This window comes from Bufo bufo, chromosome 7, assembly GCF_905171765.1.
Source record: "Bufo bufo chromosome 7, aBufBuf1.1, whole genome shotgun sequence".
Classification (NCBI taxonomy): Eukaryota; Metazoa; Chordata; class Amphibia; order Anura; family Bufonidae; genus Bufo; species Bufo bufo.
In genome coordinates this window covers 8,323,584-8,378,036 of record NC_053395.1, presented here as the reverse complement: position 1 = coordinate 8,378,036, position 54,453 = coordinate 8,323,584, and the positions used below count along the sequence as shown (strand labels likewise).

The following is a 54,453-nucleotide window of genomic DNA, read 5'->3' as shown; positions in this document are numbered from 1 at the left end:
CAAGTGACGGACATTAAGGCCACTCGTCTCATCAGGGCTTTCCATAGGTCCCATCCTGAGAAGGTGGGCTCTGAGTGTCCGGAGTCCACTCGTAGAAGGAGGGGTACTGTCACAACCAGACAGCCGAGAAGCTCTGACAGGAGCTTTCCAGATCCTCCTCCTTGAGTTTCTTTGTTTTGGTTAAGTTCCTCATCTCGTTAGTCTATCTCAGCTGTCATGCAGTTGGACTGATTGCTTCCCTTTAAGTTCCTCCCCATGATGCATTAGGTTGCGGCTTATACAACTTCCTGGAGTGTGTGTGCATGCTGTTTCTATTTCTCAGTCCTCTGCAAGATAAGTGCTGTTCCTTTATTTGTGATTTTCTGTCTGCTGGATTTTCAGGTGACCCTGACTCCCTCCGTGTCTAGTGTAGGGAGCCGGTGGTCGTGTCCCCTCACTATTGTAGGGTCTTCAGGTATTAGATAGCCGAGGTACGTGGATATGCGCCTATCCACCTTTGGGGTGTTCGCATAGGCTGAGCAATTAGGGAGAGTGGCAGGTCTCATGCAGGGGTCTCCCTTTTGTTCCTTAGTTGTGGATCCAGTGAGTCATTAATTGTATTGCATTGTCTTGTTTCCTGTACACCATCCGTGACAGGTGATTGGGTTGTCCAACTAAGTTGCTCTTGGAAAAAAATGAGAACTCTACTGGATCAAAGTTGCTATCATTTTTCCACAAATCATGAAATTGAAAAATTTTGAGATCGGACATTCTGAAAAAACATGAATTATCTGACAGGGATGAGGTGAATCTTCCTTGTAGTGACTTGTGATTTTTCTAGCTCAGGAGAATCTGGAAAACACACGGAGGACTGAATCGTATAAGAAGGATGATCACTTACCTTCATGGCAGAAAGCTTGTCTCCAGGTTTTGTATGGGACTGATGTGATGAGATGTTGTGACTATATATAACCCCAGACACCAGGCAATTACAGGAACAGCATTGAGGGAAGGACATATGGGGGAAAACCAGCCATGGCATTGTCCCATCAGAAAGAGTCCATTGTACTAAGAATTGGTGAAGTTCTTACAGTTGTCTCAGGCTGGCTGTACCCTATCTCTTCCGACTCCCCTATACACCTACACTTTTATTTGGCCAAGTGTGTATTAGTTGTCAATGGGGAGAAAACTGCTACCAGATGCTTTTTGCAGCATCTTATCTCCTGGAAGAAAAAAAGGGATGGTTCAAGAATATTTTTGACTGATTCTTCTCTCTCCCAACATGAATAATCCAGTAGGGGTGAGGTGAATCTTCCTTGTAGTGACTTGTGATTTTTCTAGCTCAGGAGAATCTTTAAAACAGATGGAGGACCAAATCTGTTGAGGGAGAGTCGGCAGCTCGTCTATACACATTAGACCAGGCATCCTCAAACTGCGGCCCTCCAGCTGTTGTAGAACTACAACTCCCACAATGCCCTGCTGTAGGCTGATAGCTGTAGGCTGTTCGGGCATGCTGGGAGATGTAATTTTGCAAAAGCTGGAGGGCCGCAGTTTGAGGATGCCTGCATTAGACTGTTGGCCAACCATACACATACTCTACTATCAGACTCCTTTGTCCTCTTTGGACTCCTCTGTATTCCAAGACTTTTTGGTCCCTTCAGACCCACATGCCCCCCATCCAGATAAGTATCTCCCTTCCAGACCCATTTGTTCCCCCTCCAGACTCCTCTGCCCCCCTCTACCTCTCCAGACTTCTTTGTCACCTTCAATCTCCTCTGTCCCCTATAGACCCTACTGTTATTAATCTAATGTGAATGGTCAACCTTAGTAATGTCCTTAGAGGTTGTTCTCCAATGATAATTTGCATTAGGAGACAATACAAGATTCTCACATAGAGAAGAGACCTGTCTAGAGCCTCCCCCAGGTCTATGGCCGTTTCCCCTAGATACCTGATAACATTGCTTTCTTCCACTTTCTGAATTAGTGAAGAAATGTTGAAAAACTGGAGAAATATCGACAAGGAGTTTATTCATCATTAACATCAATTTATTTATTTTATTTCCTTGCTTATATAGCGCTGACATATTCCGCAGCGCTGTACAGACGTGATCATCACTTGCTGTCCCCAGTGGGGCTCACAATCTAAGTTCTGGATGTCTGTGGAGTGTAGGAGAAAACCGGAGAACCCGGAGGAAACCCACACAAACATGGAGAGAACATACACACTCCATGCAGATGCTGTCCTTGGTCAGATTCAAACCTAGAATCCCAGCGCTGCAAATCACCAGTGCTAACCACTGAGCCACCACTACCCTTTAAGCCACCGTGCTAACCACTGAGCTACCACTACCCTTTAAGCCACCGTGCTGCCCACCAGTGCTAACCACTGAATCACCACTACCCTTTGAGGCACCGTGCTGCCCACCAGTGCTAACCACTGAGCTACCACTACCCTTTAAGCCACCGTGCTGCCCACCAGTGCTAACCACTGAGCCATCCATGCAAGGCTTCTTTAAAGAAAAATGTCAGTTTAGAACGAATCCACATTTGTTAGGTTGATCACCGGATACAGAGGGGGAGAGGTACTAAGCTAAAAACACCAGAATACTGGCTTCTGCCGGTCATGCTTTGCTTCACATTTATTTTGCGTGGCTTAGTGGAAAGGGGGAGTTGTTTACCATGAAATGGTGTTAGGATGCTCTGCTGCGCACCAAAAATGTGCCAAACTTTTGCTGCAAAATTCCTGTGGAAAATAAGCCGACCAGTAGGTGGCGCACCAACTCCACCCAGCCTGAGCCCCTGTGATGGATTTGGTGCTTTTTTTAAACTGTCAAACTATCAGACAGAATTAGTAACTCTGCCCCAGTGTATTTTACTTATTGTTTTCCCCAAGGTTCCTCTTTTGTGGTTGTAAGTATCAGACAAAGTCTTTGTTTTACGAAGAAAATCCTGGAATTTCCAGTAAGGAGACTCTCCCCCCCCCCCCTTCCTCCCGCCCCATCATCTCAAGACTCTTTTGACTATATAATCACAATACTCTGTTTAAAATGAATACAATAATACATCATTCACAGATGTGATTGTCCAAGAGCTGGAAATTGCATCTGATTGAAGCCTTGTTGATGCTCATGATGGCACTAGAGGTGGATGTTGAGGGTCCTTGGCCTCAAGGTGATTGTCCTTCTCCACAGAAACCCAATGAGACATCAATAACTTAGACATTTACGGCGATCTTCATCTCAGATGTTTTCAGGGAGTAGTATTGTCCTTTCCATCCTGACCAAGTCATGCCCTTTGCATACTGGCTGGTTTTTCCCTTTAGATATAGTCCATTTAGGTTGGCGCTGTGACAGTCCTTGTACCAAGAGGCTCCTTGAAAATTGATGGCACAGTTACCTGAATATGTGTCTCTGTCATTGTCACTGGTGGAAAAATTCATCTCATTCTGACTTCTCAGTGAATCTCCTGTTGAGTTTATAATAGACAAGAGAGTTAAGAAGATTTTATCACCCAGAGTCTCAATGATCAACTCTAAAATCTTGGGCTTAATAGTTTCTGTCTCTTATGTACTATCTTCCAGCATTGGAGAAGACTTTGTCCCTTTCCACAACCACTTCCTGAAAGGAATCCTGGACACAGGAGAGACCACCAAGTAATGCCACACTTACAGAGAGCAGAGCAACCTGGTGGCATAGTGTAAGCACTGGAAACCATGGTGGGCTAACTGGGTGGAAGCTCACAGGACCAAATGGGTTAGTAAAGTAGGGGCAGCAAGAACCTGTAATTCTGGGGTAAAGGAATAGACAGCAGAAAGAGTATGCTACTTAGGAAGTATAGGAGAAGCCTCCATTTTCATTGGGGTCCAAAGCAGAGGAACAATTAATCCCAAGGGCCCTGAAACTTCCTGAAAATGGGGTCACTTACCAATTGGTTTGTTGGGGTCACCGTTTTTAAATGTTCCAATGTGCAGCTTGTACCCGTCCTCCTCTGGATCAATGGCGAACTGTGACAGAGAGAAGGTATCATAGGTCCCGTATCTAGTATCATTCTCAAAATCTCCTAGGTCAACACGAAGACAATACGACCTCTTCTGGGTGAGTAGGTAAATGTTCTGCAAACCTGGAAACAATAAGCAGGAGAGATTGGGCTGAATTCCACTCTTAATGTACATAGTACAAGATTATATGGGATGATGAAGCATATTGTTACCCAGCCAGTATTCTCCGTTTGCCTTCCCAAACCCGTTCTTGTATTCTTTCCAGCCACGGTAGAAGTCCACACTACCATCAAACCTCTTCTGAAACACCTGGAGAAGAAGATATGACAATAAGGGCACGTTCGGGAGTCTCAGAAAGTTAGGAGTAGACGTAAAGGGACAACAGAAGACCAAGGACTACTTATTGAGATTGTTTTTCTATTTTAGGGGAATTATCTGTTAGTACCCACCGTCCAGGGTCCTCCAGCGCTGCTCATGTCACAATAAACAGGTACCGGAGGAGCGTTCGCACCACCAGGATATATCAGGTACACACCGTCCGAGGTCAGACCCTGGGCAGCCATATCCGAGCAGTCGTGAGGGTGACAGGTATCTATGCAGCAGACGACTAGGAGGAGAGGACACAGGAGGAGGTCAGAGGGCTCCTTAGAATAGCTGCATCTGGAGATACTCTCATCTTGGTTATTCATCTATAAAAATGTCCCTTAATACATAACTCCAGTTATCTGGATGAAAGCTTCTGGAGGTCTAACATGATCACTCATGGATTATACCAAAGGAGACAACCCCGGTGTATGAACATGAGGTTCTCACAGTCCCACCTCTAGTAATAATAATAATCTTTATTTATATAGCGCCAACATATTTTGCAGCGCTTTACCTGTTAATTCCAGTATATAAATTGAGTGAAAAAAATCTATAATTTCTGCAAACAAAATGTTGAACTCACCATTAGCCTGGTTGAGGGGCGCAGAGGACACGGGACCGATCAGCAGCAGGAAGAGGGTGAAATTCAGCGACAGCTTCTAATTAGAGGAGAATTATGTGCATTTTAATACAGGTAACATATGGCCGAAAACTGATCTGTGAAGAATTATGTCGGATATTATTTTTCGAGCCTCATTCAGTGGTATCTCAGCTCATGTTTATCTCATATCCCAGCAATGAAGGTTCCACCAGGGTAACATTATAAGACCCCCTCCTCTCCTCTGCACTGCTCCGCACTTACCTTCATGTTCGCAGATACCTGCAGACTGGAGAAAGTGTTCAGGTCTCTGCTCTATAAAGGACTAGGTCAGACATCATCACACATGGACCTGGTCCAATATTAACTCCACTTCCTGGTAAATAAGAGTCAAGGCCAAGGACAAATGCATCTTACAAACCTGCCAGGAACAGACAGAACAATAGACAGAGGGCAGAAATGTGTCCTTACAGGAAAAATGCCCCATCTTATCTGTTAGGGCACTTTCACACTAGTGTTATTCTTTTCCGGTATTGAGTTCCGTCCTAGGGGCTCAATACCGGGAAAAAACGCATCAGTTTGGTCCTAATGCATTCGGAATGGAAAGCAATCCGTTCAGTATGCATCAGGATGTCTTCCCTTCCGTCCCTTTTACGGTATTTGGCCAGAGGAAGCAGCATGCTGTAGTATTTTCTCAGGCCAGAATTCCGGAACACTTGCCGGATTTGGCATTAATTTCCATTGAAATGTATTAATGCCAAATCTGGTACCAAGTGTTCCGGAAATTGCCGCATTGACAGATCCGGTTTTGCGGTCTGCTCATGCGCAGACCTTTAAAAATGTGAAAAAAATAAATACCGGATCGTTTTTTCCGGCTGACACCGGATAGACGGATCTGGTATTTCAATGCATTTGTCAGACGGATCCGGAAACAAATGTTATCCATTTGCATATGGTTTCTGGATCCGGCAGGCAGTTCCAGCAACGGATCTGCCTGCCGGAATCCAACAACGCTAGTGTGCAAGTACCCTTAGTTTTCCAACTAATAAATATCACTGAAGTGACTTCCATAGCTTCACTATCCTCCAGAAATCCCAGCATGCACGAGAATGAGGGATGAGGCACAGACTTCCAGGATATAGCTCTGCGATGGAGGAGCTTCACAGAGAATGTCCACTGAGCTCTGAACCTGCAGCTACACAAGCAACGTATGAAAGAAAGCAGATCCTGACTATAACAACATAATGACTCTAGAACAGGCATCCTCAAACTGCGGCCATCCAGCTGTTGCAAAACTATAACTCCCAGCATGCCCGAACAGCCTACAGGTATCAGCCTACAGCAGGGCATTGTGGGAGTTGTAGTTTTACAACAGCTGGAGGGCCGCAGTTTGAGGATGCCTGCTCTAGAACCTCTCACAGATCCAGAAACGATTTCCCTCATAATAATATGGCCACCTTTAGAGTGAAGCTGTCTCAAGATCAGCAGATGGATGCAGGTCTGGCTCCTTTAATCCCTGGACTCAGCTGCTAAAGTTGGAGAAGCTCTTTCTGGTCGTTCATGTTCCATTTCCTCGTGCCCATTAAAAGCAATAATACAATATTTGGTCGTATCAAGACCACTAGTGGGGGAACTGCTCTGTGCATCTATGCAGTGGCTTCATTTTGGCTCATAGAGGGGCTTATGATCAGGGATTCCTGTCTGTGACACCCATATACCCTAACAGGACATATCGACTGCTAATTTACCACCATCGATGTGGTCTCCTGAAGACGAGGACCTTCACCATTGGCCTCATCATAAAGGATCTATCGTAGACAGATGTGAGATGTTATAAGTGGACGAGTATTGGGTAAAAGGTCTTGTGTTTGTGTATTAATTACTTGGAGATAATTGATTAATCGTCAGTGTATATCTTATTCTGAACATGAGCCACGATGCACAAGCATGCCCATGACATAGACCAGAGACACACGACTATAGTGGAGGCGTCCATAGGTGTTCATCTGGTCTCGCAGTGTCTTACATTGTCCAAACTCTACAGATCTGTGTTTTGTTCTCTATATTTGTTTGGTCAGATCTGAGAACCCGGAACGATAAATCACCATCTAGAATGGAGGGATTACATGAGACAGGGTCTAATAATGCTTTATTAAGTAATCACAGCTCCCTCATGATGCTACATTGTTACAAACCTAATACCATCAGGACTAATAACACAGTAATCTGGTCCGCTCATATGTTATGCAGGGGGATTGTCGTCACAGTTGCTGTTTGCTGCTTTCTCTAGATGTTGGGGAAATCTTCATCTCAGTCCTCTTCAGGGAATAGTAAGCCCCTTTCCATGTGGCCCATACAACACCGGTGGCATACTCCGTGGTGACACCATTTTGATATTTCCCATTAAGATTGGCCCCATGACATTTGTTCTACCAGAAAGCTCCATGATACATCACTGCACAGTTACCGACATACATGTCTCTATCGTGGTCATGGGTCGAAAATTTTAACTGGTTATGGCCTAGTATAGAATTTCCTGTGAATGACAATGCAAAACCAATCACGTACAATAAACCAACCTGCCAACCCAGACATACAACCATATTCTTCAGTTATGGAACATGAACCTGAAACGGGTCACATCCACTTCCCGAATGTGTCCCCTGAATAGATCTACCAGTCTTCTGTAGAATTCAGTCTCTTTAATTGCCCCCCCCCCCAATAAAAAAAAAAAGAAACTAAACAAAAAAAAACTCAGAAATAGAATCATCAGAATAGATCCCCTCTTCTATCCTTAGTCGATTTCAGAATTTGGCTAAACCTTTACATTTCTTGATTCTTGCTCGTTTTACAAACCTTTGCCTCATCTCATTGATTCCTTCTAGTTGTTAAAAAGGAAGCCAGAAACTTTTGAAAGTTGTACAGGGTGGCCTAAAAGTATGGAGACAGCTGAATAAATGGAAAACGGTGGTTGGGAATGCCATCCTGTGTGTGGCATGTGTCTATGGGGAAGGGGGCTGAGCTGTGAGGGGCGCTGCCCAATGCAATGGCCATTTTGAAAGCTATCATTTTGGAACCAAGTTGATATTTTCAAATCAGAAGGGATCCTGTGACATATGTGATGAACCTTTGTCCCTGCCAAATTTATTTCCACTTTTCACAGACACAGATCTTTCTGAGAAATTTAGACGTGAGGAGAGGACAGAAATTGTGCTGACCTCCAGGGAGCGCAGTACCCGAGTCATTGCAGTGGATTTCAAAACTCGACACCCTAACAGACCACTCATGGCACAGTTGGCAAACTGCTTGTCAAGTTTCTGCATCATCTCAATGAGGAGATCAGTTTTGAATTTAGGAAATGGACGTCAAAGCAATTGCAATGGGACCCACATTTCAAAGAGATGGTACGAATCAGGGATGAGGCAAATTTCTAAGTGAACGGGGAGGTGAACAATCAAAATCTTTGATACTAATCCAAGACAAATCCTCACTGGACAGATCCCTTCAAGATGGTTGACACACGGAACGTCATGGTGTGGTGTGTGGAGGACGAATATAGTAGGCCCATTTTTCATCAACAACAACTTTACTGCCGCCAAGTATCTGCAATTGTTACGTGATAAGGTGTTTCCATCACCATGCAACCAAGATGGCAAGAAGACTCCAGCAGGATTGCACCCTCCCCCCTCCACACCATGGACGTGATGTCTCAGAGTTTTTCCAGGAAGGGATCGGATGTTGTGTCCTTGTGGAGTGGCCCCTGCACTCACCAGATCTCACCCCCTTGGGCTTCTGCCTGTGGGATGATGTCAAGATCAGGGTTTATGGGAGTCAAAATCCAGAGTTTGGTGCACATGGAACAGCAGATCCTGGTCGGCTGTGCAAGTGTTTCTACTGAAGTGTTGCTCTCAGTGCATTATTGTTGTGTTCCATGTCACTGGAAAATTGTTAATAACTTTAGCAGAATAAAGAAGAACATTTAAGCACAGATTTGGGTTCCTCATCAGATACATATGTCATATGCACCCCTTTGCATTTGAAAATATCGACTTGGTCCCAAGATAACAGTTTTAAAAATGGCCTCCATGTTGGACATCACCAGTTGGTCCCCATTCCCCTAGCAACATGCCACACACAGGATGATGTTCTCAACGACTGTTTTCCATTTACAACTGACCTAAAATATAAACACAACACTTTCGGTTTTGCTCCCATTTTGCTTGAGCTGATCTCAAAGATCTGAAACATTTTCAACATACACAAAAGACCCATTACTCTCAAATATTGTTTGCAAATCTGTCTAAATCTGTGTAGTGAGAACTTCTCCTTTGCTGAGATAATCCATCCCACCTCACAGGTGTGGCATATCAAGGTGCTGATTAGACAGCATGAATATTGCACAAGTGGGCCTTAGACTGCCCACAATAAAAGGCCACTCTGAAATGTGCAGTTTGATCACACAGCTCAATGCCACAGATGTTGCAACGTTTGAGGGAGCGTGCAGTCGGCATGCTGACTGCAGGAATGTCTACCAGAGCTGTTGTCCGTGCAATGAATGTTCATTTCTCTACCATAAGCCGCCTCCAAAGGCGTTTCAGAGAATATGGCAGTACATCCAACCGGCCTCACAACCGCAGACCACATGTAATCACACCAGCCCAGGACCTCCACATCCAGCATGTTCACCTCCATGGTGGTCTGAGACCAGCCACCCGGACAGCTGCAGCAACAATCGGTTTGCATAACCAAAGAATTTCTGCACAAACTGTCAGAAACCGTCTCGGGGAAGCTCATCTGCACGCTCGTCGTCCTCATCGGGGTCTGGTCCTGACTGCAGTTCGTTGTCGTGGACCTGACTGCAGTTCGTTTGCCGACTTTAGTGGGCAAATGCGCACATTTGAAGGCGTCTGGCACGTTGGAGAGGCGTTCTTGTCCACGGATGAGTCTCGGTTTTCACTGTTCAGGGCAGATGGCAGACAGCGTGTGTGGAGTCGTGTGGGTGAGCGCTTTGCTGACGTCAACGTTGTGGATAGAGTGGCCCATGGTGGCGGTGGGGTTATGTTATGGGCAGGCGTATGTTATAGACAATGAACACAGGTGCATTTTATTGATGCCATTTTGAATGCACAGAGACACCGTGAGGAGATCCTGGGGCCCATTGTTGTGCCGTTCATCCACGACCATCACCTCATGTTGCAGCATGATAATGCACAGCCCCATATTGCAAGGATCTGTACACAATTCCTGGAAGCTGAAAACATCCCAGTTCTTGCATGGCCAGCATACTCACCGGACATGTCACCCACTGAGCATGTTTGGGACGCTCTGGATCGGCGTATACGACAGCGCGTTCCAGTTCCTGCCAATATTCTGCAACTTCGCAGCTATTGAAGAGGAGTGGACCAACATTCCACAGGCCACAATCAACAACCTGATCAACTCTATGCGATGGAGATGTGTTGCACTGCGTGAGGAAAATGGTGGCCACACCAGATACTGACTGGTTTTCTGCCCCCCCCACTTCCCCCCCAATAAGGCAAAACTGTGCACATTTCAGAGTGGCCTTTTATTGTGGGCAGTCTAAGGCACACCTGTGCAATATCCATGCTGTCTAATCAGCACCTTGATATGCCACACCTGTGAGGTGGGATGGATTATCTCAGCAAAGGAGAAGTCCTCACTAACACGGATTTAGACAGATTTGTGGACAATATTTGAGAGTAATGGGTCTTCTGTGTCTGTAGAAAATGTTTCAGATCTTTGAGTTCAGCTCATGCAAAATGGGAGCAAAACCGAAAGTGTTGTGTTTATATTTTTGCTCAGTGTATTTAGGTGTCTCCATACTTTTGGGCCACTCTGTATATATATTTATATACTTATCATACACTGCTCAAAAAAATAAAGGGAACACAAAAATAACACATCCTAGATCTGAGTTAATTAAATATTCTTCTGAAATACTTTGTTCTTTACATAGTTGAATGTGCTGACAACAAAATCACACAAAAATAAAAAAATGGAAATCAAATTTTTCAACCCATGGAGGTCTGGATTTGGAGTCACACTAAAAATTTAAGTGGAAAAACACACTACAGGCTGATCCAACTTTGATGTAATGTTCTTAAAACAAGTCAAAATGAGGCTCAGTAGTGTGTGTGGCCTCCACGTGCCTGTATAACCTCCCTACAACGCCTGTGCATGCTCCTAATGAGGTGGCGGACGGTCTGCTGAGGGATCTCCTCCCAGACCTGGACAAAAGCATCTGCCAACTCCTGGACAGTCTGTGGTGCAACGTGACGTTGGTGGATAGAGCGAGACATGATGTCCCAGATGTGCTCAATTGGATTCAGGTCTGGGGAACGGGCGGGCCAGTCCATAGCATCAATGCCTTCGTCTTGCAGGAACTGCTGACACACTCCAGCCACATGAGGTCTAGCATTGTCTTGCATTAGGAGGAACCCAGGGCCAACCGCACCAGCATATGGTCCCACAAGGGGTCTGAGGATCTCATCTCGGTACCTAATGGCAGTCAGGCTACCTCTGGCGAGCACATGGAGGGCTGTGCGGCCCTCCAAAGAAATGCCACCCCACACCATTACTGACCCAATGCCAAACCGGTCCTGCTGGAGGATATTGCAGGCAGCAGAACATTCTCCACGGGGTCTCAAGACTCTGTCCCGTCTGTCACATGTGCTCAGTGTGAACCTGCTTTCATCTGTGAAGAGCACAGGGCGCCAGTGGCGAATTTGCCAATCTTGGTGTTCTCTGGCAAATGCCAAACGTCCTGCACGGTGTTGGGTTGTAAGCACAACCCCCACCTGTGGACGTCGGGCCCTCATATCACCCTCATGGAGTCTGTTTCTGACCGTTTGAGCAGACACATGCACATTTGTGGCCTGCTGGAGGTCATTTTGCAGGGCTCTGGCAGTGCTCCTCCTGTTCCTCCTTGCACAAAGGCGGAGGTAGCGGTCCTGCTGCTAGGTTGTTGCCCTCCTACGGCCTCCTCCACGTCTCCTGATGTACTGGCCTGTCTCCTGGTAGTGCCTCCATGCTCTGGACACTACGCTGACAGACACAGCAAACCTTCTTGCCACAGCTCGCATTGATGTGCCATCCTGGATAAGCTGCACTACCTGAGCCACTTGTGTGGGTTGTAGACTCCGTCTCATGCTACCACTAGAGTGAAAGCACCGCCAGCATTCAAAAGTGACCAAAACATCAACCAGGAAGCATAGGAACTGAGAAGTGGTCTGTAGTCACCACCTGCAGAACCACTCCTTTATTGGGGGTGTCTTGATAATTGCCTATAATTTCCACCTGTTGTCTATCCCATTTGCACAACAGCATGTGAAATTGATTGTCACTCAGTGTTGCTTCCTAAGTGGACAGTTTGATTTCACAGAAGTGTGATTACATTGTGTTGTTTAAGTGTTCCCTTTATTTTTTTGAGCAGTGTATATTTCCGCCAAATTTGCACAAAGCAGAGTAATTTCTGGAACCCAAGATCTTGTTTTAGACAAAGACTTGATTAATGAGACAGAAGAGTGGAAGGAGGACATTTCAGATCATGATGCCTATTGATTTAATCTTTTCTCCATATTTATTTGAAGGGAGTAGGATCTATTCTTCTTGTACAGTTTGGGTATAAGTGTCCCAAAGTAGTAGCTACAACAACTGGTTATGGAGACCAGATATCCATAAACAATATCATTCATAAAATAGAAAAATATGTAAAAAAATATGTTAAAAAATTAAAGATATATCAGATAGTCTCATGAAATCCCCCTCTTCTTCACTTAACAGCCCGTCTTGTTGGATCTCCTTCCTTAAATCCATCGATATGCAGTTTGTACCCGTCCTCATCAGGGTTGACTGCTAGAGGTGAGAGGGAGAAGGAGTCATAAGTCACGTGGCGAGTGTCGTTCTCAAAGTCCTCCAGGTCGATGCGCAGACGATACGACTTCTTCTGGGTCAGGAGGAAAATGTTCTGCAAACCTGAATACATGAATGTACAGAAGTGTATGTTTTAATGATAACCCAACAACTGCTGGTAAATAAGTTCTTCGAATATAGAGTAAATCCAATGTATAAGTTGCCATTAATGAGTAGTGACACAATTACCCAGCCAGTATTCTCCAGACGCTAGTCCAAAGCCAGACTTATAGTCTTCCCAACCCCGATAGAAGTCCACGCCACCATCAAACCTCTTCTGAAAAACCTGGAAGGAGAGGAACAGTCTGGAGGTGTTCATTCACAGTTATATGTAGTAGACCCTGGGATGAAGGAGACTGATTGGATCCCTTTATGAATGGTTAGATGGAAGATGCCTACATAAGGTCCACATGTGTTTTCCGTGGAGAATATATGAGATGTTGATCACATTTTGGCAGCAGGAAAACACTGAATGGGGCTGACCAACAATGAGTAGACCATTGACTAATGAGGTCTTAAAGGGGATGTCTCAGGGCAGGGGGCTAATACGTTGTTACAGGCATGAGATATGTGTACAAAGATTCAGCCCCTTTATAGGATCATCTAGATTTATAGTATATCATAAAAATGCCAGATTCTAAGGATTACAAAAAATTATTCGTCTTTATCGTGAGATCGTTTAGATCATTACTGATCTATGATCGGTTTAGGAAGTATATGTGCAGGAATTATCTGTTAGTACCCACCGTCCAGGGTCCTCCAGTGCTGCTCATGTCACAGTACACAGGTACCGGAGGAGCGTTCACACCACCAGGATATATCAGGTACACACCGTCCGAGGTCAGACCCTGGGCAGCCATATCCGAGCAGTCGTGAGGGTGACAGGTATCTATGCAGCTGACGACTAGGAGGAGAGGACACAGGAGGAGGTCAGAGGGCTCCTTAGAATAGCTGCATCTGGAGATACTCTTTATCTTGGTTATTCATCTATAAAAATGTCCCTTAATACATAACTCCAGTTATCTGGATGAAAGCTTCTGGAGGTCTAACATGATCACTCATGGATTATACCAAAGGAGACAACCCCGGTGTATGAACATGAGGTTCTCACAGCCCCACCTCTAGTAATAATAATAATCTTTATTTATATAGCGCCAACATATTCTGCAGCGCTTTACCTGTTAATTCTAGTAATACATTGACAGTATATAAATTGAGTGAAAAAAATCTATAATTTCTGCAAACAAAATGTTTCTCAGGACATCTCTAACTTCGTAAATCTTATATTGGATGAAAGTAATGACATCAGGGTGTCTTCAGTTAGAGCAGCCATGTTGAACTCACCATTAGCCTGGTTGAGGGGCTCAGAGGACACATGACCAATCAGCAGCAGGAAGAGGGTGAAATTCAGCGACAGCTTCTAATTTGAGGAGAATTATGTGCATTTTATTACAGGTAACATATGGCCGATAACTGAACAGATCTGTGAAGAATTATGTCGGATATTATTTTTCGAGCCTCATTCAGTGGTATCTCAGCTCATGTTTAACTCATATCCCAGCAATGAAGGTTCCACCAAGGTAAGACCTGCTCCTCTCCTCCACAGTGCTCCGCTCTTACCTTCATGTTCGCAGATACCTGCAGACTGGAGAAAGTGTTCAGGTGTCTGTTCTATAAAGAACTAGGTCAGACGTCACCACACATTGACTCAATCCCCCACATTTTTTCTTTGTAGTATATATTGGAGGCGTGGCGATCTCCTTGGAGTCATGCACACCTGACCAGTTAATCTGTCCTGGAGGCTGGTTTTAAAGTCAGTATAAAACTGAGTCTGCTTATATAGAACCTACCAGTAGCCATTTGGCTCCAGGAGAAGTATATGGTGGGCTCAGCGTGCATGTTGGTACTTGCATCCCTGGATCCGATGAAAGCTGTAATGGCACCGGACGGGATTAAAAGCAGAGTGTGCTTGGCGTGCATGCTGTACCTGCGCTCCCTGGACTTTGTGTGCTGTCATGGCCCATAAACAGGTAGGAACTAGTGTTAGGGACATAGAGGCGACCTTGACGTGGTGAGTGGCTTATTACGCTTTGGCCAAAATATACACCAATGCCTCATCCAGCATGGAGGCAGGGCAGAATGCTGGATGCAGAGTGCGATCACATTTGTATTTTGCATCATCACACATGGACCCGGTCCAATATTAACTCCACTTCCTGGTAAATAAGAGTCAAGGCCAAGGACAAATACATCTTACAAACCTGCCAGGAACAGACAGAACAATAGACAGAGGGCAGAAATGTGTCCTTACAGGAAAAATGCCCCATCTCATCTGTAAAGGTACTTTCCCACTAGCGTTATTCTTTTCCGGTATTGAGTTCCGTCATAGGGGCTCAATACCGGGAAAAACGCATCAGTTTGGTCCTAATGCATTCGGAATGGAAAGCAATCCGTTCAGTATGCATCAGGATGTCTTCCCTTCCGTCCCTTTTACGGTATTTGGCCAGAGGAAGCAGCATGCTGTAGTATTTTCTCCGGCCAGAATTCCGGAACACTTGCCGGATTTGGCATTAATTTCCATTGAAATGTATTAATGTCAAATCTGGTACCAAGTGTTCCGGAAATTGCCGCATTGACGGATCCGGTTTTCCGGTCTCCTCATGCGCAGACCTTTAAAAATGTGAAAATAAATAAATACCGGATCGGTTTTTCCAGATGACACCGGAGAGACAGATCCGGTATTTCAATGCATTTGTCAGACGGATCCGGAAACAAATAATACCCATTTCCATATGGTTTCTGGATCCGGCAGGCAGTTCCAGCAATGGAACTGCCTTGCCGGAATCCAACAACGCTAGTGTGCAAGTACCTTAAGTTTGCCAACTAATATATATCACTGAAGTGACTTCCATAGCTTCACTATCCTCCAGAAATCCCAGCATGCACGAGAATGAGGGATGAGGCACAGACTTACAGGATATAGCGCTGAGGAGGAGGAGAGATGGAGGAGCTTCACAGAGAATATCCACTGAGCTCTGAACCTGCAGCTACACAAGCAACGTTTGAAAGAAAGCAGATCCTGACTATAACAACATAATGACCCTAGAACCTCTCACAGATCCAGAAACTATTTCCCTCATAATAATATGGCCGCCTTTAGAATGAAGCTGTCTCAAGATGAGCAGATGAATGCAGGTCTGGCTCCTCTAATCCCTGGACTCAGCTGCTAAAGTTGGAGAAGCTCTTTCTGGTCGTTCATATTCCATTTCCCTGTGCCTATTAAAATGATTGAGGAATAATATAATATCTGGTCGTATCAAGACCACTAGTGGGGGAACTGCTCTGTGCATCTATGCAGTGGCTTCATTTTGGCTCATAGAGGGGCTTATGATCAGGGATTCCTGTCTGTGACACCCATATACCCTAACAGGACATATCGGCTGCTAATTTACCACCATCGATGTGGTCTCCTGAAGACGAGGACCTTCACCATTGGCCTCATCATAAAGGATCTATCGTAGACAGATGTGAGATGTTATAAGTGGACGAGTATTGGGTAAAAGGTCTTGTGTTTGTGTATTAATTACTTGGAGATAATTGAGTAATCGTCAGTGTATATCTCATTCTGAACATGAGCCAAGATGCACAAGCATGCCCATGACATAGACCAGAGACACACGACTATAGTGGAGGCGTCCATAGGTGTTCATCTGGTCTCGCAGTGTCTTACATTGTCCAAACTCTACAGATCTGTGTTTTGTTCTCTATATTTGTTTGGTCAGATCCGAGAACCCGGAACGATAACTCGCCATCTAGAATGGAGGGATTACATGAGACAGGGTCTAATAATGCTTTATTAAGTAATCACAGCTCCCTCATGATGCTACATTGTTACAAAACCAAATACCATCAGGACTAATAACACAGTAATCTGGTCCGCTCATATGTTATGCGGGGGGATTGTCGTCACAGTTGCTGTTTGCTGCTTTCTCTAGATGTTGGGGAAATCTTCATCTCAGTCCTCTTCAGGGAATAGTAAGCCCCTTTCCATGAGGCCCATACAACACCGGTGGCATACTCCGTGGTCACACCATTTTGATATTTCCCATTAAGATTGGCCCCATGACATTTGTTGTACCAGAAGGCTCCATGATACATCACTGCACAGTTACCGACATACATGTCTCTATCGTGGTCATGGGTTGAAAATTTGAACTGGTTATGGCCTAGTATAGAATTTCCTGTGAATGACAATGCAAAACCAATCACGTACAATAAACCAACCTGCCAACCCAGACATACAACCATATTCTTCAGTTATGGAACATGAACCTGAAACAGGTCACATCCACTTCCTGAATGTGTCTTCTGAATAGATCTAGCAGTGTTCTGTAGAATTCAGTCTCTTCAATTCGCCGCCCCCACCCAATAAAAACAAAAAAACTAAACAAAACAAAATCTGAAATAGAATCATCATAATAGATACCCTCTTCTCTCATTAGTCGATTTCAGAATTTGGCTAAACCTTTACATTTCTTGATTCTTGCTCGTTTTACAAACCTTTGCCTCATCTCATTGATTCCTTCTAGTTGTTAAAAAGGAAGCCAAAAACTTTTGAAAGTTGTACAGGGTGGCCTAAAAGTATGGAGACAGCTGAATAAATGGAAAACGGTGGTTGGGAATGCCATCCTGTGTGTGGCATGTGTCTATGGGGAAGGGGGCTGAGCTGTGAGGGGCGCTGCCCAATGCAATGGCCATTTTGAAAGCTATCATTTTGGACCCAAGTTGATATTTCAAATCAGAAGGGATCCTGTGACATACAGTCAGGTCCATAAATATTGGGACATGGACGCAATTCTAACATTTTTGGCTCTATACACCACCACAATGGATTTGAATGAAACAAACAAGATGTGCTTTACCTGCAGACTGTCAGCTGTAATCTGAGGTATTTACATCCAAATCAGGTGAACGGTGCAGGAATTACAACAGTTTGCATATGTGCCTCCCACTTGTTAAGGGACCAAAAGTAATGGGACAATTGTCTTCTCAGCTGTTCCATGGCCAGGTGTGTGTTATTCCCTCATTATCCCAATTACAATGAGCAGATAAAGGTCCAGAGGTCATTTCCAGTCTGCTATTTGTATTTGGAATCTGTTTCTCTCAACTCTCAAGATGAGATCCAAAGAGCTGTCACTATCAGTGAAGCCATCATTAGGCTGAAAAAAACACAACAAACCCATCAGAGAGATAGCAAAAACATTAGGTGCGGCCAAAACAACTGTTTGGAATATTCTTAAAAAGAAGGAACGCACCGGTGAGCTCAGCAACACCAAAAGACCCGGAAGACCACGGAAAACAACTGTGGTGGATGAGCGAAGAATTCTTTCCCTGGTGAAGAAAACACCCTTCGCAACAGTTGGCCAGATCAAGAACACTCTCCAGGAGGTAGGTGTATGTGTGTCAAAGTCAACAATGAAGAGAAGACTTCACCAGAGTGAATACAGAGGGTTCACCACAAGATGTAAACCATTGGTGAGCCTCAAAAACAGGAAGGCCAGATTAGAGTTTGCCAAACGACATCTAAAAAAGCCTTCACAGTTCTGGAACAACATCCTATGGACAGATGAGACCAAGATCAACTTATACCAGAGTGATGGGAAGAGAAGAGTATGGAACTGCTCATGATCCTAAGCATACCACCTCACCAGTGAAGCGTGAAGAAACCTGTCAGAAACCGTCTCAGGGAAGCTCATCTGCATGCTCGTTGTCCTCATCGGGGTCTGGACCTGACTGCAGTTCATCATAACCGACTTGTGTGGGCAAATGCTCACATTAGATGGCGTCTGGCATGTTGAAGAGGCGTTCCGTTCACGGATGAGTCCCGCTTTTCACTGTCCGGGGCAGATGGCAGACAGTGTGTGTGGCGTTGTGTGGGTGAGCGGTTTGCGGACGTCAACGTTGTTGATGGTGGCGGTGGGGTTATGGTATGGGCAGGCGTATGTTATGGACAACAAACACAGGTGCATGTTATTAAGGGCATTTTGAATGCACAGAGATACCGTGACGAGATCGTGAGGCCCATTGTTGTTTCATTCATCCACGACCATCACCTCATGTTGCAACAGGATAATGCACGGCCCCATAGTGCTGGGATCTGTACACAATTCCTGGAAGTTGAAACCATCCCAGTTCTTGCATGGCCAGCATACTCACCAGACATGTCACCCATTGAGCATGTTTGGGATGCTCTGGATCGGTGTATACGACAGCATGTTCCAGTTCCTGCCAATATTCTGCAACTTCGCACAGCTATTGAAGAGGAGTGGACCAACATTCCACAGGCCACAATCAACAACCTGATCAACTCTATGCCACAGAGATATGTTGCACTGCATGAGGTAAATGATGGCCACACCAGATACTGGCTGGTTTTCCGCCCTGGTCCTGGTTGCCATGGTAAAGTGTAGTGGGGAGCGGGGGCGCTTCAGAGTGACGTCAGGGCGCCCCACGCGCATGGGTGACGTGATCGCATATACACGTCATCCATGCGCATGGGGCTCTCTGACGTCATTCTGGAGCGCCCCGGGAGCCGCACGGACGGTAAGTATACTGCTTCCCCGCTCCCCACTACTACTATGGCAACCAGGACTTTAATAGCGTCCTGGCTGCCATAGTAACACTGAACGCATTTTGAAGACTGATCCGTCTTCAAATGCTTTCAGTTCACTTGCGTTTTTCCGGATCCGGCGTGTAATTCCGGCAAATGGAGTACACGCCGGATCCGGACAACGCAAGTGTGAAAGAGCCCTTAGACAGATTTGTGGACAATATTTGAGAGTAATGGGTCTTTTGTGTCTGTAGAAAATGTTTCAGATCTTTGAGATCAGCTCAAGCAAAATGGGAGCAAAACCGAAAGTGTTGTGTTTATATTTTCGCTCAGTGTATTTAGGTGTCTCCATACTTTTGGGCCACTCTGTATATATATGTATATACTTATCATATATTTCCGCCAAATTTGCACAAAGCAGAGTAATTTCTGGAACCCAAGATCTTGTTTTAGACAAAGACTTGATTAATGAGACAGAAGAGTGGAAGGAGGACATTTCAGATCATGATGCCTATTGATTTAATCTTTTCTCCATATTTATTTGAAGGGAGTAGGATCTATTCTTCTTGTACAGCTTTGGGTATAAGTGTCCCAAAGTAGTAGCTACAACAACTGGTTATGGAGACCAGATATCCATAAACAAGATCATTCATAAAATAGACAAATATGTAAAAAAAATATGTAAAAAAAAGAAAGATATATCAGACAGTCTCATGAAATCCCCCTCTTTTTCACTTACCAGCCCGTCTTGTTGGATCTCCTTCCTTAAATCCATCGATATGCAGTTTGTACCCGTCCTCATCAGGGTTGACTGCTAGAGGTGAGAGGGAGAAGGAGTCATAAGTCACGTGGCGAGTGTCGTTCTCAAAGTCCTCCAGGTCGATGCGCAGACGATACGACTTCTTCTGGGTCAGGAGGAAAATGTTCTGCAAACCTGAATACATGAATGTACAGAAGTGTATGTTTTAGTGATAACCCAACAACTGCTTGTAAATAGGTTCTTCGAATATAGAGAAATCTAATGTATAAGATGCCATTAATGAGTGTTGACACAATTACCCAGCCAGTATTCTCCAGATGCTAGTCCAAAGCCAGACTCATAGTCTTCCCAACCCCGATAGAAGTCCACGCCACCATCAAACCTCTTCTGAAAGACCTGGAAGGAGAGGAACAGTCTGGAGGTGTCCATTCACAGTTATATGTAGTAGACCCTGGGATAAAGGAGACTGATTGGATCCATTTATGAATGGTTAGATGAAAGATGCCTACATAAGGTCCACACATGTTTTTTTGGTGGAGAATATATGAGATGTTGATCACATTTTGGCAGCAGGAAAACACTGGGTGGGGCAGAGCAACAATGAGTAGACCATTGACTAATGAGGTCTTAAAGGGGATGTCTCAGGGCAGGGGGCTAATACGTTGTTACAGGCATGAGATATTTGTACAAAGATTCATGCCAGATTCTAAGGATTACAAAAAATTATTGTCTTTATTGCGAGATCGTTTGGATCATTACTGATCTATGATCGGTTTAGGAAGTATATGTGCAGGAATTTTCTGTTAGTACCCACCGTCCAGGGTCCTCCAGCGCTGCTCATGTCACAGTACACAGGTACCGGAGGAGCGTTCGCACCACCAGGATATATCAGGTACACACCGTCCGAGGTCAGACCCTGGGCAGCCATATCCGAGCAGTCATGAGGGTGACAGGTATCTATGCAGCTGACAACTAGGAGGAGAGGACACAGGAGGAGGTCAGATGGCTCCTTAGAATAGTTGGATGTGGAGATACTCTTTATCTTGGTTTTTCTTCTATAAACCTCTCCTTAATATATCACTTCAGTTACCTGAGGGACCATTTATATATCATTAAATGAAAGCTTCTGAAGATCCACCATGGTCACTTATGGATTATACCAAGTCATTGCTCAAATCTGACAAACCCTGGTATAAGGGCAACCCAATACTTGAATAACAGTAATTTAAATCAAATAGAAAAAAGATCAATGATTTCTGCATCCAAATTGTTTCTCAGGACATCTTTTTAACCTCATTGATCTTGTTGATTTAATTTGGATGAAGGCAATGTCATCAGAGTATCATTAGTCAGAGGTTGTACTCACCATTAGCCTGGTTCAGGGGCGCAGTGGACCCATAACCAATCTGCAGCAGGAAGAGGGCGATATTCAGTGGCAGCTTCTGATTGGATGAGAATTATGTGAATTTTAATACTGATAAGAATTGACCAATAACTGAGCAGATCTGTGAATAATTATGGCAAGTATTCAGCTCCACAGGAAGGTAAGTCACCATGGTCAAACCTCAGCATGGCCTGCAGTGATAGGTCACGGTAAGTTGTTTTTCGAGCCTCATTCAGTGGTATCTGAGCTCATTTTTAGCTCATATACCTGAAAGTTCCACCAGGGTAACATTATAAGACCCGCTCCCCTCCTCCACAGTGCTCCACACTTACCTTCATGTTCGCAGATACCTGCAGACCGGAGAAGATGTTCAGGTCTCTGCTCTATAAAGGATGAGATCAGATGTCATCACACACTATTAACTTTAACGTTAACTTTCTGGTAAATGAAAGTCAAGGCTGACGACAAATAAATTGTCTAGAACTGCCGGGAACAGACCAAGGGTGGAAACACGTTCTTACAGAAGGAATGCTAAATCTCGTTTTTCAACACAACTGTATATCAGGTTTTATCCAGCTTTCCTACAATCCTGAATGGCAGACCTTCCTGCTTAGTCAATGACATAACCTCCTCCCTAATTCTTGCTGATGAGACTCAACTATACACTTCATTCCATGACATCACCTCTCTTGTAACACCAGTGACTGTCTGACTGCTGTCTCTGAATTTTTCAAAACTTTCTCCATCTACTAACCTACCTAAACCTGATATCTCAATTTCAGCACACTTACTGTCTTGGGGTTCTTTGCTTCCCATATTCGATCACTGGCATGCTCATGTCATCTGCAGCACAAGAACATCTCCAGAATCCATCCTTTTCTCACAGTGGAAACAGCCAAGACTCTTGTTGTTTTGATTCATTCTCGTCTTAACTACTGTAACTCATTACTAATCGGTCTCCCTCTCACTAAACTCCCCCCTCTTCAGTCTGTCCTAAATGCTGCAGCCAGGCTTGTCCGTCTCTCCACCCACTACACTGATGCTACTAGCCTGTGCCAGTCACTTCACTGGTTGTCCATCCACCACAGAATACAGTTTAAACATTTCACCCACAAAACAACAGTTCTGCATCCCCTACATCTCCTCCTCATCTCTGTCTACCATCCTACCTATGCTCTCCCCTGTGCTGCACCTCCTACATCTCCCTTATCTCTGTCTACCATCCTACTCGTGCTCTCCGTTGTGCTGCACATCCGTACATCTCCTCCTCATCTCTGTCTACCACCCTACCTATGCTCTCCACAGTGCTGCACCTCCATACATCTCCATTATCTGTCTACCATCCTACTCGTGCTCTCCCCTGTGCTGCACCTCCATACATCTCCTCCTCATCTCTGTTTACCACCCTACCTATTCTCTCCACAGTGCTGCACCTCCAGACATCTCCATTATCTCTGTCTACCATCCTACTCATGCTCTCCCCTGTGCTGCACCTCCATACATCTCCCTTATCTCTGTCTACCATCCTATTCATGCTCTCCCCTGTGCTGCACCTCCATACATCTCCATTATCTCTATCTACCATACCTCCCGTGCTCTCCACAGTGCTGTACCCCCTACATCTCCTCCTCATCTCTGTCTACCACCCTAACTATGCTCTCCACAGTGCTGCACCTCCATATATCTCCATTATCTCTGTCTACCATCCTACTCGTGCTCTCCCCTGTGCTGCACCTCCATACATCTCCTCCTCATCTCTGTTTACCACCCTACCTATTCTCTCCACAGTGCTGCACCTCCAGACATCTCCATTATCTCTGTCTACCATCCTACTCGTGCTCTCCCCTGTGCTGCACCTCCATACATCTCCCTTATCTCTGTCTACCATCCTATTCATGCTCTCCCCTGTGCTGCACCTCCATACATCTCCATTATCTCTATCTACCATACCTCCCGTGCTCTCCACAGTGCTGTACCCCCTACATCTCCTCCTCATCTCTGTCTACCACCCTAACTATGCTCTCCACAGTGCTGCACCTCCATATATCTCCATTATCTCTGTCTACCATCCTACTTGTGCTCTCCCCTGTGTTGCACCTCCATACATCTCCTCCCTTAATCTCTGTCTGCCACCCTACTCAATCTCTGTTCTGACAATGATCTAAGATTAACATCCTTCATAATTCAAACATCTTACTCCCGTCTTCAAGACTGTTCTCTAGCTGCACCTGCTGTCTGGACTGCACTTCCCCAGACAATCAGGTTAATTTCCAACTTCCAAAACTTCAAATTACCTTAAAACACATCTTTTTATGCAGCTTATCATGTTCCCAAAACTCTTCTCCGCCCCATTTCCCCATTCTTCAGAACCGAACACTATCTTCTCACAGTCATCCCCACACTCGATGCACTGGCTCTTGCATCTCCATCTGCACAACTCTGTCTAGTGCAAAGATGGCTGGACCACTTTATAAAACATTTCCTCGTAGATTGTAAACTCTTATGAGCAGAACCCTCACTCCCAATGCCAACCCCCCCACAGCAGCCCCCTCCTCCTGTGCAAACCCCCATTCCTGTGGTTAGTCTAGATTGCTCTGTCAGACCAGGCCCGGCATCTGCTCCATCTGTTTACCACATTTATATACTGTGCGTCATGTTAAAGTCATTGTATAATACTGTTCAGAGGACCCTGACAATAAAGTCTTTCAGTCTTCCTCCTGGATGGGCCCCTATGAGTTTGTGCCCATAGGAGCCGGTTCCCCAGCTTCCCCTATAGCTACACCCCTGCTCACCCCAATTGATTTTAGTCTGTAATTCTGTGATGTCTATTTTGATTTGTACATGTGACCTCTGAATTATAAAGCACTGTGGAACATGGTGGCGTTATAGAAATAATGATTATTATTAATAACTAGGCGGACTTGACGTGTACGAAACTTGGTGACAACCCGTCTGGTAGTCATATTGGCTGCCAACCAGAGAGAGCTAAGAAAACATTGAATTGAATATTCAACAACAAGACATAGCTGTGGCCCACAAAGAGGTCTTACATCTCTGCTCCTCAGGTGACTACTATCAGAGCAGGTCCAGATTACACTGAGAAGGTTATTTATACAGTATATCCATAGCCTCATTACCCTTCAGAAATCACAGCGTCCACTAGAATGAAGAATGAGGCACAGACGCACAGGATATAGCGCCGAGGAGGAGAGATAGAGAAGCTTCACAGAGAATGTCCACTGAGCTCTGAACCTGCGGCTGCACAAGCAGGGTGCGAAAGAAAGCAGATCCTGACTGTAATGACTCCTGGTGTCCTAATACCTCACAAATGTGACACCAGAGGAGCAGTATCTGCCAGGAGACATCTACAAGTGGCTCTCTGTAGAATGGTGCCTGATACATCAGTAGATTCTGTAATAATGAGATCAATGTCTGTTCAGTCTTCGTTAAAGGAAACACGGACTGTCGTAACTTTTACCTATATCAGGTGACATTGCATTCTCTGACAACACTTCCTACAAATTGCCAGAACAAGCGCTGTGCAGACTCTGAACGCACAGGGAATGCTGACAATTTCAGCTCTGAAGTCTGTTTATGCTGGTTAATTCTGGAGATTAGAGGTGGTCCTCAGCTATAAAGTGACCCTGAAAACTTACCTAAGACTTTTATCAGTGCGAGATGTTCACCGCTTCCAGATACATAGATGTATAAATCTACATACTGCCCATGTCCATATGTCACACGGGCACTGAGTTTGCTGAGCTATGCATATTTCTCTTCTGCTTTCCATCCGCTAAATGTTCTGGGTGATGGGACTTCCTATTCTGGGCTGCTGTCCTATGGTGGAATTTGTTTTTTGATACATCAGAGATAATACATGTCAGTGTCTTCTTATACATTATATGTAAATCTAATAAGCTGCAGCCACTCTCCATAGATTCCATATAACGTCTCATGTTTCCATTGCTGTGGTGGGTTACGGTCAAGAGCTGTTCCCAAGAATTCCCTAGTCTTCTGATTTCTGAGTCCTACAAAGTGATTATATGTTAGTATCTAGTGCCCACCTGAAGAGTCCACCCGGTCCCAGGTTACTCTCCTATTTGATATTACTCCTGGGAACTTATACTTACCTGGTCTTGTCATTACTTTTGGATATGATTTTTTGGAGGGATCCCTGGGAGGTGTGGCTTTGTGTGACCATCATAAGGATCCCTCAGAAATCTAGTCTGTCAGTAGTAAAGCAAATAATAGCAAAAGTATGGAAATCCCTATCTTTGAATTTCTCTGCAGCTAAACGTAGGATGTTCTGCTCCAAGAGAAATGCACCTCATTACCCTCTGAAACCCACAACACATTCTTACAGATATGGTCACCCTCTTCCAATGGCATTCTTCCTTAAAGATGTATAGTGCCTTCCCAGGAATCCCTACCACTTTCTTCATCTGCTTTCATTTTCCCAGTATTGTAGTATCAACATCTCCTCCCCTGTAGTCTGCGCCATAATGACTGTAGATGTTGACTCTTCCCTAATCAGTCTGGGCCATAATGACTAAAGATGATGGCTCTTCCTGTAGTCGCAGTTTGAGCCATAATGACTATAGATGATGGCTCTTCCTGTAGTCACTGTCTAGACCATAATGACTGTAGATGATGGCTCTTTCTGTAGTCACTGTCTAGGCCATAATGACTGTAGATGATGGCTCTTTCTGTAGTCACTGTCTAGACCATAATGACTATAGATGATGGCTCTTCCTGTAGTCACAGTCTGGACCATAATGACTATAGATGATGGCTCTTTCTGTAGTCACTGTCTAGACCATAATGACTATAGATGATGGCTCTTCCTGTAGTCATTGTCTGGACCATAATGACTGTAGATGATGGCTCTTCCTGTAGTCACAGTCTAGACCATAATGACTGTAGATGATGGCTCTTTCTGTAGTCACTGTCTAGACCATAATGACTGTAGATGATGGCTCTTCCTGTAGTCACAGTCTGGACCATAATGACTATAGATGATGGCTCTTCCTGTAGTCACTGTCTAGACCATAATGACTGTAGATGATGGCTCTTCCTGTAGTCACAGTCTGGACCATAATGACTATAGATGATGGCTCTTCCTGTAGTCACAGTCTGGACCATAATGCCTATAGATGATGGCTCTTCCTGTAGTCGCAGTCTGGACCATAATGCCTATAGATGATGGCTCTTCCTGTAGTCGCAGTCTGGACCATAATGCCTATAGATGATGGCTCTTCCTGTAGTCACTGTCTAGACCATAATGACTGTAGATGATGGCTCTTCCTGTAGTCACAGTCTGGACCATAATGACTATAGATGATGGCTCTTCCTGTAGTCGCAGTCTGGAACATAATGACTATAGACGATGGCTCTTCCTGTAGTCACTGTCTAGGCCATAATGACTGTAGATGATGGCTCTTCCTGTAGTCACAGTCTGGACCATAATGACTATAGATGATGGCTCTTCCTGTAGTCGCAGTCTGGAACATAATGACTATAGACGATGGCTCTTCCTGTAGTCACTGTCTGGACCATAATGACTGTAGATGATGGCTCTTCCTGTAGTCACTGTCTAGACCATAATGACTATAGATGATGGCTCTTCCTGTAGTCACTGTCTAGGCCATAATGACTGTAGATGATGGCTCTTCCTGTAGTCACAGTCTGGACCATAATGACTATAGATGATGGCTCTTCCTGTAGTCGCAGTCTGGAACATAATGACTATAGACGATGGCTCTTCCTGTAGTCACTGTCTGGACCATAATGACTGTAGATGATGGCTCTTCCTGTAGTCACAGTCTGGACCATAATGACTATAGATGATGGCTCTTCCTGTAGTCACTGTCTAGGCCATAATGACTGTAGATGATGGCTCTTCCTGTAGTCACTGTCTAGACCATAATGACTGTAGATGATGGCTCTTCCTGTAGTCACAGTCTGGACCATAATGACTATAGATGATGGCTCTTCCTGTAGTCACTGTCTAGACCATAATGACTGTAGATGATGGCTCTTCCTGTAGTCACAGTCTGGACCATAATGACTATAGATGATGGCTCTTCCTGTAGTCACTGTCTAGGCCATAATGACTGTAGATGATGGCTCTTCCTGTAGTCACTGTCTAGACCATAATGACTGTAGATGATGGCTCTTCCTGTAGTCACTGTCTAGGCCATAATGACTGTAGATGATGGCTCTTTCGGTAGACATGGTTTGGGCCATAAACACTGTATATATCAACTCTTACCTTGTCACAGTCTGGGCCATAAACACTGTAGACGATGGCTCTTTCTGCAGTCACGGTGTGGGCCATAATGAGTGTAGATGATGGTTTTTCCTCTAGTCACAGTCTTGGCCATAACGACTGTAGATGTCGTCTCCGTGGACATGGTCTGCACCATAACGACCCTAGATGATGGTTCTTTTCCTACTCACAGTCTGGCCCATAACGACTATAGATGATGGTTCTTCTCCTACTCACAGTCTAGGCCATAACGACTGCAGATGTTGGGTGTTGTGAATCTTGCCTGTCTGGTTATTGTAAGACTCTTGCTCTAAGTTATCCATTTTACTACCAGGTAATTAACCCCTCCAACCCAACCAGATGCAATTTCTGCTTTTTAGTACTTGTGTTTTGTAAGTTACAACTTTTTTTCCGTTTGGTTATATACATCATTTTTGCGACTTTCTCTGATGATACATGGGTTTTATTTTTATGTCATTTTACATTAGTTTTTTCTTTATTTTTTATACCTGGGAAAATTGTTTAAAAATAAATAAATAATAATAATCGCTTTTGCACATTGTTTTTAGTATTTTAGGGGGATCTATAGGTGACATTCACCAAGGTCAGGGCTAGAAGCTGTGTTGTGGAGTGTGGTGGGTTTTCTTAATGTATGTTATGTATTTTATTTATTTTATATTACTCTTTGTGCCCCTATGACACCATTCAAGACCCTTGAGGGGCATTGAAGATGACATTTTTTCATGGCTGATTTCTCCTGTACAGGCGGAACGCAGCATCCAGAGCCTCGCGGCAGAGTTCATCTGGGTCTGCTAAGACCTGGAAGCTTGTGCAGACACCTGGCTCCGGAGTTCACATGATCCCTTCATCCAGAGCTGGAGGCACATTACAAACCTAAATGCAGAACACTTCATGTTCATCGGACCTCGTACCCCCTGCAGCCCTCCCGAAATGAACGGAGCAGCCAGTCACACAGCTGTGGAATTCCCATAGAAATGAATGGAGCTGCCGCAACATGTCCCACTGACCTCTCCGTTAATTTCAGGGGGGCAGCAAGGTGTACGGGTCCGCCGTTCTGGTGATTGGTGGGGGGTCCTAGCAGTAGGACCCCCACTAATCTAATAGTTATTCCTTATCCTGTGGACAAGGGATAACTTCAAACAACCGGAGTACCCCTTTAACTGTTTATTAAGATAGTGAGTGTCCCTTTAAGAAGAACACTGGTTTTACACATTCAGGGAACTGATGTGGCAAGAAGAAAGTGAGGAAATCATTGCGACACCGCTGACATTGTAGCTCTGGGAGGTGGGGAGGGCACCGCAGAATACACAGCACCTTCCGGCTCACATTACAGAGTAGGTTCACTATATGTATTGTATCGTACCGATATCTTACACTCATAAACTTCACCCATCTGGACTGGGAATTAACACATTGTGCATGCGCCATATTGACGGTCTGAAGAGTGTACTGCTGATGGGTGCAGCGCATGCGCAGTACTTCTATAGTTCCCAGCCCATAGATTTCAGTGGTAATACCAGTGACATCAGTAAAGGCTGGGGAGACCTGGAACAGTTTATGGGGGAAGCCTTGAGCAATTGCCCAAATTGAGACAACTCTCGCTGCACTTACCACCTAATTTGCATACCCAATTAAAGTTGGTTTGCCCTGTAGTAAAAAGCTATGAACCCAAAGGTATGTGTTCACGTGCTTCTAAGTTCCCTAAAAAGTGCTGGTGGTTGCCAGATTCCTCTAATGGTATGTCTTGCTTGACAGTTGCTGAAGGCACAATACACTTGCTGGTTGCAGATTGTAGGTTCTGCATGTCTGTGTATCCTCATGGCTGTGCCACTTCCTTTTACAGACTTACCCAGATACCCTCGGCACTCCCAGTAAGTATGGGCATGACCCCTAGCCCATAATGTGGCTAACACAGTGTAGCATCTAATTCCAGTTTATACAAACAGTCCCATATCTTTTAGGACCAATTAAGCTGACCTCAACAGCACCGCAGTAGAACAATTACAACGGGACTTCAAACAGTTAACTATTGTCTTCACAGGACATTTTGCCTTCCTGCTGACCCAGGGCCGGTGCAACCATATAGGCGAACTAGGCGTTCGCCTAGGGCGCCAGCCTGCTGGGGGCTCCCTGGTGGGCTCCCCCTGACTGGGGCTGCAGCCCTGGGTGAGCGGCTCTTGAGCCGCCCCCAGCGCCGTTACAGGGGGGCCAGGAGGTGGAGGTCCTTCTTAAATATGGCAGAGCAGGCATCTGCTTACCCTGATGGCAGGTCCCTGCTCCGCTGCCAGTAAATTACCGGAGGAGAGGAGGCGGGCGGCAAGGGAGGCTGTTCTAGCAGCTCCCCACTCCTCCCTCGCGCGCCCTCTGTGATGCCGCAATATGACGTCATCCGGCCCTGGCATACTAAACGGCGCGCTGGAGGACTGAGGAGCTGCACCACACTGGACCCCAGGGAGGTGAGTATTTAAGTGTTTGACTGAGTGCGTGTCTGTCTGCCAGTGTGTGTGTGTGTGTGTCTGTCAGTGAGTGAGTGACATGAGGGGGCGGCAAAATGGATCTTTGCCTAGGGCGGCAAAAATCCTTGCACTGGCCCTGTGCAGACCACTTCAACAAGATGCAGGGCCTTCAATCTCCCATTATCCACTAGTCACTAGTTATGGCAAGGCTGAAGTCAGTTCCTGTCTGCATGACGGCTCTCTGCATCTCTACGTGATACCACTCCATCACCTCAGATCTCCACTGCAAATTCACAAGGCTCAATAAGCAAGTGTATGTAGACACTGTATATACTGTATGTGAGCTCTGTATGGCACTATTACTGTATGGGGGCTCTGTATGGCACTATTACTGTATGTGGACACTACATATACTGTATGTGAGCTCTATATGGCACTGGTATATGTGTGCACAGTATGGCGTTGTTATAAGACACTGTCTGGTGCACAGTATGGTTCTATTATTTGGGCAGTATTATGGCAGTATTACTCCTCATTTTTCTCTTTTTAGCAGCGACTCCAAAGACATATCTGAGGTTGTTCCTATTTCCTAGGTCTACATGACCCATCTCTGGTCCCTTCCATCTTGTGTGCCGCTCTGTCACTTACCGGCCGGTCTTGCAGGATCTCCCGTCTTCATCGGGGTTGATGGCCAGAAGTGAGATAGAGAAGGAGTCATAAGTCCCATGGCGAGTGTCGTTCTCAAAGTCCTCCAGAGGATACGACTTCTTCTGGGTCTGGAGGAAGATGTTCTGTAAACCTAAGAATGTGAAAGAGCAGAAATCTGCGTCGTGTGATCCTGCAGCAAATGTCAGAGGTGTCGACGGAGCAGTTACTCAGCCGGACGTTGGTCCAAAGCCGGACTTATAGTCTTCCCAACCGCAATAGAAGTCCATACCACCATCAAACCTCTTCTGAGAGACCTGCAAGGAGTGGAACCGTCTGGAGGCGTCCATTCACACTTGTATGTAGTAGACCCTGGGATGAAGGAGACTGATGGGATCCATTTATGAAGACTGGACCCAAATGGTTAGATGGAAGACATTTCCTACACGAGGTCCAAGAGGATGGAGTTCTCCAACAAATCTCGAGTCTACTCTGCATGTGTTTCCTCTGGAGATTATCTGAGATGTTAATCACATTTTGGTAGCACAGAAACACTGGATGAGGCAGAGCGACAACGAGTAGACCATTGACTGATGAGGTCTTAAAGGGGATGTCTCAAGGCAGCGACCAATTGATTATTACATATGTGAGATTTTTGGACAAAGATGTGGATTTGTAGCATATAATGTAAAAGGATGAAAATAGCCAAATTATGAGGATTACAGAGTTCTTCACGTTCATCATTTCAATCATTACTGATCTATAATGGGCTCAGAAAGAATAATATGTGGAGACCTTAAAGGGACAGAGTACAGATGACAGTATAGGAGCCGGCACTCACCGTCCAGGTTCCTCCAGTGCTGCTCATGTCATCGGAGGAATGTTCTCACCGCCAGGATACATCAGGTGAATTGCATTGCTGAGAAAAATAAAGGTTTCATATATGCAAATGAGCCTCTAGGAGCAACAGGGGCATTGCTGTTACACCTAGAGCCCTCATCACTTTGATTGACAGCACCAGGTGTGAAGACTTTACAATGCCTGGTCCTGAAAATCAAAGTGCCGAGGGTGCAGCAGCTGTAAAGAGAGCAGAGCCTCTAAGTGTAATGGTAACGCCCCCGTTGCTCCTAGAGGCACATTTGCATATGTTAAACCTTCATTTTTCTCGGCAATGCGGCCACATATGAACATGGGACCAACACAGATGTCTTCACCTGCCAAGCGCACATGTAACTGGTCAGCCGGTGTCAGAGGGACAAACCTGCTGACAGATGGGCTTTAAACCCATCAGCAGCAGTGGCGGCGCGCTCTGCTAGTTTGTTACACTTTGGAGCCCAGGCTGTTTATTTGACAGAGCATTGTCTACCCTGGATACAATTGTATCCACTTCTCCGCTGTGAGTTTTGCATCTTCTCTGTGTATTCTAGAGCGTTCTCATTCCCTGACAAAAAGCAGCCCCTGTGATGTCACAGCCCTATAACAATCCTATTCCCGCCCGGTCTCCACCATTTTACAGTAAACTGAGCATAGGGAGAGACGTAACAAGTGCTAAGGTCAGTGGTTAACAAAGCTTAAATTGTAGAATCTTGGATAGGGAGAGTGCAAGGGCAGTGTAGGGAGATCATAGGGAGAGTTTTAATAGATAAGCAATCCCATTAGGCCTTGATTCTCATTTTGGGGTGAATAACCTGTGTAATATAATCATTAGTGGGGTGTCCACATTGACATTGAATAATTTATTTTACATATACAGTTACTACTTGTGAAGAACTTTCCAGTATCCGTTCAGTTATTTTACCTCCCTGCTACTTAATCCCTGTGGATACCTACTCCTAACAATGGACATAGACATCTATGTGTATCAAGGACATGTGTACACACACTTCTGAGACATTCAGTCTGCATCTAACCAAAAGACTGATCTACTTAATGAAGATACACGAGATAACACTTTGGCCATTGTCTTGGAAAAGACAGTGATTGCCTGTAGGCCATGTGACCAAGTTCCAAAAAACTCCATTGTCTCGCTGGCTCAGAGGAGGAGTTTGATGCTGTTTAAATTGAATGCCCTTGTTTCCCATTAAAGTGGGTCTTGTTTCAGCAGTAAGCTTTGGCTCCCGTGTGGATCATTATGCGACACCAGCGATATTTTACTCTGTGGATTCTTGGCGATATTATTTCATGGGAATAAGGTAATGACAGACAGTAACTCATATTCAGACCGTCACACTACTACCGTACAGTATGTCCAACAAAGAGGTGCCAGGACCCTCCAAAGGAGTGGGCAGTGACCTAAATGTTTCTGGAGCAGGCAGAAGTAGCAGCAGAAGAAGGGACATGGGGGAGGTGGTAGTAGTTGCAGCGATCGTGTGGTCGTGTTTTGACCAGCAACTCAGCTTTCCTTGAATGGTTGACTCGGTCTTCAACATCTTTTTAACTGACATCAGACACCCCAAGCCAGGAGTCTGTGGGTTCCTCTGACACGATGCTTAGTTGGCATGGCCTGGGAACAACCTCTGTGCCCCCACCTGTCCTGAACTTTCTTTCCTCTGTCATTTTCTGTTCCTTCTGTGCGAGAAGTATTATATGCCGTCGGCTACTAGAGCTGGAGGAGACATCCGCCGCTTTCTCCGGTAGGCGGGCAAGTAGCCATGATAAGAGTCATGTGGGAGCTGGTCTTGCGATGGGTCAGGCACGTGACCCTGAGACTGGTGAGGGTGACATCAGTGATGAGCAGACTGTAGTGGTTGATGATGTAACCAATCGTACGTGGAAGCCGGGTGAAGAGGGGGCTTCACCATTATCAGGGGGTGAGGTTGGCAGGAGGCCCGTAAAACAGCAGCATGGTGGCAGCATGCCGATGAGCCAGCAGGGAGGCCACATGCCCGGGGTAGACCGTCTTCTACTCAGGTGACATGCCCTGTACCAGAAGGCGCAGTTCTGGATAAAGACATCACGGTCGCTGTCGTATGTGGAGAACTTCATGCCATTGTGGTAGGACAGAGAATCACCTGTAGGTACAGAGGTTAGAAGTGAGAGGAGCCGACTCTACCTCCACCTCCCCCCAACACTACCCTTTCCTGCCATGTCGGGGCAGGAGACATGGCTCTCACCGATGAAACACTGCAACCACCAGGGAGTATCACTCCAATCATTTCAGGGTCTTTAATACCCAGTGTTGGAATGAAGCACCCCCTGCTGACTGTATGATCTGCTCTATTAGTTAGGGATCAGGAGCCAATCACAACCTCGAACCGGCCAGTGCTGACTGAAGCCGACGCCATGTAACCCTCCCGAGCTGTGTTATTGCTCTGTTCTGCTGATACAATGTATTTTAGGGCCCATTAGCAAATAGCGTAAGGGCCCATGACTGGCAGAAAGTAATTTGCTTAGTCATGGAAGGGGCTACTTAGGGGCTTAAGGTAAGAGTTAATTGGGCAGGGCTTACAGTTCTCGGGCTTGTTGGGGATTGGTTGTGCATGGGGCTATAAAGGTGTGGGGGAGGAGTCAGGGCGGTCAGCGGGTTTTTCAGCACCCGCCCCTTTTTCCTTCTTCCTTTCTTGTGCTTCAGTTAGTGATGCCTTCAATGTCACAGCCGGCGGGTTGGTAGCCCTTGAAGGGCCATAGAGGGTACGGGGCCACATCCCTGTCACAGCGACAGTTGGCATAAGGTGGATAATTCTCTGCTGTTTTTTAACTTTAATTACATAAGGTTGAAAAAGTTTTATACGGTTCCAATAAAGCTGTGGCCGACACATGCGGCACCCCAAGGTTTTGCGGTAGTCTATTTATTCCATGTTCTGTTCAGCGGGGGCTTGGGTTGGGCCACTTTCGAGACCGGTGTTTGAATAGAGGTGGTATATTAGCTTATTAGGCAGTCATGTATATACGGCATGGAGTCTGTATGTTCTCCCCGTGTTTGATTGGGTTTCCTCCGGGTTCTCCGGTTTCCTCCCACACTTCACAGACTGACTGATAGGGACCTAAGATTGGGAGCCCCTCTGGGGACTGTGTGTCTGTACAGCGCTGCGGAATATGTCAGCGCTAAAGAAGTAAAATAAGTACTTAAAAATGTTCATGTGATACAATGTATACGGTCATGTGATACAATGTATGTGCTCATCTGATGCAATGTATACAGTCATGTGATACAAAGTAAAAACGTATACACTTATGTGATACAATGTATATGTTCTTGGGATACAATGTATACGCTGATGTGATCTCCTGTCTGCAGGACTTTTTTGTCCGCCCAGAATAACGGATACGTGAGGGACATTTGCTTTCTGTTGTGTTTTTGCATTGAGGTCTGTGGGTGACGGACAGGAGCAGAGGTTAAGGCCTCATGCACACGACCGTTGTTTGGGTCCGCATCCGAGCCGCCTTTTGGTGGCTCGGATACTGACCCATTCATTTCAATGGGGCCGCAAAAGATGCAGACAACACTCCGTGTGCTGTCCGCATCCGTGGCTCCGCTCCGCGGCCCCGCAAAAAAAATATAACATGTCCTATTCTTGTCCGCGATTGGCGGACAAGAATAGGCATTTATATTGCCGGCGCCCGTTCTGTTCCGCAAATTGCGGAAGGCAACACGGAGGCCTTCCGTTTTTTTGAGGATCCGTGGTTTGCGGACTGCAAAAAACGGCACTGTCATGTGCATGAGGCCTAATCCTTTTGAATCCTTTTCGATCCGTTTTTTTCACATCTTCTTTTTTAAGCTCTTGCGCAGAGTCTTCTGTCTTCTGTCAGTCCTCTGGTGACCAGAGGGGGTTCACAGACAGGTCAGATGTTCTCAAGACCCCTGTCCGGCCCCATTTCAGATCATCTTCCCGGAGGAGCTGCCTCGGCGCTGACTGAGCACGGACAGGTATGACGACTTTCTGTGTGTGTGCATACGTACGGAACGTCTCAGCTACTGCGAACCTTCAGCGCATGATGCGTTAAACCAGGCAGCGCGGCAGCGACCTCGTTCTCAGTCTCTGTATTTTAGTCTCTAATTTTTTTCTCCCAGTTTTACAATCCTGGACCGCCTTCTTCCAAAACAACTGCCCTTTTCCACTTTCACAAATTATCGGAACAAAATCTCAGTTTTCTTTGTAAAGTTAGGGCTCATGCACACGACCATATGTATTTCGCGGTCTGCAAAAATTACGTATGATGTCCTTGTGACGTCTGTGTTGCATCTTTTTTTTTGCGGATCCGTTCTTACAATACCTATCCTTGTCCGGACATACGGATGCAGACATTCACACCGCGTGCTGTCTGCATTTTTTGCGGACCCATTGAAATGAATGGCTCTGCATCCTATCCTCAAAAAAAAACCGGAATAGGCAGGGAAACAAAATACGTTTGTGTGCATGAGCCCTAATATTGAATTATTTTTTTCTTTTACAATTTTTAGGGATTTTTTTTGGTGCTTCTCCTTCACAGACAGTATATCTCGTTGGCTGACATCATCAGCGCGGTGTTGGCCACATTGGTGTTGGCGCTCAGTGACATCTCACGGTAGAAGCGGGAGACGTGAAAAGCCATCTGACTGTGGAGATGGGACGACACCCTTTGCAGCTGTGTGTATTTGTGTGAACGTTTCTTGTTATTTTTCTGGCTCCATTAGGACGATTTTGTAATTTTTTTTATTTTAAAGGGTTCCAGACAACAGATGGGAGGATGAGGAGAACGTTCCAGAGATAAATGGAGAACTCCTCAGGAGCGTCCGGCTCGGTGGGACCAATCACAACCACATCGCGACCTGCCGTCTGTGGCAAGAAGTCTGTGGCAAGAAGTCTGTTGCCTACGTGGGAAGACCTGGGTGAACAGGCCCAGTATGACTGCGTCAAGTAATTTTTCGGAAAAGCATCTTTTCACAGCAAAGTGAAACAAAACTATGGAAATAAAAAAAGTCAATGGTTTCTAAATGTAATCTCTGTGTGCACACCGGGGCTGACGGAACGCCACTGCAGCCATAGTTGCCTTGGCCGTGCCTCGCCTGACAGCACACACAGGGAATGATCACTGTGTGTCCGACTGCTGTTCCCACCCTCTGCTCTCTACATTTTTTGTGACATCATTGCACCTACTGTTGTAGGGGAGTGCACTGTGTAATGCCCTGGAGTACAGACATTTGTGGACATTGACCCCTATCCTATTATGCAAAGCCGTCAACTCCCTACTTTCCTGCACTTTGAAGGGTTAACTTGCCCTGTGATTTCTGCTGTTATACTTTTTTTATTACTAAAGTGCATTTACATGTTTATTGCACCATATCCTGTTCACTCGCACTGTTATTGCACTGTATCTACACTACAGTGTGGAAAGGGTTAATGCGCAGCCAGCTAATACCGTGTGTTGCAAGCGTATTTTGAAGAACTGATTTAATTCTGTCCCTTTTCTTATACGTTTAATATTCTTTGTCTTCCTTGTCTTCCTTGTAATGCAGCGGTCTACAGATAGATAGTACTCCCCCCCCCCCATTGTGCTGATAAGACCACATCCCTGACATGCGTGCTGCACATCGGAGGAGGGGCGGATGGCAATAACTCTGTTACACGCACTCATTCGGGGCGCTCCATTGAAGACTCCATTCTAGGTAGTATGTACGTACTGTTTTGCCCTATCTCTTGTACACCCTGGGGTGTCATCCATGTGCCGCAACATGGTGACCGGAGCCCTAACCCATATTGCATGTCTAGTGATGATTACTTACTTTTTACAATTCTGTATGTGATTTGTCTGTTTTATCTTATAATTAATGATAATAAATATATGTATTCACTTAGCCTGCGTAAGCTTATTCATTCTCAAGTCTTTTTGAAACATACATAGAGACTTTAGGACTTTCTATCTATGCACTGAGAAGCTAGTCATTTTCCACAGTCAATATAAGAGAATATGCAATGTTTTGGAGGGGAAAACTACAGACACACTGACCTTCTGACTGACTGGTTTAGCTTGGTTGTTTATGTCTGGAAAAAAACTGCTTAGTCATTTTTTTTCACCAAAATATTGAGCATATCCTTCGACGATGGCACTCAATTCGTGACCACTTCACGCGGGGCCTTAATGAGGAAAATGATGGGTAAGGGGCGGCCCACAGGAGAACGTGCAGATATGCCTCCTTCTTGCAATTTCTAAGAAAGTCATTTCAGCTGCCCGTGTAAGTATTTTTTATTTATTTTACATTTTATGCCCTTTCACTTGATCAATGGCAAAGGAATCCTACAAGATTGATGGTTGTCTTCATGGATACTGGATGATTTTAGTTTTTTCCATGGAGAATACAGGTTGGGGTCTAATGCTGGGGACAGTTCTAGGATCGGCTTTTTATTTGTGTCTTCATTTGTGGCAGAAAACTGGTGTACAAGAAGATAGATTTTCCTCTATTCTGATTAATGGACAGTAAAATGTTAACGCCTCCCTATACCTGGACATACAGTTACGTCCGGTGCACGGTGCTTAAACGTGGCATCCGATCATCCTCTTAGTGGGTGCCATAGCTGCCCAGCTTCTGCTGTTTCACACAGCAGACACCTGAAGCCAATGTCTGGGATCGGTGATAACGCCAATCGCAGGCATTTTATCCCTCAGATGCTGTGGTCAATTGTGACCACGTCATCTGAATCGGCTTTCCCAGAGGGTACTGCGCTCCCAAGGAGCAAACTGCTTCCCTTTGTTCATTGTGGTGGCCTGTAACCTGCTAGAGGCAACTCTGCCTCCAACATCGAGCCCTCCCTGTGACACGTCTCATTTGGAATGTATTATATCTCTATAGACTCCAATGGTAATTCACTGCCGTCTATAAGAGAAGCGAACAGTCCCTAAGGGGATTTAAAATGTGAAAAATGTAAAATATTTAAGAAAAATATAAAAGTTTGAATCACCGCACTTTCCTCGTTTTAAAAATAAAAACACAATGTTAAGTAAACTAAAGATCCTAAGCATCGCTGCGTCCAAAAATGGCAGATTCATTCTGGTTTTTTTTTTGCTGAACCTCCCCAAAAATCAATAGGGATTAAAAAGGCATACACGCTCCAAAATGGTATCACTGAAAACTGCACATCGTAAAAAGTGAGTCCTCAATAAATATAAAAAGTTATGGGGTCAGAATGTGGAGATGCAAAGCAAAAATCTGTTCTCAAAGTTTAGTGAATAGGCCGGGTAGGAGACAGGCCAAGGACGTAGAGGATCTCACAAGGGTTCTTAGAGAATCCTTGCTGATATTGGACCTGACTCAGGTGTCAAACCTAGTGATGAGCGAGCACCAAAGTGTTCGGGTGTTCGGTACGAACACATCGCGATATTCGTGCACTCGGCCGAGCACCCGAGTATAATGGAAGTCAATGGGAGACAACCAGGCACCTCCTGCTCGGATGAGGGGAAGGTGCCTGGACCATAGGAAAAGGTCTGAAAGTGATGGAAACACCTCTGAAATCGATCAGGAACAGCAGGGGTACCATGTCTGGATGCATCTTGGACAAGGGAAACTAGCCAAGCCAGATAGTCATCCGTAGACAGCTGTTTTGGGTGCTTGACCCTCATCAGTACAGAGCAGGATTCCGGCTTGCTGAGTGTGATGCCTTGGAAGCTTCTTAGAGAGACCAGTCCTGCGTAGAAACTTACTGTATGGAGACGTATTGGTAATGCTCCATGGGCTTGTTAAAAAGTAGCATTTTAACTCATAGGGAGCCACTTCCACAAGGTGGTGCCAGTGAGATGGTTCTCTTTCCTTGGGATATATCTCTTTGCATAATGTTTTCTCGTGGAGCATTGCCAATAAGTCTTCATATGATGGAGCGTCTCCATACAGGGCTGGTACCCTGCATGAGCAACATTCAATCCTGATAGTTGGCCTAACTATTGCCCTGTGTAAATGTGGCATCAGGTGAATCAAGCTCATATTAGCAGGGAGCAGGTCACCTCTGTGGCCAGTCATTGGCTGCAGCAGAATCAAAAAAGATGTTGACAGCAGGGTAACAACGACCCCTTTGAAGGGAGCACCTCCCAGTGTCTTCAGTGTAAAATCTTATGTATAATTTACTAAAAACTCTACTGCTGCTGTGTCTGTGAGAGGGGAGGAGGAGACGAATCTGCAGATAAAGTTGTAGCAAAGTATTGAGCCTCAAAAACCATGTGGGGCTCAGACAGGTCACTGGTCAGAGCCTTCTGCTGGCTCAGTAGCAGCCATCACAGAATTGTGGGGTTTGGTTCATTGTGGGAGAACATCATAGCAGGTAGTGCCTGTATCTTCTGAGCAAAGTGTAACGCCCCGAGATGCTTCTACATCATAGTACATGGAGAGCCAGTCCTAGTATATAACTGAGGCTGGAACTGCCAGGGAAGCTTTCTCAGGAAGTCCAGTGTGTGAGAGTGCTGTGCACCTAAGTGGGAGCACCAGAGGTGGCTGCAGAGTATGGTGGGAGCACCAGAGGTGGCTGCAGAGTATGGTGGGAGCACCAGAGGTGGCTGCAGAGTATGGTGGGAGCACCAGAGGTGGCTGCAGAGTATGGTGGGAGCACCAGAGGTGGCTGCAGAGTATGGTGGTGCTGTGTCGGTGAGAGGTGGAGGAGAATCTGCAGACAGGCTGCCGGACATCATGAAGGAGCAGATCAGGTCCTCATGATAGTTCCTTAGAAGTAGGCAGTGCTCCTGAGTGTGGCAGAACATCATAGCAGGTAGTGTCCACCACCCTTCAGGTAAAAAAGGACAATTAGGAGTAATTTTCCTCTTCTACCCATATCTCCCTACAGATTTCCATGTTATATGCAATTTTTATGAGGATGTTAATGGGGTTGTCCAGGATTAGAAAGAGATTGCTTCTTCCTTCTGCCCTTCGATGGTGTCTGGTGTTGCAGCTCAGGTCCACTAATGTGAATGGGACTACTGAAAGCTGCAATACCCTTTACAACCTGTGGTCAGGTGTGGCACTGTTTTTGAAGAAAGCAGCAACGTCTTTCTGGTGGAGGACAGAGTAGCTGTCATGTGGTGATGCCGTAAGATCAACCTTCTCAGATGTTCATGAAGTTATATAACGAGGCACATTGTATTGTATGGACGTTTAATGATATGGAGGAACATTTACTACAAGCTCGGGGGGATACAAGATTCTGAATGTAATGTGTAAAACCAAGGACTAAGGAGCCGGGGACATGCAGAGGGGTCAGCAGAGGGTCTACTACACCCAGAGCCCGCTATTATGAAGGGTCAAGTCATGGGAGCTTCAGGCTAGAGGTTAATGACTAGGCTAATCCTCGATGTGACGGGTCTTCACCATTTGGGGAGTCACTGCCGTCTGATCTTCATTTCAGTGGACTTCAGAGAGTAGTAAAGACCTCTCCACTGAGACCAGATGATGCCACTGCCATAGGAGAGGTGAGCACCACGGAGGTAGGGGCCATTCAAGTTGGCCAGGTGACATGCCCTGTACCAGAAGCCACCAGCGGAGAGCAAGGCGCAGTTCTGGATAAAGACATCACGGTCGCTGTCGTATGTGGAGAACTTCATGCCATTGTGGTAGGACAGAGAATCACCTGTAGGTACAGAGGTTAGAAGTGAGAGGAGCCGACTCTACCTCCACCTCCCCCAACACTACCCTTTCCTGCCATGTCGGGGCAGGAGACATGGCTCTCACCGATGAAACACTGCAACCACCAGGGAGTATCACTCCAATCATTTCTTTAATACCCAGTGTTGGAATGAAGCGCCCCCTGCTGACTGTATGATCTGCTCTATTAGTTAGGGATCAGGAGCCAATCACAACCCCGAACCGGCCAGTGCTGACTGAAGCCGGCGCCATGTAACCCTCCCGAGCTGTGCTATTGGTCTGTTCTGCTGATACAATGTATACGGTCATGTGATACAATGTAGAAAAGGCTTGTGTGATACAATGTATACGCTTATGTTACACTATGTATACACTCCTGTGATAAAATGTATACACTCCTGTGATACAATGTATATGTTAATGTGATACAATGTATACGCTCATGTGATACAATATATACGCTCGTGTGATACAATGTATATGCTCCTGTGATACAATGTATATGTTCGTGTGATACAATGTATACGTTCGTGTGATACAATGTATAGACTCGTGTGATACAATGTACAAAAGGCTCATGTGATACAATGTATATGCTCCTGTGATACAATGTATAGACTCGTGTGATACAATGTATACCCTCGTGTGATACAATGTATACGCTCGTGTGATACAATGTATATGTTTGTGTCATACAATGTATAGACTCGTGTGATACAATGTATACGTTCGTGTGATACAATGTATAGACTCGTGTGATACAATGTACAAAAGGCTCATGTGATACAATGTATATGCTCCTGTGATACAATGTATAGACTCGTGTGATACAATGTATACCCTCGTGTGATACAATGTATACGCTCGTGTGATACAATGTATATGTTTGTGTCATACAATGTATAGACTCGTGTGATACAATGTATACCCTCGTGTGATACAATGTATACGTTCGTGTGATACAATGTATATGTTCATGTGATATAATGTATAGACTCGTGTGATACAATGTATACGTTCGTGTGATACAATGTATAGACTCGTGTGATATAATGTATACGCTCGTGTGATACAATGTATAGACTCGTGTGATACAATGTATATGTTCATGTGATACAATGTATAGACTCGTGTGATACAATGTATATGTTCATGTGATACAATGTATAGACTCGTGTGATACAATGTACAAAAGGCTCATGTGATACAATGTATACGCTCGTGTGATACAATGTATATGTTTGTGTCATACAATGTATAGACTCGTGTGATACAATGTATACGTTCGTGTGATACAATGTATATGTTCATGTGATATAATGTATAGACTCGTGTGATACAATGTATACGTTCGTGTGATACAATGTATAGACTCGTGTGATATAATGTATACGCTCGTGTGATACAATGTATAGACTCGTGTGATACAATGTATAGACTCGTGTGATACAATGTATATGTTCATGTGATACAATGTATAGACTCGTGTGATATAATGTATACGCTCGTGTGATACAATGTATAGACTCGTGTGATACAATGTATACGTTCGTGTGATACAATGTATATGTTCATGTGATACAATGTATAGACTCGTGTGATACAATGTATAGACTCGTGTGATACAATGTATACCCTCGTGTACAGAGGTCCCAGTACCTGGAAGGGTCCAGAGGGTCCTCGACCACATGAGAAGACCCCAGTGTTATTAATGGCACATGGTAAGTGAGGGCCCTGATACTGATTTATATTGGGGCCCTGGATTACCTGCTCCTCCATCACTGAAGCCGTCCACGTGCAGCGTGTAGCCGTCTTCCTCCGGGTTGATGCTGTACGGGGAGACGGCGAAGTCGGAGTACTTGGCGAAGGTCATGTTGTTGTCAAAGTCTCCGAGGTCGACCCTCAGCTCGTACTTATTCCGGAGAGTGAGGAGATAAATGTAGTGCAGACCTGCGGGAGGAGACATGGGGATGTGAGTGACGCTCTGCAGTGACCTGCTGCATTATCGGGGCCCACCCACAGACACCCAGCTTTCCCAGACTTCTGAGGGTGGGGGCAGAATGCTGCGCAAACAGGAAGATTTGTCATTCGGTTTCCTGGGAAAGCTGGGTGACAGACGATGTGGGTAGTATGGTGGTGGCCATACTGGTCGTCACCCAGCTTTCCCAGAAGCAGACAGGACTCAGAAGATCACTCACCCAGCCAGTACTCTCCGTCCGCTCTGCCGAAGCCTAATTTATAGTCGCTCCAGCCCCGCAAGAAGATCAGGGAGCCGTTGAACCTCTTCTGGATGACCTGCCCCCCGAAACCCCCAAACACATGGTTTATATCAGCAGAGATGTAGACTATGCCTGGTAATGTCACCGAGCCGGGCACCCACCGTCCACTTGCCACCATCAGTGGTCATGTCACAGTACACGGGCACCGCGACGCCTGGTCCAGCCGGGTAGATCACGTACGGTCCGCTCTCTGCCGCCCCGTTCTCACACACGTCTTCACAGTCCACAGGATACTGGTCAGAGGTGGCACATACTGGAACGACATCATACCCGAGCTATATCATGTCTGATGCTCCAGTCACATCCAGAGCTGCAGCCACAATTCAGCTGAATTATGCCATATGCTCCATTCACACCCAGTGCTGCATTCACAATTCTGCTGAATTATCATGTTGTATATTCTGATCACAACAAGAGCTGCAGACACAATTCTGCTGAATTATTGTCATATACTCCAGTCACATCCAAAGCTGCAGTCACAATTCTCATGAATTATCATGTCATATACTCCAGTCACATCCAAAGCTGCATTCACAATTCTCCTGAATCATCATGTCTTATACTCTGCTCACAACAAGCTGCTGATTCATCATGCCTTTCAGTTAAGTTACATCCAGAGCTGCATTCATAATTGATTGATCATGCCTTATATGCCCATCACATCCACACATGCATTCACACTTCCGCTGGTTCATCAGAGCTGCATTCATAATTCTGCTGATACATCATATCTTATACTACAGTCACATCCAGAGCTGCATTCAGAACCCTGCTGATTCAGCATGTCTTATACACAAGTCACATCCACAGCTGCATTTACAACTCATCTGATTCAGAAAGCCTTACACTCCAGTCACACCCAGAGCTGCATTCACAGGTTTGCAGGTTTCCTGTCAGCTCTCAGGTTTATGATCTCACATCCCGCTTGTTGTGTGTACGCGGCTTTACTCCAGGAACACTGGCCTAAGCTCTGCTTTTCCCACAATGCAATGCATCAAAGTGCAACATCATAGGAGCTCAGCCAAGTGATGCAGTGTCCCTGAACTATCCGATTTCCAAGTGGAAGTTAAGAGAATTGCAGATGCAGCTTTGGAGGTGACTGGAGCACAAAACTTGATAACTACATAAAAATACTAGAGTGAACTCCTTCATGGACAAGGTGCTCTTCGTCTAACTGACTCACCGCATCAAACTGTAATCAAATGGTAATTTATGTAAAGACGGGCACTCGACATCTGGAACCAATCAGAGATATTGTAGCTCAAAAGTATATACTTTAATACATGCAATAATATACGACAACATAAATACCCCCCAAAAGATACATATAAAAGGAAAATAAGAATCAAAATAAATACTAGTGTTGATCGAGCACCATAGTGCTCGGGGGCTCGGGCCGAACCCATCAGGATGCTCCGGTTCCCTACCGAGCACCCAAGTATAATGGAAGTCAATGGGAGAACCCGAGCAGTAAACCAGGCACCGCCTGCTCTGAAGAGGGGAGGGCGTCTGGTTCACAGGAAAAGGGCAGAAATTGATGGAAACACCACTGAAATGGTTCGGGAACAGCATGGGGAGGACGTCTGGATGCATCTGGGACTCCCAGGTCGCTGCTGGGAACGATGTTGTCCGAGTAGTATGCCACTTTTACAGACTGACAATAATACGCATAAAACCAAAGAAAAAAATTTGATTTTGGAGGAAAAATTGTTAGGAAACATTCTTTCCTGTATATTTACTTGTATATAAAGTGCAAGTGCTGCCAAAAATTACAAGGAAGAGGCACTCCGATACAACCTGTATATCACATAAAGGAGGGCCTCATTCACATTGTGGTACAATAGTTCATGTAGTGGGACTCCTACACTCATAAAGCCTGTGCACTAAGGGAAAGGGCTGCCAAATATTACAAGGAACAGGGACTACAATACACCCTTTATTACACATAAAGGAGGGCATCATACACAGCCTTGAAAAATTCTGATTGATGGCCTGCTGGTGACCCTCTAAAACATTAGGGGCCAGCAGTGCCTGCTTCTGATCTGACCATCTAAAACATTATGAGCGAGGGCCTGCTGGTGAGCTGGCCCTCTAAAAGATTGTAGGTGAGGGCCTGCTGGTCAGATGACCCTCTAAAATATTGTAGGTGAGGGCCTGCTTTTGAGATGACCCTCTAAACTATTGTAGGTGAGGGCCTGCAGGTGAGCTGACCCTCTAAACTATTGTAGGTGGGGGCCTGCAGGTGAGCTAACCCTCTAAAAGATTGTAGGTGAGGGCCTGCAGGTGAGCTGACCCCCTAAAATAATGTAGGTGAGGGACTGTTGGTGAACTGACCCTGTAAAAGATTGTAGGTGAGGGTCTGCAGGTGAGCTGATCCTCTAAAATAATGTAGGTGAGGGCCTGCAGGTGAGCTGACCCTGTAATACATTATATGCGAGGTCCTGCAGGTGAGCTGACCCTGTAATACATTATATGTGAGGGCCTGCAGGTGAGCTGACCCTGTGAAACATTATATGCAACGAATAAGCATGTTGATATGATGGAAGAGGAGAAGGAGGATGAGAAAAGGAAGATTCAACCATATACCCTTGTTTGTGGTGGAAGGGGTGCATGGTAATACAGTGTATTCAGTACAATATAAACAACACATTTAAAGTGCCTTTATGTTCAGCCGCTTTCCTCTGGTGGAGTAGAGGAGTCAGGGGCAATCCAGACCTTGTTCATTTTTATAAGAATCAACCTGTCAGCATTTTTAGTTGACAGGCAGATGCACTTATCAGCTATAATGCCCCCAGAAGCACTAAATACCCACTAAGACAAAACGCTGGCGGCAGGGCAGGCTAGCACCTCCAAGGCGTAGAGCGCCAGTTCGTGCCACGTGTCCAGCTTGGACACCCAGTAGTTGTAAGGCACAGAGGGATCACTGAGGACGCTGACATGGTCTGCTACTTACTCCTTCACCATCTTCCAAAATTTTTCCCTCCTTGTGACACTAGGCCGCGCATCAGGGAGAGGGTGCTGGCGGGGTGTCGTAAAACTGTCTCAGGTTTTGGAGAGTGTTGCCCTGCCTTTGTTGGAACTGATGTGTGTTCCCCTTGTCTCCCCTCCTCGGTTGCCCAAGTACTACGGACTCTGCCGCCAGCATTGTCAGCTGGAAATTTTTTGAGCAATTTTTCAATAAGAACCTTCTGGTATTGCACCATTTTGCTCATCCTCTCCACCACAGGAATGAGAGATGAGAAGTTTTCTTTGAACAACCAGTAATCCGTGTTGTCTAAATTGCTTATAACGCGCAGGTTGCGGGAAAGGCAGCCTAACATCAAGTCAGCCATGTGTGCCAGAGTACCAACAGGCGAGACTTCGCTGTCGTCATCAGAAGGATCAATCCCAATCTCCTCTTCCTCCTCTTCGGCCCACCCACGCAGAACAGATGGAATTAAACTTCCATGGGTACTACCCTCTGTAGCAGAGGCAACCGTCTCCTGATCCTCCTCCTCTTCATTGTCCAATTCGCACTGAGAAGACGAACTGAGGGTGGTCTGGCTATCACCCTGTGTACTGTCTTCTTTCCCCATTTCCACCTCTTCCACATGCAAAGCGTCGGCCTTCATTGTGAGCAGCGAGCGTTTGAGGAGACACAGAAGTGGGATGGTGCCGCTCACCATCTGTGTTGAGTCCTCAAAGTTGCGTAAAACCTCAGACATCCATGCTTACTCCTCGCTTGTGAATAGCGGAAGCTGACTGGAAAGGCGACGACCATGTTGCAGCTGGTATTCCACTACTGCCCTCTGCTGCTCACAAAGCTTGGCCAACATGTGGAACGTTGAGTTCCAGCACATGCTCACGTCGCACAACAGTCAGTGAGCTGGAAATTTCCAGTGCTGCTGCAGTGTTGACAGACTGGCTGAAGCTGTCGATGACTTGCGGAAATGTGCACACACGAGGCGCACCTTCACCAGTAGCTCATGCAAATTGGGGTAGGTTTTGAGAAACTGCTGAACCACTAAGTTTAAGACGTGGGCTAGGCATGGAATGTGTGTGAGCTTGTCGAGCTCCAAAGCTGCCACAAAGTTACGGCCATTATGACACACAACCATGCCTGGTTGTAGGTTGAGTGGCGAGAGCCACAGCTCAGTCTGGTCCCTTATCCCCTGCCACAGCTCTGCGGCGGTGTGCTGTTTATCCCCTAAGCAGATCAGCTTCAGCACGGCCTGTTGACGCTTCCCCACTGCAGTGCTACACTGCTGCCAGCTACCGACTGATGACTGACTGGCGCTGCACGCGGATAATTCAGAGGTGGAAGTGGAGGAGGAGGCGGAGGAGGAGAAGCGGGGGTTGGAGCCACTAATGTAGGTGCTGGCGGAAACCCAGATGGAAGTAGGGCCCGCAATCCTTGGCGTCGGTAGCACCTGTGCCATCCCTGGCCGAATGCACTTGTCCATGTGTCCGTGGTTAAGTGGACCTTCCCAATAACTGCGTTGGTCAGGGCACATGTGATGTTACGGGACACATGTTGGTGTAAGGCGGGCACGGCACACCTTGAAAAATAGTGGCGGCTGGGGACTGTGTAACGAGGGAAGGCCGCCGACATCAGGCTGTGGAAGGTCTCAGTGTCCACAAGCCTAAATGGCAACATTTCCAGGGCCAGTAATTTGGGAAGCTGCACATTTAGTGCTATGGCCTGTGGGTGGGTGGCTGGGTATTTGCGCTTGCGTTCAAAGGCCTGGGGTAAGGACATTTGGATGCTGCGCTGGGACACGGAAGTGGATGTGGTCGCTGATGGTGCTGCAAAGGTCCAGGTGCAGGGCAGAAGACATCTGGGCCTGCGCCTTCGACAGGGGATTGGCCAGCACGTAACATAGGGGAAGAGGAGGCAGTGGTGTGACCCGCTGACACAGATTGTGGACCCAGGCGTTCAGCCCACCTATTAGGGTGCTTTGATGCCATGTGGCGGATCATGCTGGTGGTGGTGACGTTGCTAGTGTTCACACCCCTGCTCATTTTGGTGTGGCACAGGTTGCAAACTACTATTCTTTTGTCGTCCGCACTTTCCTCAAAAAAGTGCCATACTGCTGAACACCTACCCCTTGGCAAGGGAGATTTCTGCAAGGGTGTGCTCCTGGGAATAGTTGCGGGCCTGTTTGGTGTGGCCTGCCTTCTCCCTTTTGGCACCCCACTGCCTCTTCCAGCCTGTTGCGGTGCAGCAGATCCCTCCCTCTCTGTACTGCTGTCCTCGCTCGGCTTTCCACCTTCCCAGGTTGGATCAGTGACTTCATCGTCCCCCACCTCCTCTTCCATTTCCTCACTCTGCTCATCCTCCTGACTTGTTGACCTAACAACAACCTCAGTGATCGACAACTGTGTCTCATCTTCATCATCAACCTCTTGAGACAGTAATTGCGGATGACTTATTGGCAACTTTGTCTCATCATGATCCACCTCATTAAACAGTGATTGCCGTTCCCCACCATCATCTTCTTGTGACTGTGGATGCTCAAGAGTTTGGGAATCAGGGTTCAAGATCTGTCCCTGCTTAAGCGTGCTTGGCGAGAGGGCCAAATCAAGGAATGGCGCTGAAAAGAGCTCCTCGGAATATCCGAGTGTGGGATCACTTGTTTGCCCAGACTCTCCATAGTGGGAGGAAGGGGGATCAGGGTGAGGATTCTGTTGAGTAGACTCTTGGCTACTGAGACTAGACTTGATGGAAGACAGGGTGGTGCTTAACGACTGGAAGCATTATCTGCTGCAATCCAACCGACTACCTGGTCGCACTGGTCTGACTTCGAGAGTGGTGTCCTGCGCCGCCCTGCAAACTGGGACATGAAGCTAGGTATTGTGGATGATTGTGTTTCCTGTGCTCTGGCATCAGGCACAGTATTAACGCGCCCAGGGCCACGGCCTCTGCGTGCACCATCAGCATTTCTTGCTGTGGGTTTCTGATAAGTACAGCACATTCGTTTATCATTTTCCACCCTAATTCGTAGATCCAAAAATTCTATTTGGGATCTACTAATATTAGAAGAAAACCGTAGATTAATCAAATTCTTATTAATTTCTTCAAAGAATGTGTGGAGTTCCGCCTCGCTCTTCTGCCATATAAAAATAATGTCATCAATATATCTTCGCCATACCACCAGGTACGTCCCCGGTCTAGGGATGCTATTATGGTCCCATTGAGACATAAATACATTTGCATAACTGGGGGCGAACTTGGTGCCCATGGCAGTGCCTCTTGTCTGGAGAAAAAACTCAGACTCAAAGCAAAAATAGTTGTGTGTTATAATATATTTACATAGTCTATTTGTTCTGCATGAAAAAGACAGTTCTTTTCAAGTTGGATTTTCATAGCTGCCTTTCCCTCTTTATGATCAATTATTGTATAGAGGGAATTCACATCTCACAATAGCCACATTGTTACTTTTGCCATAATATGGATACTTGAATATACTCAGCTAACTCAACGGATCATATAACTTATAAATCACACTGAAAATGTTGCTTCGTTTGAAGAGACAATATTGCGGAATCGTACATCATTGATAAATACTACTGTTGATTATTGCGGTTCCCTCCTACTAGGTGGATATTCTTTGACTACAATAGAGACTGAATGTATATTTTTCATCATCTCCATTAAAGAGGGTCAACATTATCCTGATGAAATATGATGTGATAAGTTGTTTTTAGCATTTTTGCAGCGGTGATCCTGTACGACTGTGTGGGTATTGACCTTTTCATCTACAGTGCACTTTGCTCCAACATCGCAGCTGCAACATTTTTTTATTAACACAGTTTTATTTTATTTATTTATTTTAATTCTTATTTTCCTCCTATATATATATATATATTTTGGGGGGTATTTATGTTGTCGTATATTATTGCATGTTATAAAGTATATAGTGCCCGTCTTTACATAAATTAGAGTGCCCGTCTTTACATAAATTACCATGGATACATTTCTGCTACATTGTATCTATCAGTCTGTGAGTCTGAAAAAACAAGATGGAGAATCCCTTGAAATCCAGCCATGACCTCACTGGATAAATAATCTATGACGGGCAGAGAACTTCCCCCAAGAACAGGTGCGAGCTCCGGGGGCCAGGAAACAGCTGGAAGGTTTGTGTCCCCCCGGGGTGGGTGGTGGACGGGGCTCAGGTAGGGAAACGTTTGGCTGCAGATGTGAGCGAGGGATATGAGGTCATAGTGAGATCACATTACCCCTCGACACTAACCCCAGCCAAGATCAGATGTCACCCAACACACCCAGCACTGCTACTTACCTGCAGGATGACCACAACTCCCATCATTGTGCTCACGGAAGACAGGGATGGAGAATGTTCATAAAAGGACACCAAAAACAGAAAGACAGAAAGAAATGCAGCAGAGCTGAGTTTGCCAGATGTTGTAGCGCTGAGTTTGGAGAGCTGTGCCGGTGGGACAAGCTTGCCAGATGTAGTTGGGGTGAGTTTGTCAGAAGCAGCTGTTTCAGAAGTTGGAGAGCTATTTGTGGTATGTAACCGAGTTAACACAGCAGAGATAGATATTTTAAATGTAGAGAAGATGAGTTTGTCAGATGATTGAGAGATGAGTTAGATGCAGCAGAAGTGATTTGTTCTCATCCTAGAAAGCTAAGCTTGTCAGATGTAGCAGGGCTGAGTTTGTCAGGTCTAGCGAGACTGAATTTATTGTTTGACAACTGTTAGGGTTTTCTATGGGACTCATAGAGCTCTAACGTCATATGACAAATTCAAATCTGCTACATCATGAGCTGTCCTTTGAGGGGACGAGCTGAGCGGTCTGTGGCTTGTAGCCATCCTATGAGATGATGGATGAACTTACAGTGATCCCCATTCTGCTTTATCGATTGTTGACCCCCGACAGAGCTGAGGACCACCAGCAGGAGGAGGAGGATGTAGTGTCCAGGGCTCCCCGCGGCCTGCAACACATCAGAGTTCTGATCAATACATGGACTGACCCTATAAAATGCATTGTTCCCAGCCAGTCCTGAGGTGACCCCTTTTCTAGGCCAGCCATGACTCACCCCTTCTGACCCATATTCAGCCCTGGTGCCCCCCCCACAGACACATGTCCACCTGAGGGGCTCCAGTTGTGAGGCGCTGAGCTCCCCTTACCTCCATGTCTGCTGCGTCCTGTGTAGTGTGCGGTTGCTATTTAAGGTCTTGTATTTATATGGTGTGTCTGGGGCCCCCTCCTTGGACAACCTCCCCTGCTCCAGCTAGTGAAGGGAGGAATGAGAATGGGGGGATGTGTGAATTCTGTGCACAGGATGCAGGTTGTGGTGCTACCTTCCAGCCCTGTACACATGTGTATCCTCTACACACATAACAGGATGGTCCGGGCCACCAGCGAGGAAAGGTGGGGACATAAAGAAGACTAAATGAGCAAAAAGTGAAATACAAAATCCACATGAGGTGAGAAGTAACTGGGAAAAGGGGGAGGAAGGGCATCCTAGCAAAAAGGAACCGCTCCCCCATTGCCCTCAACACCATGGACAGGGGCAGACTGGGAAATTAAAGCAACCCTGGGAGAAACCTAAAAGTGGCCCCCATTTTGTAGGTGGGTCTAAATTGATAGACGGAGGCGAGGTTAGCACTACCAAGGTGCAACACAAAATACCGCCCCAGCTGAGCTAAATACCGCAGTGCAGAGCTAGATACTGCCCCAGAAGCTGTTCCTCTGTGGTGGCCATCAACAACTGCACGTTCTCCAAGTGTCTCTACATGAGTACCCAATGTTAATTACCAATGAGAGAATCAGATCATTATGTACTTGGCCAGTGGCAGTAAGGAGGGTTTGGGTGACCCTCTGAGCATAGGCCTACCAGGAAATTACCCTGTAGGGTCTATGGCCTACCATCCATGTGTAACCACCAGGATTATGGAAATTCACCCTCCATCGTGTCAGATAAGCAACCCCAGGTGATAGGATACAAAATCTCTGGGATTCCAAAGCAAATTCTGTAACAGGACCCCAATCTACCTAATTTTAATTGGTTTGGCACGGTGGATGGTTTGTGTGGTGGTGGACCCGCAGTGCAGAGAACAAACATATAAAGGAAAGATGGCGTAGAAAAAAGATGGAAATAGGAAATCTCACAAGGCAAGATGAGGACAAAGGGGCCACTGGTCAAAACATTCGATGTACACTAGTAATTGATAGGACAAGATCTTTATGCGCCTATTATCGGTGGGCAGTTGGACAGAAAAAGTCAACGTCTTGAAAGTGTTCTTTAAGAGAACACTTTTACATCTGGAAGATTTCCCAGGATTTCCCAAGAAGATAATGACCACCATTAGAATGCATGAAGGCAATTACAGAAATCATGAAGAAGCTTGATGACACAATGCACAAGAAAAGACATTCTGGAGAAAAACAGGTCACCCAGGCTCCAGGGGTGGGGACCAGTGTGATGGAACTAAAGATGTGTCAACTACAGCCGTGTAAATAATAGATAGTAGACGACCAACAACTGTAGGAATCCACATGCATGTTGCTGGCTGGTGAGATATTCAAAGGACCTCTTTTTTCTTCTCAATGTTAGTCATGGTTTGATTGCAGTTTGCATTCAGGGGTCAGTAACCACAATTGACTATAAATTCAGATGTCCATCATCAAAGGTTCAAACCTTCTTGAGGAGAGAGTGTAATCTTTCTGATGTTACTCACATCTTTCTTACCCGTTCACAGTTCCTGCACCTCCATGGTCACATCAATGTCCAGGGTCTCTAGTGATTTCCTATCTAAAAAATTATGGGCTCCTGCCAAGTCTGACATAGATGATTTATGATGTTTAGTTTTGATAGTCAATGGTGCCAAGTACTGAGAGGTCAACGTATAAAAATATGCATTACGCTTCCATCCCCCAACTTAGCTGTGGTTTCTGCACAGTGTAACTATCCATGTATACAGTCGTGGCCAAAAGTTTTGAGAATTACATAAATATTGGAAATTGGAAAAGTTGCTGCTTAAGTTTTTATAATAGCAATTTTCATATACTCCAGAATGTTATGAAGAGTGATCAGATGAATTGCATAGTCCTTCTTAGCCATGAAAATTAACTTAATCCCCAAAAAAACTTTCCACTGCATTTCATTGCTGTCAGTAAAGGACCCGCTGAGATCATTTCAGTAATCGTATTGTTAACTCAGGTGAGAATGTTGACGAGCATAAGGCTGGAGATCATTATGTCAGGCTGATTGGGTTAAAATGGCAGACTTGATATGTTAGAAGGAGGGTGATGCTTGAAATCATTGTTCTTCCATTGTTAACCATGGTGACCTGCAAAGAAATGCGTGCAGCCATCATTGCGTTGCATAAAAATGGCTTCACAGGCAAGGATATTGTGGCTACTAAGATTGCACCTCAATCAACAATTTATAGGATCATCAAGAACTTCAAGGAAAGAGGTTCAATTCTTGTTAAGAAGGCTTCAGGGCGTCCAAGAAAGTCCAGCAAGCGCCAGGATCGTCTCCTAAAGAGGATTCAGCTGCGGGATCGGAGTGCCACCAGTGCAGAGCTTGCTCAGGAATGGCAGCAGGCAGGTGTGAGCGCATCTGCACGCACAGTGAGGCCAAGACTTCTGGAAGATGGCCTGGTGTCAA

At 45.7% G+C, this 54,453-nt stretch overlaps 4 protein-coding genes across 8 annotated transcripts; all 4 read right to left on the bottom strand.

The window, feature by feature from the left end:
* Positions 1 to 2,812: 2,812 nt before the first annotated feature.
* Positions 2,813 to 25,043, bottom strand: LOC121007789 (microfibril-associated glycoprotein 4-like). 2 transcript variants are annotated; one of them, XM_040439998.1, is made up of 7 exons: positions 24,948 to 25,043; positions 5,205 to 5,255; positions 4,926 to 5,001; positions 4,426 to 4,583; positions 4,189 to 4,285; positions 3,904 to 4,098; positions 2,813 to 3,444 (listed from the first exon to the last, which is right to left on the bottom strand). In XM_040439998.1, the coding sequence occupies exons 1-7, from the start codon at positions 25,026 to 25,028 to the stop codon at positions 3,194 to 3,196; spliced, it is 909 nt and encodes a 302-aa protein (XP_040295932.1). In that variant the 5' UTR covers positions 25,029 to 25,043; the 3' UTR covers positions 2,813 to 3,193. The 2 variants fall into 2 exon arrangements, with proteins under 2 accessions (XP_040295932.1, XP_040295933.1); XM_040439999.1 differs by having other exon boundaries at positions 4,926 to 4,989.
* Positions 7,073 to 14,560, bottom strand: LOC121007793 (microfibril-associated glycoprotein 4-like). The gene is made up of 6 exons (XM_040440001.1): positions 14,493 to 14,560; positions 14,217 to 14,292; positions 13,619 to 13,776; positions 13,062 to 13,158; positions 12,741 to 12,935; positions 7,073 to 7,476 (listed from the first exon to the last, which is right to left on the bottom strand). The coding sequence occupies exons 1-6, from the start codon at positions 14,496 to 14,498 to the stop codon at positions 7,370 to 7,372; spliced, it is 639 nt and encodes a 212-aa protein (XP_040295935.1). The 5' UTR covers positions 14,499 to 14,560; the 3' UTR covers positions 7,073 to 7,369.
* Positions 16,741 to 25,419, bottom strand: LOC121007788 (microfibril-associated glycoprotein 4-like). 4 transcript variants are annotated; one of them, XM_040439997.1, is made up of 7 exons: positions 25,283 to 25,419; positions 21,959 to 22,009; positions 21,609 to 21,681; positions 21,057 to 21,214; positions 20,542 to 20,638; positions 20,222 to 20,416; positions 16,741 to 17,113 (listed from the first exon to the last, which is right to left on the bottom strand). In XM_040439997.1, the coding sequence occupies exons 2-7, from the start codon at positions 21,962 to 21,964 to the stop codon at positions 16,839 to 16,841; spliced, it is 804 nt and encodes a 267-aa protein (XP_040295931.1). In that variant the 5' UTR covers positions 21,965 to 22,009; positions 25,283 to 25,419; the 3' UTR covers positions 16,741 to 16,838. The 4 variants fall into 4 exon arrangements, with proteins under 4 accessions (XP_040295931.1, XP_040295930.1, XP_040295929.1 ...); XM_040439996.1 differs by having other exon boundaries at positions 21,609 to 21,684; positions 25,283 to 25,411; XM_040439995.1 differs by lacking the exon at positions 25,283 to 25,419 and adding an exon at positions 23,921 to 24,086.
* A 15,631-nt stretch (positions 25,420 to 41,050) lies between these two features.
* On the bottom strand, positions 41,051 to 52,090 carry LOC121008488 (microfibril-associated glycoprotein 4-like). Its single transcript, XM_040441081.1, has 6 exons — positions 51,965 to 52,090; positions 51,672 to 51,768; positions 43,934 to 44,085; positions 43,752 to 43,848; positions 43,321 to 43,503; positions 41,051 to 41,539 (listed from the first exon to the last, which is right to left on the bottom strand). The coding sequence occupies exons 1-6, from the start codon at positions 51,968 to 51,970 to the stop codon at positions 41,292 to 41,294; spliced, it is 783 nt and encodes a 260-aa protein (XP_040297015.1). The 5' UTR covers positions 51,971 to 52,090; the 3' UTR covers positions 41,051 to 41,291.
* Between the last annotated feature and the right edge of the window lie 2,363 nt (positions 52,091 to 54,453).

Bases quoted from the DNA above. Each gene is read 5' to 3' on its own strand.
- LOC121007793 (XM_040440001.1), bottom strand. The intron at 13,777-14,216 runs GTGAGTTCAACA...CTCTCCTCCTAG, and splicing joins GCCCCTCAACCAGGCTAATG to TCGTCAGCTGCATAGATACC. The intron at 7,477-12,740 runs TTAAGTGAAGAA...TGTCATTCACAG, and splicing joins AGATCCAACAAGACGGGCTG to GAAATTCTATACTAGGCCAT.
- LOC121008488 (XM_040441081.1), bottom strand. The intron at 44,086-51,671 runs GTAAGTTCATCC...ATGTCGTTCCAG, and splicing joins AAAGCAGAATGGGGATCACT to TATGTGCCACCTCTGACCAG. The intron at 41,540-43,320 runs GTAATCCAGGGC...CTGTACCTACAG, and splicing joins CTTCAGTGATGGAGGAGCAG to GTGATTCTCTGTCCTACCAC.
- LOC121007788 (XM_040439994.1), bottom strand. From the start codon at position 23,986: ATGGGGAAATGGGGCGGAGAAGAGTTTTGGGAACATGATAAGCTGCAT. The intron at 20,639-21,056 runs GTGGGTACTAAC...CTCTCCTTCCAG, and splicing joins GCGCTGGAGGACCCTGGACG to GTCTTTCAGAAGAGGTTTGA. The intron at 20,417-20,541 runs GTAATTGTGTCA...TCATGTATTCAG, and splicing joins ATCTGGAGAATACTGGCTGG to GTTTGCAGAACATTTTCCTC.
- LOC121007789 (XM_040439998.1), bottom strand. From the start codon at position 25,028: ATGTATCAGGCACCATTCTACAGAGAGCCACTTGTAGATGTCTCCTGG. The intron at 4,099-4,188 runs GTAACAATATGC...TATTGTTTCCAG, and splicing joins AAACGGAGAATACTGGCTGG to GTTTGCAGAACATTTACCTA. The intron at 3,445-3,903 runs GTAAGTGACCCC...TAAACTCAACAG, and splicing joins TGACCCCAACAAACCAATTG to GAGATTCACTGAGAAGTCAG.